General features: G+C 42.8%; 2 protein-coding genes across 2 annotated transcripts; both read right to left on the reverse strand.

Annotated features, from left to right (window-relative positions):
• Positions 1-3,343: 3,343 nt before the first annotated feature.
• slc7a1a (solute carrier family 7 member 1a) lies at positions 3,344-12,553 on the reverse strand. The gene is made up of 13 exons (XM_084029357.1): positions 12,459-12,553; positions 9,929-10,194; positions 9,538-9,720; positions 9,281-9,439; positions 8,978-9,155; positions 8,609-8,742; positions 6,969-7,191; positions 5,422-5,558; positions 4,734-4,836; positions 4,388-4,593; positions 4,143-4,294; positions 3,954-4,062; positions 3,344-3,876 (listed from the first exon to the last, which is right to left on the reverse strand). Exons 2-13 carry the CDS (start codon positions 10,113-10,115, stop codon positions 3,704-3,706), a joined length of 1,944 nt encoding a protein of 647 aa, XP_083885483.1. The 5' UTR covers positions 10,116-10,194; positions 12,459-12,553; the 3' UTR covers positions 3,344-3,703.
• A 3,578-nt stretch (positions 12,554-16,131) lies between these two features.
• On the reverse strand, positions 16,132-25,022 carry paxbp1 (PAX3 and PAX7 binding protein 1). The gene is made up of 18 exons (XM_084028102.1): positions 24,580-25,022; positions 23,781-23,897; positions 23,152-23,352; positions 22,807-23,031; positions 22,619-22,719; positions 22,274-22,497; positions 21,791-21,980; positions 20,689-20,812; positions 19,645-19,747; positions 19,324-19,439; positions 18,999-19,198; positions 18,751-18,898; positions 18,520-18,641; positions 18,333-18,409; positions 18,160-18,226; positions 17,844-17,990; positions 16,949-17,103; positions 16,132-16,865 (listed from the first exon to the last, which is right to left on the reverse strand). The coding sequence occupies exons 1-18, from the start codon at positions 24,902-24,904 to the stop codon at positions 16,745-16,747; spliced, it is 2,763 nt and encodes a 920-aa protein (XP_083884228.1). The 5' UTR covers positions 24,905-25,022; the 3' UTR covers positions 16,132-16,744.
• Positions 25,023-72,089: the final 47,067 nt, after the last annotated feature.

The following is a 72,089-nucleotide window of genomic DNA, read 5'->3' on the forward strand; positions in this document are numbered from 1 at the left end:
TGCTGCAGCCGACACCTGCCAGAGCATCCTTCTGCTCAGGCGCCGGAGCCTCACTCTCTCTCTCTGTATTTCTCTGACGACACACTTGCGCCCTCTGCTGGACCAAGTGAAAAGTCTCAACCTACACAATCTGTCTGATTTCAAAATAAAAATCCACCCGAAGAGTCTGGATGTTGAAAACCTGTTTTATTTACAGCGGGGATGCACGAAACATACACAGACTTAAAAAAAAAAAAAAAAGAGAAAAACAATGTAGGCATTCTTAATTGATAGGAATGAATGCCAGCCATTTAGCCTGCACGTCGATGCTATTAAAGTTCACATGTGTGGGATTTTTTTGTGTATGATTGAGTAAACTTTTTTTGTTTGTAAAAAAAAAAAGGGAAAAAAAAGAAGGTCCATACTCATTCTCAGTGTCCTTGGGTCACGTCACTCTTTACATTACCAGCAGGTGGCGCCAAAGTAGCGGAATTACACGTCCCACACAACTTTAAGTGACTTTCAATGTGAAATATAACAATCTGTCTTTTTCTCTGTTAGAAGTAATCACGTCAAGGCAGAAGTTCTTAAGATCTGTAAACCAGATTATTCTGGCCTTCTAAATATAAAGGCTACAGGTTGCATGCCTGAAAATATTAAATGTTTTTATGACAAATCAAAATATATAACACCAGAATGCATTTGACAAAAAAAAAAAAAAAAGGCAAGGCCCACATACTGGCCTTTTTGAGAGATTTCAGTGATGACTAGCAAAATGAGAAACCACCGATGTGACCCAAACAGGGCCGGCTCTTGGCATAGGCGATATAGGCGGAGCAAAAAAAAAAAAAAAAAAAAAAAATTTAAAACAATGAAAATAAAAATGATTTTCTATTCCCAGTCACCCTCATTTTTTGCTGTTTGCTGTTGTTGTTCAAATTAAACATATGTGATTGTTCATTTGGCTGGTGTAATTCGTGTGTGTGTGTGTGTGTGTGGGGGGGGGGGGGGGGGCACCGGAGAGCAATCTCGCCTAGGGCACAAAATTAGGTAGAGCCGGCCCTGGACCCAAATATACAGAGAGTTTTTGATCATTTACAGTTTTCAACAAATTGGAAGCCAACAAAGAAAAAGGGGGAAATAAAAAGCCTGAGAATGTGATGAAATCACAGCAGAATGACATGAACACCAAGCAGCTGGCCATCAACACTGGTGATGGATTTGAAACATCAAAGGCCACGTTACGTTCAGGGGAAGCATGTGTCGAGTTTGAAGAAGCATTAAAGGAGAATGACAGAAGCCCCTGTGTAAGTTTATCTGTGTAAGGATAAGAAAACACTGAGGTTTGGCATGACATGAAGGAACAACAAGTACCGATTATGCCAGGAGATTGATTTCCAAATACAATCCCTTTGTATAATCAAAACTTACAAGAAGTTAAAACCTGATGATTTAATACTGTGCAATGGTAGATTTCTTTGAAACCTAAAATTATGGGAAATGGGATCTTTCATGTGCTGTGAAACTGCCTGTCATGGCTAAAGAACTGCTTTATATGAATGTGTTAAGAACAAACATGAGCAAAGCCCCCTAGAGGTCAGCCGTGCATGAAGCAATGTGATGTCATTATATTCCATTTCTACTGCAGCCCACTATGACCCCAAAACACTTGTTTCTGCCACAGTCATGCCAAAAGCCCCCATTTGTAATGTTAGAACTGCACGTTTTTGTTAAGGCATCAATGGTTGAGAAGGTGAAGGCGGTGATTTTGCCGAACCTGAGGATAAAGTTTCAGTTGCACTGATCATGTAAACACAATAATAGAAACACAAACAGGGCAACGTTATACAACCCCTTCTCCACTTTACAAATAATTTACTGCAAGAAATATACACAATATCTTATATACACAATGTGGATTATACATGTTTTTTTTTTTTATTGTAAAGGAATCCCAAAACCACAGTGAATGCACGTCGAGGTTAAAGTTGTAAACACCAAAGTCTGTTACAGGTGTACAGGTCTTGGCGATTATAAAACTTGTGTAAAGCCTTTTTTTTCCGTCGCTCCTGAGAGAGCTGCATAAAATCTGATGAACTGAAAACTGATGTCACTTGAGTCGACGTCGTTTGGATTAAATCAATCTGGGGGAGTGGAATTAGAACGATGTACCGGTATACTAGTCGTATTTAGCCCACCTCTCATCTCTGCTTGATACTAGTGACTCAAGGCTACATCGATCCATAGCATGCCTAAATCTCTAATTGAACTGTCAGCGGTCTAGTTGCACTGTGGGTAATGTAGGCCAGGTTTTGGCAACTGGGAAGAATGCTAGGAGAGCAATGCTGAATCACTGGCATACTCTTCTGTTTATGGAAAGAGATATCTTAAAGCATTAGATATTCTACCTCATCATATTCCTCAGGGACGTTCACTTAAATGTAATAATCTGAAAAAAGACTGCAAATGACTGTTTTAGGGAAGCTGGTAATAAAAAGACATTCATACAGAAAGAGGAAAAAGGCATAGAATAAATTGAGAACGAACGCATTTTTCCAAATTGAATATTTTAAGAAAAATGAGTTGGCCTGTATTTTCTTTTTTGAAAAGAGAAGCTAAATGTTACAGCTAACAGACACAGCAGCCAGCACTGTGAAAACCCACTATCATCTCATGTCACGTGACATTAACTGACATGCAGCAACAGTCAGCGTCTTTGCCTGATGCTCAACGTGTGTCAGGATTCACACTCATTTACAGACGGTATCCAATATCCCAAAAGGAGAGTGTATTAAACCCAGATATCAGGTCGACTATTACTGGTCAGATGGTTTGAATTTAAAATGCTCCTGTCAGACTTTAGAGCCAATCGCTTCCCTGAGTCTCTGTATCTCTCAGTAAGGAGCTGTCCAATAGGAAAGGCTGTTTGGCGTCCTGTTCCAGCAGCATCATAGTTTGAAAACCAGTCTTATAAGACATACGTCTGCATTAAACGTGTACAGACTTTGCATGTGAAAGCCTGGGAGCTCCTCTGCTATAGGACACGTGGAAGCTGCAGGCGACAGCCCCCCCCCCCCCTTCTGTCTGTGCAGCCGTTGGCCCGACTACCCTTTTCTACTGCGAACAGGGGTAATTATATCATCGACACGTGTGTTGCCGTGTACTGTGCAAGCTCTCACTTGTCAGGGAGGACTGTTAAGAGCAGCATTTCAACATCAACTCACATAAAGGTTAGCGGGTTTAAGAGAATATAGCTTTCGTCACCAATCTGTATGTAATACTGACTGAGTGTTCTTTTCAGAATGACGTGTACAGTAGTTAAGACAAAACGTGTACAGCTTTGCTGTTTCCGGCCACTGTTACTGCACATGTACATGACTTCGACTCAACCTCCCCGAAACACTCAGATGTTAGTACACCTCCCTCATACAGCCAAGCGATAACAAGCAGTCGAAGCTCAAGGCCAAACACAAGGGGCTACAAGCTTACTAGGAAACACTGAAATAATAGGGCATGTCAATTTCTGCTCAGGAAGTGTCTGCTTTAAGAGTATTATCGCCAGTTTTTCTTTTTGCTACTCAGCAGTCAAGAGGGACATTTTAGGTCCAAGTTACTTATCATTAATTTCCCCGTGAAGGGAAGTGCCAGTGAGTAGTCAGAGATACTCGGGGACAGACTGGCGTCAGGCGAGGTCGAAGTGTACGCGGCGCGCTCCGATGCGCTCCTACAAGTCGTTGTCGTCTTCCTTGGCGTCGATGCCGTTGTGCAGGAAGGCCTCCTTCTCCGGGGACTCCTCCGAATCGCGCTTGAAGCCGTTCATCTCCGTGTCCGGAGACGAGCGGGCCAGGGCCGCCTCGGCGCTGTGGTGGATCCCGTAGCCGAAGTAGATCACGAAACCTGAAAAAACGGGGCGGGAATCAATACAACGTCTGCCTCCGGCCCCGGAAAGAATGATAGAAATGGAGACTGCTTACCGATAGCCATCCAGATAGAAAAGCGTATCCAAGTGCCTCTGTCCAGCTGCATCATCAGGTAAACATTGACAAACATGCTGATCACTGGAATGAAGGGGAGCAGTGGAACCTAGAGGAAACATGGCGGCTCGTGTTAAGGCGCGGCAAAGTGGAAGGGTTTTTATCCACATTTATTTTCTGGAATCAAACCTTGAAGGAAAGTTTGGTCTTGCTCTCGGGCTGCCTCCAGACGATGAAGGTGAGAAGGAGACACACCATGAAGATGACACTGAGGGCGACCACGTTCCACACGGCAGTGCCTCCATGCACCGCCAGGACGCTGAACGCCAGGATCAACGTTCCTGCAGAAGGCCGTATACGTTTCCGATGCAATTAAACACTCAAGACTCAGGAAAGATATTTAAAATGAATATGTTGGATCTGCGATCACCTACCCATAACAGAGGCACAGATGTTGACAGCGAAGCCGGACAGGGTGGATGGTTCTGGGTGATCTGGGAACAGGAGGGTCTTGAAGCTGAACCTCTCCTCCATACCAGGCAGGATGCCCATACTGGGGACGCTGATGCCGTCGCTCAGCTCCACCTCATCCTGGAGGTTGGCCATCTGATACACCGCTGTGGGCTGCTCGGGCTGGTACCTGACGGACACACACGGAGATGTGAACATGTGTAGCAGCAGGAAGGTGGTGATGCAAGTATTTCTATTTTAAGGTGCGCCAGCACAGAAATCATTCTGCTTCTCCGAACCAGTGTCCTTGGTATAAATAAGTCCACTGACCTGAGCACCAGGACACAGGCAGCCACCAATGTGTAGGCCAGCAGAGTCCCTATTGACATCAGGTCCACCAAGTCCTTCAGGTCGAACAGAAACGCCATGATCGCTTCAAGGAAAGGAAAAAAAAGAGAGTGGAAAATCAGACTCTTTGGATCCTCAGAATCTTTCTTACTTAAATAAATAAATAAAAAGAGGACCGTAATGTGTTTTCAAGATGAATTTTCATACACATGTATGTGTAATGTCTAGGTCTCATTTTTAGCTCTGATGGTTAACACGGTAAACATGTTATCTGCTCAACATCAGCATGTGAGCGTGCAGCTGTACGGCCTCAGAGAGCTGCTGGCACGGCTGTGGAGCTTTTTGTGTACAGCAGGAAGGTCAACAAATCCAGCTCACTGTAAGCACATTACAAACCAAACACTGGCAACTCCCTCTGCGTCGACACAAACCTCATTCATGCAGAAATAACTGCTGGAACGCATTTTTGAAAAACACACACACGAATGGTCCCAGGTAATGACACTGTTGTTGCCATGTATGACCATAAATTCACTAACGAGTGGATCATGCACGTCCTTTTTTGACTTGATTTCCTTTAATCTCATGCCTTCCCCAGCCCTCTTCCCCCCTCCTCTAAATACAGGCCCCTGTTTTCCTGATCTGCCCCTATTTTACATATCCATCTTACCAGACATAACCCCGGCGGCCATAGTGGATGTTATGGGGGATTTCCTCTCGCTGACGCGGGCCAGGAAGGAGAAGAGCAGGCCATCCCGAGCCATGGCAAAGATGATTCGGGGTAGGGGGAACATGGAACCCAACAGACTGGAGAGGTGTGGGGAGGAAAACATCAGATTGAGGATGGCAGTTGTAGATGTAGAAGAGAGGAACAAGGCGAAAGGGGGAATTGTAAGAGGTGAGTAGGGTAGAAAAGGGAGGAATTAGCCAAAGGAAATGAATCAGGTGGGCAAGACAGGAGTTGTGCATTCCCAGGAAACCAGACCGGCTGCACTGAAGACCAGCAGGTTGGAGGAGAATAGATATCGTGATGCCAGCATGCATGTTTTTTCTCTTTAAATAGCAAATACGGTGCTTTACATGCTTTTTGGTTGTGGAAACGTGTGGTTCCTTCAGCAAGCAGTGCAGTTTGGAGTTTATATTCCTTGTTATACCACCAAGATGCAAGTTAGGTTCATAAAAAACACTCAGTAATGTTAGAAGTATGACACGGACGGTCTCAACCAACTACAAAGAGACCTGGACGTGACTGTTAGTGAGGCCCACTTCATGCTGGAGTGCCGGTTTCTGGCAGGTTTCGAAGTTCAAACACATTGGGAAGTCTGCAGGCCTGATCTGAGTTCGGCCCAGCAGCCTGAAACGTAGCCTCGGTGAACATGGATGCAGTTTAAAAACATGCGTGTTAGTGTCTCACCTGCCCCTATGCCAGAGGTGAGGGTTGCGGTTAGCGGGGTTTTGGTGCGCGGGCTGATCTCGGCCATGAACTTGAAAAGCAGCCCATCGTCGGCCATAGCCCAGATGACACGAGGCATAGGGAACATAGCACCCAGTAGGCTACCAGGGGGGAAGACCAGGATACATAATATATCCACACTCACACCCAGAGAACGCCGTGAAACATACACGAACCCAGACACCAGCTCACACAAACACAGAACATCAGACAGTACATTTACATAGCATAACATACAGAGTATGACTGAACGTGGCATGCAGGATTATCAAAGGGCATATCTGTTCAGGCCCATTAAATCAATTTGATCAAATCGACAAATATACTCTGCACACATTTTTCAAATTAAGCAAGTATGGAATCCATAATTATCTATAACAATTATCTATCAAAGCAACAGACATTCAAAATAAAACATTTATGTACAATAAAACCACCATTATATAAAAAAAAACACCATTAAAAACTGATTATCGATCAAAATGCAGCCTGTGGCGGCCCTCGGTGACGTGAATTACATAACACACACTGATGGAACAAAATATTCATATCAGTGCTCTTATTTTTAGTCTAGGGATCAAATGCCTTCTGAAGTTAAATATACATTCACACACACACACACACACACACACACACACACACACACACACACACAGGAATGTCTATATGTGTGCACGTTTATGTGAGACAGAGAGCGCTGGAGTACATGAGCGTGCATTCAAAGCTGGTGGCAGACCCATGCAGGTGTTTGTGTAACTGCTTACCTCGTAGACAGAGCACAAAGAGAGCCTACAGCTACAGCGTACTTGGCTCCTCCCCAGCCCACGTATTTAAAGGCCACAGGCAGGGGACTGTTGCTGTCCAGCAGATAGTACGGCATCATGAGGGTCAGAGCAGCGGAAACGCCAAAGTACGCCACGAAGCAGATGAGCAGCGAGGACACGATGCCGATGGGGATGGCTCTCTGGGGGTTCTTCACCTCTTCACCTGGGGGCGTATATGAGGAGCAGACATAGTTAAACCAGGCAAAAAAAACACAAATTTACTTATTTATGACATTTGCATTTGATTTTTAAAAGGGAATAAAGTAAACCCAAATCTGCATTATCAAAGGCTCAATCACATGGGGCCAAAAACAGAAGATAACCCAGACTTTGGCAAAGCACTGCCAGACACAAAGTAACCACATCTCTTTATCCTATTTAACCTTTAGACTAACACTATTTATTTAATAAAAAGCTATTTGTGCAACTCCTCGACCAAAGAAATTCTCACACAAGATTTAAATAATCAATTAGATCCGTCTGTAAAACTGTGTTTATCCCGAAGGAATCCAACTAAAGCACCACTTTGAATCCTGTTGATCAGATGTGTAATTAAGTCATTCAGCATGAAATAAGCAGAGAAACAACTAAGCTTAACAAAAGAGAGCAAACCAACATTCTCACCACTATCCACTGGTAACTAACTACACAACCCTGATTCATATGTGGACGTGTTGGCAGAATTCCAGTAAACTGGGCAAACAGTTGCATTAAAGAATCAATTTTGCAACAAACCACACAAGCTTCTGACTGAAACACGCATTCAGCTGTGAGCGATTACGCAAAACAGGAACACTCGCGTCTTGTTCTGCAGCGGAATCGCGTCGCGATGATGGGGCGCAGTGTGTCACCGTCTGCTTCTGCTCCGACGCCGCTACCCACGAGCGGCCGCCTCAGATGATCGGGAGGTCAGGGGGCATGTTCGGAACAATGGCAACAACTGTGCGCGCCTATGTCGACATGTGTTTGCGTGTGCAACCTAGGGTTACGTTGGCATGAAGCCATCCCTTCCCCCCCCTACACACACACACACACGATATAATGCTCTAGGCCTGGCTGAGAGAGCGTGTGAGTGTGTGAGTGTGTGAGGCAGACATGCCTCCACAAGCCAAACTCAAGCAATTGACTCAGGGTCAAACTCACATTAGCCAATTAGAATTCAGGAACGAGAGGGGTGGGAAAGCTGAGGGGCCAGAGAGCTGGCAAACTGACAGTTCCTCCCCCCGCCCTTTTTCTTTTCACAATCCAGAGGACTGATGAAACTGAACTACATGCAGGAAGACATCCCCCCCACCCCCTTCACACCTCCACAGGTGTAGATCTGCTGAGTGTAGAAAACATCCTTGTGTCATTATTTAGCCGCACAGAGCAACACACTCACTAAACTATCTTTTCACTCTGCCACGTTCCTCTTATGTAACACTCCTGGATGTTTGGACAAGCTTAGCATGGAAATGGGCCCAAATCCCCCACCCGCTCCACCCTCAAAAACTAAAACATACCCACACGAGGCAGTGGAAGGCATACGAGAAGTGGAACAAGAGGAGATCAGGGCCAACAGAGTGTTTTGTGGCACTGACCTGTGGTGGCGATGCAGTCAAATCCCACGAAGGCGTAGAAGCAGGTAGCAGCTCCAGACAGGACGCCACTGAAACCAAACGGCATGAAGCCCCCCGCTCCTAAACTCTCTTTGGTGGGCTGGATTTCTGTCAGACTGGGCAGGGGGGAATTATTCAAATCAGCAAAAAAAAAAAAAACTGTATTTGATGATTCTTTCACCCAACTGTTTTAAATTACGTATTGAGGTCTGTGGATTATTCAGAGTCACTGAGACCAATTATGCTGAGAAATGTACTATCAAAAATAATGTAAGCTGTTTCACAGAACATCTTTGATAAAGTGTGTGTGTGTCTGTGTGTGTGTGTGTGTGTGTGTGTGTCCACACTCACTTGAGGCTGGAGTTACTGGTATAATTGGCATGTAGGATCTCTTCGGGGTCCACGTGCCAGTTCTTCAAAGTGCCTTTGACCAGGCCGGAGACCACCATGAACAGCAAGACTAGGACGTTGATGCACGTAAAAACCTTGTTCACCATCGCCGACTCTTTGACCCCAAATGCCAACAGACCTTAGAAACGGAGAACACGTGGAAAAAGGAAAATGAAAGACTTGTTTGGAGGAAGAGAAATTTGTCAACCACGTATCTGTAGTGAATGTATGAAATGTTAAAGTGAGATCACAGTGTTTTCCTACCTGTGAGGGTGAAAATGATGATCACGGCGAACATGTCGGGGTACTTTGCCAGAATACCCGGTGCATTCATTGACATGTACTCTCTGCAGAACTGCTCTATGCGCTTCCCAACCAACTCGTCGAAGGTGGCGCTCCATGCCCGGGCCACACTGGAGGTACCTGGGAGGGACAAAGACCAGTTTCTTGTTGGACTCCCTCTCGTTCTGTTCTTCTATCTGCACGTGAACACAGATAAAAAACTGCTGTGTGGTGTTTACCGATGATGTAGGAGAGGATGAGGTTCCATCCGGTGATGAAGGCCCAGAGTTCCCCGACAGTCACGTAGGAATAAAGATAAGCTGAGCCCGTCTTGGGAACACGGGCCCCGAACTCAGCGTAGCACAGGCCGGCCAACACCGAGGCTAAGGCTGCTATCAGGAAAGACAGCACAATAGCAGGACCTACGGGGGGATCATCACGTGATTAGAGGCTTTAAGATCTCCTTTTTTAATCGTTTCATGTCCATATTTTATTTTATTTTCCATATTCAAATTATATTTTAATATTTAATGCTGAATAGAGGCTGTATGAAATACCCCCGGCTGTATGAAAAACCACCAGACGGCAGAATTAAAAAAGTTAATTCCAACAGCCCTAATGTCAATTTACCTGAATTTTCTCGTGCAACCGCGCCGGCTAGCACGTAGACGCCAGCGCCCAGCGTGCTGCCCACGCCCAGGGCCACGAGGTCAAACGTGTTGAGGCATCGAGACAGACGGGAGTCGTCCGTGTTACAGTCCACCACCTTCACCCTCAGCAACTGCTTCCCGAAACGCAGGAGCTTCCCCAGCGCCATGGATCCGCCTGATCTCAGGGAGACGGAGAGCGTTGGGGTTCAAAGGACACGGGGGGGCGGGGGAGAGGTCACACACACCCTGGAGGGAGAGGAAAGATGAGGGACAAATCATTTTAAGTTCCTGACACCTACACTTTAAAATACATCGCAGAGCTTTATATTTTCCCAACAAACACGGAAAGGGGCTTGACAAACTTAACAAACCCGTAAGTAGAACACATTTCTTGGGGCGTTACATAATCCAACTGAAATCCACAATGTGCGACTGCCGGCCAAAAAACGGAAGCCTATAGGGATAATCCATCTTATTGCTGGATACGTTGCTGACACGTGTTACATAACACAACTCACAGGAGAGGAGGCAAAGCCCTCGAACAGGCTGTTCAACACAAAGACAACCGGAGCCCAGGACACAGAAAAACACTTTCTTCCAAATGTGCCGCGGAGCCTCATCACATGGCGTTACGCCTACACACAGCGGAGGAAACAAATCCTACCAAGACCCTCACTATTTACCTCTGCTGCAGTACAAACAAGGACAATCCACTAGCAGCCAAGCGCCGTTTGAAACGATCTCTACCCTCTGGAGGCAAAAAAAGCAGCTGTAAGACCTCTTAAGTGCGAGCTGAGAAGGGTACTCTGGGTCAGTAGTCTGTGCAACATGTCATGCACATTCCCCAGTGCTGCGATCACCGAACTGAGAGGTAATACTTGATATTTGGAAGGAGAGGGCAGACGGAGGAATGGAAGAGGGGAAAGAAAGAGGGGAGGGGGTTGTAAACAATGTCCTGCAGCTATGTGAAGTGAAGTTGTGGACGGTCTGGCAGAAAACCAGTGGTATGTCCCATAGAAGAGAGGCAAGACGTGCAGCATCAAAACCTTGTGACCCATTTGGAGATAATGGCACAACTCCACTTGAGCACACACACACACACACACACACACACACACACACACACACACACACACACACACACACACACACACACACACAAAGGTCATGTGGACAGTGCAACAGTGTCACTTTGTGGAAACTTCCACATAAGGGTAAGCTAAGGTGACTACCTCCCTGCCCTTTTTTCCCCCCAGAAAAACATTCAGGTTCAGGGGTAATTTTCCAATCTGGACTATTTGAACACGTGCAACAACAAAAAATACATATTTTATTAAATGCCCAGTGTATATTTGCATAGCAACGATGGTTCCATTTGCAGTGGAAGACGTTTACTGCATTAATCAAGACACATAATCAAGATGCAATCATGAAGTCAGAAGAAGTCCGCCTCTCCCACCTGCAGCTGCTATTTATTGTTGCAGAGGTCACCGTGGTCTGTGTCATTCTTGGTAAATCATGTTGCATGCCAGCAGTGAGGCTGGTGTGGAAAGGATTACAGGCTGTCATTGTATCAGGTGGTGATAGTGCCCACCATTAGCAGTCTACAGCACAATACTGTGCCTTTTAATTTACAGCTGATTAATTCATTCATTAGTAGATTGACCAAAAATGTAAGAAAAGCCGTATTGTAAGTATTGAAAAGTAAACTGATCATCGATGTCACATTGGGCTTTGGGAAACTACACATATAGTGTTATTTAGTAATGTTTGGAGAGAACAATCAATATAAGAATTGATAGTTGTGAGTTGCAGTTAGATTTTATATCATTCAAAATGATACATCAAAGCTGTTTTTGTTACATTGAGTACACCGATTATTGTATTCCTGAATAAAAACTGTGTCTGTTTACTTACCACACAAACAGTACCTTTCACATATTCAGTAAATGTAACTGCATGCAGAAAAAGTGCAAACAGAGCCAATTAAGAGGAAATATCTGTTCCATGTATCTGTGAACAAAAGATAACCATAATGAAAACAGCTTTTTGCACAAATAATCCATGAAATTAAAACCCGGCAAACCGGCAGCAGCAGGAGCGCTCAGCCCACGCTTGCAGTGTATTATTATTACGGCCAGATAAGTGGCTGGTTATTACCACGGCTATAGCGTGCCACATTATTATAAAACCCAGGAAGTTCATTAAGAGAAGCTTATGGGGGGAAAAATAATATCCAAATACCCAGGGGCAATAATAAAGGGCTTATGGGAACAAACGCTCACATGCAGGCACATAAATGCAAATAGCCTACACGAACCACATGACCTTTCACTGACCCCGTACGCAGTTCATCAGACCAAATCACCTCATACAGAAGGAAATCTGACTATTCCAAACCAAACAAAAAAGTGTTCGATACAGGAGACATGATGAAATACACACACAAGGTCAATGCTGCTGATCAATATCAAAACGTCAGAATGGCGTGATAAGAATGGAGCACTTACTTGAGGCCGCCGACAGAGACGCTTCAACTACAGACCGGAGGCGGACGTTTTGACACAACGGTGACGGACAGAGAGCGAATAAAGGTCTGAACTTTGGTGAACGGCCGTCAGCGCTGCAGTGAAGACTGCAGGGTGTTTGACGGCAGCCGTTCTGAAATAGCCTCCGTTAGGAATCACATGGGGTGGCTATTCGAAGCAACGCACGCGCGCACATGTACACACAAGTGGGCCGACCATGAAAACTTCAATAATGCGTTTTCACAGTAATAATTAATTACTACTCTGGTGTTAAAATAGGAGATGTAAACAGTCACAGTAACACAGTTTATCCGCAAAAGCAGCAGCTTTTCTGTATTTGTAACAAACGTGCCCAAACAAGTGGACAAGCCTTTGCAACGTATGTATCTAAGGACACGCAAACATTCACACATGCATGCTTCGTTTGAATGCAACGCTTATTTCCACAGGGATAAATACCAAAGGATCAAATGTGTGGGGATTTAAGTTACAATAGCTTTGCAACACTCTTATCTCACTGGACGCACACACGCACACACCCGACCCACTGTCGGTTTTAAAAGGGTTTTGGCAGAGAAAGTACAGCAGATGAGATGTGCAGAAAGCAGAGGCAGTGCCCGTCAGAGGGAGGGAGCGCGTGAGCAGGAAAGGGGGGTGGGGTCCTTTCAAACCAATGAAAGTAAAGTATAAATCCCAACCTGCTGGGAGTCCTTTTCTATGCTACATAGAAAACAATTAGATTTGGGTTAAACAGCATGCATATATACAACCGTGATTCCCTCAACAACACCGTCTCTCTCCGTCTCTCTCTGTGATTTGTTCTGTTGTGTTGGAGGAATGCTACAGGCGTCCAGCTAACTGGGTGGTAACAGCAGAGTGTGAACTGCTGCTTTTTCACATGTCCCATCTGCTCCCATGCATTGTGATGCCGCCCCTGCTGTGGTCTTACCTGGTTTACTTGCAGGGATTTGATCTTTCGGTCTGCAGTGGCACATGTAAACAAATACGGTTTGACTAACCACGTGCCCCACTGGGTTCCCTTCAACTTGTTGCGGTTTGAATTTCAACAGTCAGGCAATCAAGGATGGCTATCAGAGGCAAGGTCGCCACACAGCACGTGAGACATCTGGCATAATCAGAAGATAATGTGCCAATCAGAATATTATGTTAAAGTATAATGTATAAAGTTATCTGGTTTTCAGAGTTTTAGCCTATAATATATTAATATATTATTTAAAAGTGGGAATAAAATTTTGAGAAACAGTTTACCTTCCATGTCTGATTCCCCTGAGAGTCGATTTTACATTTTTTTGTTGAAGTAAAATAGCGATATAAATGGAAATATAACTGCGTATTTCAACATACCGTGTTATACGATATAGGATATTGTGTATCGCAATAGTGCATAAGAACAGTGCAAGTCAGTTGTACGTTTAACAATTAAGAAGCTGGTACAGAAAGTGAACACAAAGTTCACTTTCATAAATCTGTCCAGCAGCTAATCACTTCTGTGAACACACATAGTGTGTGTGTGTGTGTGTGTGTGTGTGTGTGTGTGTGTGTGTGTGTGTGTGTGTGTGTGTGTGTGTGTGTGTGTGTGTACTTTTATCCGACATCATAAATCCCTGATCCATGTTTTGTGTACACACTGAAATCTATTTACTGCAGCTACTCTGTCAATGTCAAAAACCATCAACTGAACCTTGTTTCTTCTTTTTACCAATAAAAGCTGCTCTGTTCTGTTAAAAACAAGCGATTACAGCTTATTATTACTAATTACACAGGGAACCACAAGTGGTTACTACCTATTATTACTAATTACACAGGGAACCAAACATGTAGCCCGGGAGACGCAGCAAAAGAGGGAATATGAAGCCCTAGCATCTCCAGAATCTCTGTGAACCTGGAAAGCTTCCACACCCACCCTCGGGTGCATTTGTATAGGCTACATACAGCCCTGCAGTCAGCAACTCCCTCACTAGTGACCCACTTTCGGACGTGCTAAATTTAGACCGACTGGAACCGGTCTTCCCATGGAGATCTAAAAGGTCACTTCTTGTTACAAAGTCATTCTTAAAATACAGCAAAATGTAGAATAGAAGATCACTTTTTTTCCTTCCGATTCTGCATTAAGACCCAACGATGTTAATGACCTGTCACTTAGAAAATATTTCCAGCTGCATCTTCAAATGCCAAACTTTGGTGGGAGTCACCCTGAGGCAGGTTTAGTGCCTCCGAACTGGAACACTATATGCTTTCATTGATGATTTGAAGGGTTCTTGTTGATTGCTTGCTTTCCTGATCTACACTAGATTTGATTTTTCCAGAACAAAACAAAGGGGACCGACTCAGGTTACAGACAGGCATCAATAATGGAACCATGAAGGTGTCTTCAATGGACTTTTCCTTTATGGTACTTTACATTTCCCATGCATGCATGTTGCACCACTTCCGTCCTGCAGCTTGTTGTGCATGCCCCTCCATACTCCAACGACCACCATCGTGCAAACACCCCCATATATACCTGCTTTCAGAACAGTTTGGAGTCCTGGACAGTTGCATCCAAATCACTCCAAATCCCAGCAGCCACCACCTTTACTCGCATGCACCACCAGCCTTCTTTGGACTCGCTGGTCCCACCGCAGCTCCCCGGCCAGCCTGAGCGTGCCCCAGAGATCCCCTCTCTCATATTACACGACTGTGGCTGCAGACGTTTCCTTTTTAGCAGACCCTAAATGTAGAATCCGCCCCCTAAACTTCGCTTTGTTACGTTTGGGGGATTCTACAAATGTTTAGCACAGAAAAAAGAACATTATGCAACTCAGTCATCGGATTTCCTCAGCTTGTGAACCCCCCACATTCACGGGCGAGCTGCAGGAAACGGTGGCACTTAAGAAGCAGTTAAAATGGGGGAAGGCGAGAGGAGCATGCGATTTAAAGCATGGGTGATTTCGGGCATCCGCGCTCCCGGTCAACTTTTACGCACGAAAAACGCGGTTCCCAACTGCTCCCTGGCTGCTGTGCATCACTTTAAACTCATCTATCCTGACGCACAGCCGCTGGAAAGTTGGGAGTTACGCACGGTTTAAGCATTGCATGCGGTTACGTAGCACACGGCAACATTAGTAGTAGTTCTTTACCTTGTAGACCCTGCGGGAGCGCATGAAGCAGCGATCCGAGATGGTGATTTTCCTGGAGGTCTAAAAAAAGTGGAAATAATGGAAAGCAAAATGACTTCTGCTCAGCGTAACGGGCAAAGTTGTGTGTCTGTCTTTACAGGTTGTGGGGAGAAAGTTTCACGAGCGTGGAGACGGAGGAGGGGATACAGAGGCACAAGGAGCAGCCCCGCCCGCTCATTATCATTACAGTTGTGCAATATAGCCACTGGCCTCAACTAGTGACCCAAGTGGCAAGCAACAAATACATGTGTAGCATGGTGGTCAAGTAGGGGGAGGACACTATGCTCCATTAAAACTTTAAAAACAGTGATATTCACTATAATATAAACCAACCCTTATGTTTTAGTGTTCTTAAATTGATGGACATTGTAAATTATTTTGGATAGTCACTTTTACAGTCAAAATGTGTATAAAAACCTAACAAAACCCAATCCATTGAGCCACAATTTACAAAATGAATTCCAAGACAGCGATCATTCAAATGATTTTTTTTATTCACAGGCAAATAAAATACTAAAACGAAAGTGTTACAACTCTGAATGCAACGCGCTCGGCTGTGGAACGGTCATGGCGTAGGTGACACGGATAAACTGTACGGTGAAGTGGTGATCGAAGAAGAACAACAATCACAATCAACTGGTTGCCAGTTGCCAGTGTTCAATTTCTACCTTTCGGCCAACCAGAAAGTACTTTAGGCACATGGGAGTGTCTGAAAGAAATGAAGGTGGTTAAGTAGTTTTACAGATAGTCGGGTTGAAAATGGTTTGAATTTAGAGATCAGACATTTCCCAAACAATGCCAGAAACTCATGAATGCTTTACATCATTTCTGCATTTACAATATTGCCTGAATGTATAATATCTGAATGAGCTGGCGATACCTAATTTCACCATCGGCCTTGTGATGAGTATTTGAGCACACCTTCCTATACATTATTCACAATATTTACACGAAAAAGGTAGAAACTGTCGAGTTTGTTATTTCAAATCCATTTCTTTCCCCAGGAATCCCACTTCAGTGATCCCACGGCGTCGAATGTGCTGAACACGATGAAGGATGAATGAAAAGTTGCTGTTGCCGTGTCCTCCTCTACGACTTGGCTTCCAAAAGAGGCTTGATGTCTTTAATCCCATGCTCTGCTGCCACGGCGATGATGTGGTCCAGGGCGTTCATGTGGCCCAACATCTTCACGACCTCTTTGATTTGGTCCCTGTCGACACACAGTTAAAGGAGAATAAGTACGGACAAGACGCATGAGATCACGATTAAGAGAACACTGATTGAAGCTCTTACTTGGCAGTGCGGCGTTCTGTATCAGAGCCGCCCAAACTGCTGCGGTGCATTGTGTTGGCGAGGTGGGTAAGGTAGCGACATAGCGGCTCCAACTGAGGCAACGTGTGCTGGCCTTTGAGTCCGGAGAACCACTGCACTGGCAAAGACTCCACCACCTGGGAGAGGCACAAGAAAGGACGAGGAGGACTTAAATACTAGCTCTGTGTCACCCAGGTGTGAGGGTAGTTATGGGGGGTTATTATAAAAACATAGCCAAGAGCAATACAATCATTTTACATTCAAAAGACAGCAAGCTGCTGTTAATACAGGTGTGAGCCTGTTGAACACCAACAAATATGGACTGAAGTCAGATATTTCATGATTAAAATATAAATATATAATTTGTGGAAATTATTACCTCTACCTTTTTTCAATGTTTTGAGTTTTGGATTTAAACAGCGCCACACTACACTGAATGTCTGTGCGTTTAAACAATTTTTAACTTTATATTGTTCTCGGACAGACAACTTCTCCCGTCTGTTTTAATTTTGTCCTGAATTTTTTTTGGTAAGTCACTTAAAATTATGATTTTTTAAGTCAGTAAAAGATGGACAATATTCGGTTCACGTGACCTCTGGTGTCACCCTGTTTAGTGAGTCACACTGTCAAGTTAGGGCACAAAAAAATAAATTAATTAAAAAAATTAAACCGGTTTAGCCTTACACCAAACCACTGGTGAAACCAGACATCGGCCCAACCCTAACCACGACCTGGATGACCTAGAACCTTCACATTAATTAAACATGAAACACCCTTAACATCCACTCTCCCAACCTGGGACAAAGTTGAGGGAATAAGAAAATAACCTGGTAATGTTCTACACATGAAACCACAAACACATCTGTGCATCTCCTACCTTCTGGCACTTTGAAACATTGTCCGGCCCAATATCCGTGGTCTGCAGTGCAGAGAGGATGTATCTATTCACAGTGCTGTCCAATGCCAGTTCCCTCAAGCAGGAGCTGGATAAGATTCCTTCCCACTGCAGGATGTTGCCCAGCAGCTAGGACAGAAACGGCATATGTCAATATCCAAGTTGTTCTTTTAGCATCCACGGAAGTTAATATTACTCTCAGTGGTTAGAGTACCAAAATGTATTTCTGTATATGATGTAAGGATAACAGTGTACAACAGTGTGATTTGTATATGAATAGATTTAATATTACAAATACCTTCACACAGGACCAGAACTGCCTCTGGTAGAACAAGTATGGACTGCTGTTCCTGTTCTCCAACACACTTTAAAAAAAGCAAAAACACACTTTTAGTTCAGCTCGGTTATCACGTTTCCTCACACAGATATATGAAGGAATATGACCTTGACGTCCTCTGTTGTGTAATATACCTTTTGGGGTAGAGTGGGAGGAAGACGTCTTCATCCAGAGTGCGCCTCGTCCTGAAGACGACGGTCCTCAAAAGCTCCTGATAGGAGAGGGAAAAAAGAGTTAATCAAGATGGCGATAACAACAATCTCTTGTTTTGCAGGTGAAGTGCACTGTGTCTGTGTAGGTAGTAAGAGAGTGGAACAGCACCTGTGTGTATCGGTTGTCCCCATGCAGCACGGTGGGGTAACCTTTCATTAGTTTATGAATGAAGCCCACCAGCCCGGCTGTCTGACTTTCCGACAGCGGGTCCCACACCTGCTCTGCCAACACTGACGCACAAACACAGAAGATGCACATGACATATTTTGTACTGGCATGCTTTTTTTTATGCCAAGAAAATCTTAGTATGCTGGATGTAACTTGTGTGGGTTACTCTACCTGTCAGTTTGGTGAGGATGACCTTCTCCACAATAGCAGGCAGCAAGCTGATATCCCCGTCTCCCCTCTCCAACACGCTGTGCTCCTCGAAGCCGTAGAATAACAGCGACTCAAACCACAGCATGTACTCAAAATTTGCACACTGAGCCTGGGCAGAAAAAAAAAGGAAAGACAAATGGGTTTTAGAGTTCACCTCTGTTGTTTTCAAAAAAGGAAAATGTTCCACTGAAAGCACACGCACGCCTTACCTCGAGAGGGTTCCATGTTATCAGCTGCAGACGGACTAAAGGGTTGAAGAGTTTGGGCAGACAGAGGCCTATGTAAGCGTCTCTGTAGCAGTCGGCGTATTCTCTCCTCCACACTTCAAAATGGGATTTGATGCAGTCGAGAGAATGAAAGTCCTCCACCGCATCCTCAAATACTTTCTTACATTCCCTGATGATACGATCTGGACGGGATGAAAAGCTCGAGTTAGGAACGAGATACAGAACGTCTGATGTGCGTTACGTTTGCGTTGCCCATTCTCCTCATTATGCTCGACACCGTCGTTTCAGCAGCAACTTAATGATGTACCTCTCTCCATGTTGAAGCTGGTGATGTCAGTAGAGGTCTCCTCATCATCAGATGATAAGCCTTCTTTATGTTCAGCCCGCTTTCCGTTCTGCTCTCTGGCTTGTCGCCGGCGAGTTCTGCACCCAGCCGCAAGCACAAAGGCAGAAAATTAAAAACCAAGGACAGGATTTATGATAAAATAGAACCATCTTCTATCAAAGCCAAAACCATAACTTAGCCGCTTGCAGCGCACACGTATGCTTTAGCACCCAGGCTATAATCAAGGCTGCAGCCTTTGTGAATAAATGCACAGAAAGCTAAGCTTAGAAGCAAGTTACATACCGCCGCGCTTCTCTTTCTGCTATCCTCCTCTGCCGACTGTTCTCTTGGTAGGCTGCGTGATCTCGACCAAATGAGTCCAGATTAGGAGCCATGACAGCTTTACCTGCAAGAGACAGGAGCCATGTTAGAACCAGCAATGAAAAGCTGAGACAGCCTATCACCTCTTATTCTTATTCTGGACCCTCAACATCTCACACAACACAGAGTACTCAAATATGGAATAATCCAAAAAGGGCTTAGAAATAAAGTAGATGAGATAGGCAAGTGATAGGCAAAAGGATCATTTTAAACATATGAAACAACTTCAAATATTTTTTAGATAGATAGATAGTTTATTTCGAACATAAACTAAAAACTATAAATTCTGTTTACATATCCGAAAGGGAGTGGGAGGAAGTATAAACTTATTTTAGTCCACCCCCTTGTAATAAATAATACTTCTGAAGTATTTTGCCTTTTATCAGTATATTAATAATAATAACTTCCATTTGTCATTTGTCAATTTCCTTTGTTCTATATCTATATCAGATATTAATATTGACAGAAACCTAATATATAAAAAGTAACACAAAGCACAATAAGACATCAAACTTGTGAAAATATGTTTTGCATCATTCATTTTCTAGTAACTTACCTTGCTGCAACATAACAGTGAAAGTGACAGATGTCCCGTCACTAACAGATTTTTTTATTTATTTTTATTTAATCTTTACTTAGTGACTCATTGCTTCAGCTGAGTTTCAACCACCCAGCTGACTGTGAGACTCGGCCAATAAAGAGTAGCCGAAACAGCTCCTCCAATAAAACAGTTGTCATGTACGTACATGCTCGTTCACTCAAAAGCACACCGCAATTAACCTTAATCACACTTGAGGGAAACATGAAAGTGGGTTGGGGGAAACAAGAATGTGAAAAGCGACCACACACGCAGACACACACACACACATACACACACGTACACACACGTACACACACACACACTCGCATACAGAGAACTAACGAGGCTGTTCAAATAAATCATAAAAACCTTCAAGATGGACTGACTTGAAAGGCTTGCAAACTCCGACGATTCATCTTTAATATCATCCTGTCTTCTCTGGACAAGTCGTGAGGCCCGTTGCCTTAGTAACTGGTGCATGGCAGCCTCCAGCTCCAGGACAGCAGGCACCTGAAAGATATGATGCCTTCTGTGACCTCTGACCCAAACAAAAGCAGGGCTCCGAGGAATAGCGATGTCTTGCTGGAGGGACAAGAGGTGCGTGATGGACAATATAATACTGGAACCACAATATCACTAGTGTCGGGTGAAAACTTGACATCTCTAAAATGCCAATATTTCCTCGAAGGAAAACTTGAACACTATGGATGTTTGTTCAGCCCACGGTTGAAGCTGAAAATAGCTAAAGATGCCTTTGTGAACAAAATTGTAGAGTCAAAGGTTTTCACCCAACATTGACGACATACGGTTCCAGTCTTGATGTTTGCAGCGCATTCACGCCATACTAAGTCACACTGATGATGTTTGGTTAAGAAACACATGTACTGCTGGCAGACCAGTTCTCTCTGTGTTCCAGGCAGTTGCTGCTCTGCTGCTGCTGCTGCTGCAGGATCAAGATTTCATTATTCTGTTTACATGCATTTAGCAAGCAACTTGTGTCAGAGACATCGTTACATAATATTTTATCTTTTGCCAAGATCGTTCAGTTGTGCATATAGTTGGCCATGCCTATGTACTGGGTTGTCTTAGAGCTCCAACTTTACTGTTACTTTTCATATTCAATGACTATTAGAAATTTCTTACATTTTCAAGGAGCTGAGAATTTAAACAAATCAGATTAATTGTGAAGAATGAGCTTTTTTTTTTTTTTTTTACAAAAAGCATAGGTGAGCTATATTTCTGACTAAAATTAGTGTAGTTGTGAAGCAACTGGGACATGCATGGACGGTGCTCCAAGTGACTCGTCAGCATTTCCATCAATAATAGAATCTACAAAATTAACTGAAACCATGGCTTATTCTGACACAATTCACGTTTTTGCAATATGGATTTCTTACGATATTCTATCGCTTTAAAATCCACATTCAGTGTTCAGAGATCACACAGACACGAAACGGCTAATCAGACGGCAGATAAATTCTCCCTTACCTTTTCACTGAAACACTCAAGCAAGTCTCCAACATACCCTCGCATCTCTTGCAAGAATTTATATTGATCTGCATTGTTATTGGACGAGCCCTCCAGCTGCTGTATGGTGCTCTCGGAGGCAGCTAGGTCTTCTTCGATTTGTTTGTAGCGCCTGACGTTTGCATCGTGGCCTGCGCACATTTGGCTGAGCCTACAGACACGAGACATACAGGGAGAGACAGTAATGACTTAGACGGGACTAAAGGCAAACGGGGCTCATCTTAATTGGTGACATTGCTTTAGAGTGCACAAATAAAATAACCAAAAAGACATCATGATTTACAAGAGAGAGAGAGAGGACCTAAAATAATGCACTTTGTAGTTTTAATTCCAGACCCCCAAACTCCCTCTCTGGTCCTTGGATCTGTGGACAGCTTTGCCAGATCTTCAGGATCACAGCACACACTGATGTTAGATGTCACTGTAGCCTTCCACGGAACCTACCTATCCTGCAGGCGTTTCTTTACCAGATCAATGGATACCGGGGTTAGATCACTAATAGGGGTCCCGTAGTGAACGGAGCCATTGTCGACTCGGCCAGTTGGCTTGGCGGTCTGTGGGACCACCGTGCTGTACGTGAAAGGCATGCTGTAGGAGGAGCCGTAGGGTTGGCTCTCGTAGCTGTTCTGGTAGTAGACTGTGTTGTCCTCTGGCTGGCTGCTTTGGACCTAGTCATTAGAAACAAGGGAAACACATGGCGCGTTTACGATGACATACCAAAAAGGCATGCAATAGACAAAAATACTAAACACAAAAAAGCGTTATTCAGCAGTATTTCATAGAGTTTACCTGGGGTATGCTGATTCCTTTCCTTATCTGCTCCTGCTCCCAACGCCTCACCTCCTCATCCTGACCTGTATCCAGTGCTTCGTCATCGCTACCCTCGATGCCTGTACATGTGAAGAGGACGTTCGTGTCAGACGACTGATTGAAGAGTAGTATATAATCACCGACTGGTCACTGCACCATGTTCTTACCTATCTCCTCAGCGATCTTTTGTCTCTGGGTTTTGTTTTTGACGCCACTGAAGCGGATTCTCTTCTCGTCCTCGTCTTCGTCGTCACTGGCGTCTTGGTCTTCTTCTCGCACCATACGTTGCTTGGGAGTCTCCGTCTCTACGAGAGGGGTTTCACCTCCCAGCTCTCTCGCCAGTTGCCGCCGCTTTCTGGCAGCATGGATGAATGCCGCATCAGGGATCTCCCCTATCGTAAGAGAGAAACGGGTCTTGATCCAAGTACTTGTGTGTCTAATTACCGAAAAGTATTTCAGGTTCATCTTAGACAATATCAGATGCTCTGTAAATATTACTGTGTCTATGTTACCTGGTCTCAGGCTGCCGAGGGAGGAAAGTGTGTTGAACGTTGCTCCGGTGGTGTTGCCCCTGGAGACTTGACCTTGTGCCTGGCCACCTTGGCTCTTCGCCTCTTCCACCTGATCTTCATTACTGTCCACCTCCATTTCTTCCTCCCCATGTTCACTAGTAACTTCCTCTTTAATGGCGACCGCAGGCTGAGGTGCAGCTTCTAGGAAAACCGGATTCAGATCAAAATTAATCAAGAGGATAACACTTCCGTCACATTTAGGCGATACCATGCTTCATGTTGCAGGACAGTATAGCCCCATGCCCCAGTAGCAGATGCCCCAATAGCTTTACTATACTTGCAATCTTAAGGGTATTTTCAGGTAGGATGCTCAATGACTGTCATTAATGAGCTGGGCCCATACCACACACAGACATTGACATAAATGTCTGTCGGTATATCTGCTGGTAATATTAACATATGCCTTCAGCTTTAGAAAATAAATCTTTGAAATTAGATTTAAATTAGAAACAAGATGGTAATGCAATATGAGGATCTCTTTGACTGGAGGCAAACAAGAGCAAATTATAACTTCTACATCAGCAGAAACGACAGACGAGGAGACGATGTATCACAGTGGAATATCCCACCTGATTTGATGTCCTGTTTGATTCCAGACTTCTCCAAATCCTCCTTGTATTCTTTCTTCAGCTGTTTGACGATCTTCTTACTGTGATTGGATTTCTTCACCCTGAACACCTCTTCTTCTGTTTACAAAGGTAATGCAAGAAGGTGAGTGGTGAGAAGTTAACCGGGCACATCATCTAGGTTAAGATGATAGTCATGGACAAGATTCTCAGACAAGAAAAGTACTTAACCAGCTGCAACACTTAATTTACACATTCAGACAGCTTTTGGCAGCTATGTTGCTTTTATCCTGCATTGTGTGTTTAAATTCTTTGTATTTTTATATAAATAGTTTGCTCTTCGATTATATCGATGTATTCGGTTGATAAGGGAATTGAAGATGTAGGATTTGATGGTGCATTGAGATAAAAACACTCACAATAATCAATCAAAGTGAATCGAAAATATCCTCATGAGTGAGTTGTAAAATATGTCTACCTCACTATCATGGTAGATAAGTGAATAAAAGAGCCTGATGCAGGGCACAAAAATACATTTTTAATTGTATTTATCCTTCACTTATGAAGGATAAATACAATAAATCTGGCCTAGATTGATAGATCGATAGATAGATAATTAGTACAATATTATCTGCTATCCGCGCGACGAGCTGATTGGTCAGTAGGCGGTGCTTTAATTAGTTTATGGCGAAAACACGGTAAACACAACGCCTGCAAGCGTGGGGAAACCAGTTAGCTTGGGAACCGTTGAGACGTGACACCGGCTACCGAACGTAGCATTGTTTTTACCAAGTTAGCTTACCTTCGTCATCGTCAAAACTCAGTAAACTTGCTTTGGTGGGTACAGCGGGCACCGTGGCTACGACGACAGGTATATCTTTGACTTTCTTTTCTCTCTTGATGGCTCTCACGCCGTACACGTTAGCCTGAACCCCGTTGCTGTGGTAGTTATCGGTGCTGCTGGGCGCTGCGGTGAAGCTGTGGTTGGACGTCTCCATGAACGGGATTTCCTCCACGACAGGCCCGAACGACATCGGCGCCACTGGCGGCTGCCGACCGTCTTCGTGCTCCTCCTCGTCGGACTCATTGCGTCGTCGAAAGTTCGCTCGTTTCGCCTTTTTAAACATCTTCGCGTCTCGGATAAATGCAACGGTGCGTGAGCTAACGTACGACACCTTAAAATTGGGCTCGGAACAGAAAGAAACGTTCCCCACACTGCCAGTCAGCCATTTTCTGTCAGATAAGTGCGTTTCTTCTTCGTCGTCTCAATTTCGCGGTGTGCACGTGCATAATGGCCGTAATACTGCCCCCATCTGGTCGAAACCAGTACCGACGCACATTGCGAAAGTGAATACATAAATGCAAAACAAGAAAATGATTGCGAAATATTATAATTTGTTGTGAAGGTGTGCATCCAATATGAGGCCAATTATGAAAACGTGCCTGTTTGTCAATAATTTCTGTTTTATGAACTATTTTCCAAAGCCCATGGTACAAATATTACAATCATGTTTTCTATGTATGTGTTTACTAATTTGTGTTAATTCATATACATTTATGAATGAAACAAGGGGCAGAAAAGAGAGAGACAAATACTTGTGACTCCCACGAGAGCACTGGACACTGTAATTAACCTTTATCTCTTTATAACACTTTCAATTAGATGTCAATTAGTCTTAAATTGGAGATTACAGTAAGGAAATTATGAATAGCCGCCCTACATAACAAGTTTTCTGTGCTGCCAGATGTGAGCCGCTGAAATAGCTGTCTTCCATTTTTGGATTCATAATAACAGAGCATTTGACAAAAACATTATATTACTATGAACCTTCAGAACTCAATTATTGTACTCAAGGTCAAAGGAAATGATTGATGACACTCCCGTAGTAACATACGGGGTTGGCTTTGACAGCCATGTTCGAGTGAACCCATTATGACAGTTTCCAGTAATGTCGTCTCACTGTAACTCATTCACGGTCCGTTTGTATCCGTCAGGGAAGCCTGCCGTGAAACGCTACGCAGCATGTTCCCTTGTTTAATATCAAATTGCCGTGACGGAGATCTCAAAGAAGTGCCAACTTTGCATTGAACGTGACATTATCAACTGAATAACTCTTGACATCATAAATATCCATTAAACAGTCTTAACCTAAGTTGCGCATGAGCTGCTCAGTAAAAGATTGGCCGTTTATAGGATAGCTGTGTCGGCCATGGAACTATTGACCTGACTTGTACTGTATTTGTGTTGTTGAGTGAGCTGTCAACGCTTTTCATTAGCTAGGTGTGTGGTCATCAGTTTCTGTTTAAGAAGTCGGACAGACAGATAAGTGAAATAATACTTGTTCAAATTGTTAAAAGACTCAACTGTTTGACCTTCCCACATCTCCTTTTGTCACAAAATCCCTCTCCTTTAAAATAGTCTCCTTTCATATTTTGCTCACTTTTCGTCCACCCCTCATTATCTCACTATGCCTTTTTTCTTTACTTGACGACAGCTTTTTTTTTTTTTTTTTTTTGAAAATAGTCTGGAGAAGATGAAAGATTCCAAATGCATACCTCTGATATGACACCTTATTGCTATGTTCGGCAGCACCTTAAACACATTACGGACAACGGCAGAGTTGAGAGCAGCATATGTCTCTCCTGATTGGAACAGATAATATGCATTCTGGACAACGGCAGCATTCAAGTTCCTTTAATAAATGCCAGACATGAGCTGCAGTTAGTGAGGGTCATTACGGAGCCATTACTTGACACAGTGCGTGCGATGTGGTGGTGATAATAACTGCTAAAATTAAAGTGCCACTGCGGATGAAGTCGGAGTGATATGTTGTGATTAATTAGCATCAAGATGACCCTTTGCCATTAGAACAATAATTGGAGATCCAAGTCTACATAAAAATAATAGTAGCATTTCTGTATTAAAGTCCCAGAGCCTCGTTAATGTCTAACACATTCACACAGGCATCATCATTAGAGCATTAGAACATATACTTATGAGGTAGTAAGAAGTGCAAGTATCCTCGCAACAATCATTTGCTACTGACAAAGTGGTTAACATTTGATGGCATATTTTGTAAATGCAGTAATGACCAGAGTATGCTTGAGTATGGGAAGTCAAGGAATGAATGCGGTGATGGATATATTCAATTAATCTTGATATAACTGTTTATCCTGATTAGTATATGAGTTGCATATGAGGAATTTCATATAAGAGGGCCTGAATATTTGAACATTAACCAAAGAACATCCTGCAAATGTCCGTGGCTGTATTTAATTTCCCACTTAACCTGAGCTTTTAAGAACTTTTATAGCTTTTGGTTCTTGCATGTGCATGTTTTAATAAGCAAGACAATAATTTATTCTGTAATTCTGACATTCAGAATCCCTTCATTCTTGTGCTCTGGTGATGTGATAGTCTTAGAGTGATGATCAGCCACAGTGAGTTGGAACCCAAAGTTGGAAAGACAAATGAAGGAGCATGAAATTCATCTGTAACCCACTTGGGGGCACTGCAGCCCCTTCCAAGCCGCACGTTGCACCTTATCTGTGGCCAAGGTGCGCTCATAGTTCACTCATGTATAAATGCTAATGAAATACAATGACATTTCCTGATCTTGTGAAAGTATCTGAAACAAGCCAGCATGAATATAGATGACATCAATACTGCTACTCAAAGGCTCATCAAAGAACTCCTGTTATCGCCAAGAGAACGCCATATGACCATTCCAGGTGAATATTTGCGTAAGAAAAGCAATTTAGTTTATGTGAGAGGTATGTCATCATTAGTTCAGTTGTGTGTGTGTGTGTGTGTGTGTGTGTGTGTGTGTGTGTGTGTGTGTGTGTGTGTGTGTGTGTTTTATGTGTGTGTTACCGTGCTAAATGGGGCAGTGTTTATCTTTCCTTCTTGAGTAGTGCAGCAGGAGTGGTGGCACTTTTAAATTGCCCCCGCAGGATACAGTAACTATAAAAGCAAAGTTATAGGAAGCCATGGTTTCATTTGCACTGATAGAACAAACATCAAGGTTGAATAAACTGGCTTATTAAATACACAGTGTGCGTGTCAAGAGGTAATGAAGATGGAAGGGGGGGAAAGAGGCGCTCGAAGGACAGGAGGATCTGCACCTTCCACCTCTAACTAAGGACTTTCTTTATGCAGGGCTGTGTATATTAGTTCAGACGAAATGAACAGAAATTCATCTGTTTTTTTTTTTAAACAAACATCCCTTAAAGCATCCATGATAATGTGTTTTACAATAGAAGGAGTCCATTTGCTCTAAAGACAGAAATCAAATTTAGGGGAATTAGCTCTTCACACGTCCCAGTGCTCTCAGGTTATATAGTGTTCTTTGGAGACAGAAGATTAATGTTGTGATACAAGCACACGTGTACAAAGCTGCAAAAAAAAAAAAAAAAAAGAGAGAAAAAGAAATAACTGCTGCGGATAACTAATTATACTTATCTCTAACCGGGGATCAGGATTCACTGAGGTAATTTCTGTTTAGACGCTCTGTATGCTTTGTGCGAGCAGACTGCATTATTCCTCCTCCAGCAGAGGAGGAATAACAAGTGTGTGCAGCAGACTATAGCCTACCGGCCATTCTTACCACCAAATCACTAGGATGAAATCAAGTAAATAACTGTCTCTGTCGGGGACTATAGCTATTTGAAAACAAAAAATGGCTCTGACAAACAGCACACATTTAAAACGCACGTGTGGACATTTATTTAACGTATATAGCCGAGAAAATATTACCCACCACTCTCTTATGCTTTATGTGTTTTGTGTGGCAGTGCCAGATTTGATTATGCGTGTCAGTGAGAGGATTCCTCCTCTGGCTGCTCGTGTCACAAAGCAGAGCTCTCTGAACGTGGCGGCCCGGGCGTGATGACGGGATGGGTTTGTCTCAGGTGTTCACCCTCGCTCGCCAACACCGCAGTGACCTCCAACTGCCTCCTTCATGCATTAGAATAAAAACTGACATTACCCATTTCATGCTTCTTTTCATATCCCCTCCCCTTTGGCTGCCGCTCCCCCACCCCAATTTCCAGTGTATACTCTTTTAAGTGAAGCAGTTGTGTGTGTGTGTGTGTGTGTGTTTTTATGCCAAGTTTTAGCAGATAGAAAAGTGTCAAGGACTTACTTTTTTATAAGAAAGTATGGAGAAGAAAGTTGTCTCAAACTGCAGTGTCAGCAACTTACCCCTTCTCAAACCCTCCTCTTCCTCCTCCTCCTCCTCTCATCTATCACTCAAGGTAACATCAAAGCCTAATCACTGGGAGCCATAGTTACACAACCTGTCCAGGCAAGGAAACTCTGTCAGGACTTTTGCTCACATGTACATTTACGTGCACACACACACACACACACACACACACACACACACACACACACACACACACACACACACACACACCTGGATACACCTCTCCTGACAACTTCTTTCCTGGGAGCAGGTATTGGACTCGTATTGAGGATTTAAGAAAACTAGCACACGCCAATCTGTAATCACAAACACAACCCAGAACCCCCCCCCACTCCACACACACACACACACACACAGCACCTTCAGAGCAAAGCGGATGGAGACTTAAAGTCGAGGAAAGAGGGTGGAGGAGATGATGTGCCTGATTAAAGAGAACACACAGAGGGAAATTATGATATTTAAGCCTACTTTGAAGCCTCAAACTGGTAAATAAATGATGCGCTCAAGAAGACTCAAGAAATGGCTGCGGCTCCCACACCTGCGGCTCAGCGCTTAAATATTCATTTCCTGTCACAGTCACAAGCGCTTGGGCGCGTGGAGAGTGAGTGCGTGTAAAGATGCATGTTGAATAAGAACGATGGATGCGCTGAGAGGTGTTGCTCACGTGGCGCCGCCTTCGAGTGCAAGTGGGAGAGGAGGAGAGGCAGAAGAAGAAGGGAAGAGAGAGAATTCTGGATTTATTTTCTCTCTTAATGATCTACTCAAACATCCTCAAAAGCAGCGGACAGCACAGTGGAAGAAGAAGCGAAAAGCCCTCCAAGCTTTTTTTTTTTTTTTTTATCTGCTCTCTCGCTATTCTTTCATCCTTGCTCGTGCTCATAATGGTCCTGAGATTAGTGTGAGATGTTAACTAAACTCGTTTTTGGCAGAGAGGGGAGGGCGAGGAGACTCCTGTTTGAGGGTATTACTGTGGGGGGGAAATGAAAAGAGAGAATTTTCAATGCGGATGTTTAGAAGATGAAAGGGGGGTAATGCGGGGAGGAATTTTCAACAACATTTTAGTATAAACTAAAAGTCATAAGTGTGTTATTGTACCCCGATTGCGCACATTCAGAAAGCGTGCACACTTTCAGGCAGCAGATGTTCCCACTCGACACCAAGCACTAAATAAAAAACAATTCCAAAATTATTCCAGACAATACATTTAAATTAGATTTAGTTTGTCGTTCTGCACCCGACTATCTATCATACTTGAAATAGTGCGAAAGCATCCTTTTATGCAGAACATTCGACTCGTTTTCATAGCTGCAATAACTTCATGACTACAGTTCAGCTCGCACAAAGTATGCACACACTTTGACTCCACTCTTCATCACCATCTGCTGATTAATCATCGCATCTGACTGCTCATTAGACCATCTTTTTCAAAACTGCTTGACCTTGCATCGACTTTTTTTAATCCCCTCTCATCTCTCCATTTTGTGTCTCCGTCCCTGATTTGCTTCTCTCCTCTCTGTCTCTTCATTTCCAAGCGGCGTATGTTTCAGGCCAGTCCTTCAGGGACTTTTTTTTTTTTTTTTTTTCTTCCGTCAGCCTGAGTACAGACATTTCAGCACCTTGATTTCGGAGTAATTACATAGGGATAAATGATGACTCTCCCTGAAAGCATTTTCTACCCTCCTTCTGCAACCCATGAGGAACAGGACCCGGGGCACACCAATCACTCACCGCTCCTCCGCGGGAGGGAGGTCCAATCTCCTCAAACTTAAAGACAGAAAAAGATTAGGTTTCTTTTTTTCCTCATTTCAGAGTAATTACGTAAGAATAACTCCTAACCCTGAATGCAACACACTTCTTTCTGTCAAGCTGAAAGAAACAGGACCCGGGGCACGGCAATCACTCGCTTCGGCTCTGCGAGAAGATTTTTACAATCTTTCAAAAGTTTACGCAGGCATGCTATTTTCTCCAGCACCATACTGTGTCACATTCATACAGTTATATAGATTCCCAACAGGGAGTTGTCAAGGGCAACCACTTTCAGCTGTTTGCCGCTAAGCAGCTCCACTAGAACAACTGGGGAATTGCTCGTAGGTACTTCAGTAATAGCTGTAGAGGGACGGCTTAGTTACACCTGACCTAGATACTCGCGTGTCTCTAGTGTTGTCCCATCCTGAAGTACACTAGGATACTTCCCGTGATTCCCAAGGTTCTGGAGGTCTGAAAAATGAGATTAAAACCGAGGATTTCTTCATCAAATCTGGTATGTGTGCCCGTGTAAAGCCAAGCATCAGATCAAGGGCTTTTTACACCAGCCCTTTGACTTGACATCCTCTTTGTGAATCATGTCACCTTTTACATGCCTCTTCTTGAAGTCGAGGGCTATGTGAAGTGAACTACATCAGCAGAGAGCATCAAAAGCCTGATCTCATGTTTGATATCAAGCAGGTTAAACAATCCCACCGTGAGATTCTGAACATCTGCAAGGATCTTGTTCATTTGGCCCATGGTGTGTAGAACTTAAAACCCAGAGAGAGAGAGAGAGGGGTTTTACAATGAATTCAGAAAAACAAATAACAAGCACTTTGTGACATCTCTTCTGAGAGATGCATCCAAGCTCACTGAGGGTTGGAAACCCACCGCTGCCCCAGCAGAAGGCCTCACACCAGGCCCCTTGGTTTAATCACTGCCAAGCAAGGGGAGAGGCCAAGCAGGCAACAAAGATGCCCTCCAGCCTTCAATCCCCTTGCCATCGATGCTCCCTGTAGGTTGACCCAGGAGAGGCTACCCCTTACTCTCCACCCTCCAACCCCGGGTCGTTTGAAGATGAGAGGAGCCGAGTGCGAGGGGCGAGACGACCAAGAGGAGGAGAGGTAGATGAAACCAGGGTTGTTCTCTTTGAACCGCTAATCACTGTGTTTAAAGCTGACTTTGCTTCCTGTCTCTCGTTCAGCGTTTGGCTCATTAAAATATGTACCCCGGTAAAGGGTCCAGATGGGAGTTCACTGTGAACCGTCGGGATGCCTCGGTTCCAGTCAAACACTTACGCTGCATTTTTCTCCCACAAAGACACATTAATAAATAAACAGGCACTGCATATGAGTAATGTGTTCTTGAATCAAAGATAATAAGGCATACATACACTCGTTTGCTTTTTCATCAATAGAATAAATAAGGACTGAACCCTTGGTAATGCCGCTGCTTAATACCAGTGAGGGTTGAGATTTAATATTTACTCTGCACACACCTGGCAATAAAATGTGCCTTGGGTGATCCTAAATGGTCCTAAAGGGGAACTGTGGATGCACTGGGATTGGACCTCCCGATCAATATTTAAGGTGGTCAGAAATAGTACACTGTTGCCCATAAAGTTGGAATATTTTGTTTTCAATCACAATCCTCTGTTTATTCCAACATTATGGGGCAACCCTATATTTCCCAAAGATATCTGATTTCATTGCTGACGTCGATGTCAAGGAAAAGGTCGCCGCTGTAATCTTTTCCGATGATAAAAGCGGGGCAGACACAACAAAAAGGGTTTTCAGATTTAGCTGGCTTATCGTGAACGTGGTATTCAAATGCGAGGTGCAAACTGCAGTACATGTCTACCGGATCCTGATCCAATTGGATACATTTGCAAGGCAGATAGTAGGTCTGAACAAGACCGCGGGGAGGAGGGAAGGTGGGGTTCGGAAGGAGGGCATGATGAGGCATAGGAGCGAAGGAGAGTAGGGTAGCATGAGATCAATCAATCAATCGCTCCTGTTGGTTTATATTGACTCTGCAGTCCCACTGGGCGACCACGGTCAATGTGCTTTCAGGCATTTTGCACGGGTCAATAAAGGAGCGTGTCTGGCTAACACTCACCTTTTATAGGGATACGTGTGCTTGGGTGTGGATGGTATATTAGATTATTTCATTCAGAGTGTATCAGGGTTTTCTTCAATGTATGTCACGTGGAAAAGACGACCGTAAGTGAATACGATACTTTTTTGGAAATTACAACACACAAAACAACACTTAGTTAAAGTATTGACGTACGCAGTGAAGCCACTGGACACCAGACTTTGCCATGTGCAGAAGACTGAGCTCTTTTTTTTTAGAAATGACCTTGAGTTGACCTTGCTACCAAGCCGCTTTATGCCCAGTGGCAGCTTCCCAAAAAATCAACAGCATCAAATTTGGCTTCGGCCCATCGACTGTTGCTTGGCATTCAATCTGTCATAAAAAGGGGCGATGAAAAACATTATACACCACACAGACAAATATCTGTGTAACCTGTTAGCCTACACCGATGTCAAGTCAACTACGGTAATCACATTTAAAAAAAAAAGATTTATTGTTCCAAGTCATTTGATCAGTTAATTGGATGACAGCAAAGTCAATGGACAAGGCCTTTAATTTATTTTTTGAAGGTTTTTTTGGCAAAGTGCCAACCAACACTTTGTTGGTTGGTTGGAACCTTTTCTGTCTTCACACTTGACTTGTGTCTTATTTGTTACAATATTTTCAAATAGGGGTGGGTAGAGTGGATACAATCTTCGATACGTAAATAAATATTGTGAAATTGTTAAATTGTATTATTTTTGGGTAATAAACTCAATAAAATGCATGCAAAATAAAGCAAATCAATTAGATTTATGCAAACAAAAAATTAAAATGTTTCTTTTTTTATATATATACATACTTACAGAATGTCTATCTGGAAATCATTTTCATTTTTTCTTCAGATAGATAGAAAAGATAGCAATTTAACATTTCTAGCAATGTAAGTCATCAAAATAAATCATTACCTTATAGTTTTTTATCCAGAGAGAAACGGTGTATAGTTAATATCAATCCAAAATCACATTTAACATAGCAAACTAACATTGTTAGTAGTCATTTTGCAACTTACTCGTCCCTTCTCGCAGTCGGAGTCAGTGAAATATTGTGGCTTAAGCAGACTGGCAACTGGCAGTTGGTACAGATTTAATGGTGAATCAATAGGCACACTGTATGTACACGCATAATAAGTATATTTATAATAAGTCATTGTACTGTATGCACAACATATGTGAAGTTATTTCAGCATATCAAAGATATGAGCACTCTTTTAATGAATAGAAGAAAGGGGAAAAGGGAATTCGAAACAACATACAGGAGCATTGTAAGGAGCTCTGACCTGTTCACAAAAAAAAAACAAGGTAAATACACAGAGTAATAAAGTACAAGCCAGGTTCTCGTCCCCTTCTTTCTGACAGCATACACGATGTATGTGCATTTAGCTCAGCAGAAATATTGAATTTCATCCAAATTAAATTGAACCTAATTGAACTTCACTTCAAACTGATCAAATGTTACATCTGCGTTAGTTTGTCACATCACAGACGCCGGCGCTCCATAATTACTGAAGTTTTGCCAGGAAACTCAATTTACAGATGTCAGCATCAGTTAGCGTAGCTCGCAGTGACTGGTCTTTTTAAAAGCATTTGCACTCAATAGAAGTCGGCAATGCTGTAAGGGAACTGTCTTTGTCTGTCTGAGTCGCGGAACAGGTGTTTGTGTAACTTACCAGACAAGGTCCTTTAATTGGAACTACAGCAGCTGTCTCTGCTTGCAGTGTTGTGTTGCTTCGAGTGTTCTAACCTTCCATTTAATGTATCAACTTTATGTTTAAGAAGAAAGTCAGATGCCCAAGCAGATACCCAATCTGTCAATATAAAAGTTTAAATAATGATGTCACAGTGATGTGTGACAGCAGGATGCATTTATGTAACCAGTTTATTTTAATGTGTGAGTGTGTATGTGTATATGAAAGCGCATTTAGTTAAAAATAGATTGTGAGACTACCATTTTTTTCATTTTATTTTTATTTTTTTAACCCAACTGGTCATCAATCATCTGAATGATGACGGTGCCACGAGCATGTGCTGACAGGCCGCGAGTGATGGATGATTGACAACCGATGATTACCTGAGCTGAGGGGTGTTTCTGGTCCCGGGGGAGCACCTCTCTGGGGGCTTTTACCTCCTTGGTTCAGATTGCGAGATGACTTGAGATGGACTGAGAGGAAAACAAATTTACACTAAATAAATCAAAATCAGCTGTCAAAAATGATCAACTGTGTCCATCACCCTTGACTAGATATATTGGCAAACAACAGCAACGTCTGTGGCTTTTATTAGATCGCGTTATGAGATTTTAAAGGCACAGTGTAGCAGTAAATTGTCGAAATTGAATATCATCTTATTATTTCTATTTATTCTTTTGTGTTTAAGCAGCTGGAAATCAGAATGGCTGTGTGTTCGTTACCAGAGAGTAAGCCTTTTATATCTGCACACGAAGCCTCGTAGAGTCGGCCATGTTTAGAGCCAAACAATGGCTCTAGAACGTGCTTTAGTCACACTTTCAGGTTTCCGCATGTAATTCTCCTACACACTTGACACACAAGGGAAGTTTCACATCACACCACGACGCCAAGTCCTACACAGTTCCCATTTAATGAGCGCAAGAGTCAATGTTTAAATGTAGAAGCCAGTTAACCTTTCTGAACCGTTGCATGATTGCATAATTCATCGTTCTGAAAAAAGGCAAAATCCATCTTAAAACGATATCAGCGGGGTGCTGTGAAATGGGTGAATACTGAAGAGCAACTTAGCCTCCGACTTACCTTTTATACAATGTTCGTGGTGGATTTTTTTTCACTCTATTTAAAGGTGTAATATGTAATCACATTATTCGGTTGCTAGTGGTAAACATAGCATTCAAAAATTCACCCAACCTCTTTACTTCGACGAGCAAAGAGAGAGTGGAAGAAGAAGAGGGACTGCTGTTAATGAGAACAAAGAATAAGAATAAGATTGTTTCAGAGTGGTTACATTCTAAGGCAGAAATAAACACATCCACACCTCCTCTGAAACCTGCGGGAAGGTGTTGGATTGTGTAGCCAGTCTGCTCTATCTGTGCCTCTGCTCGTTGATCATGATACAGTCTGATACACCACCACACAAGGAGAACGACACACTATAGCACATGAAAACAACCAGCGATGTCAACTGGTTCTCTGCTTTGCATCACCCCTGCTAAAGAGTTAAGTCTCTGTGAGTGGAGGGACGGGTCAAGGTGGCGGTGGTTGTCCTGGGAATACCAGCGGACTGCACATCCTGCTTATTGGCTGGGGGTTACACCCCGACCCGGGGGCCAAACGCTCTTTGCTGATGCCAAGGAGAGTCCCAGAAAGGACAAATGTGAACTATTGTAGTCTAAATGACATGTAATACCTAGACTGGCATGAATGGACAAAACATGTAGGTAAATGTAAATATACACTCATTGCATTCACATGGGCGAGCTTTATACGATCTTAAACCCATCAAAACCGTATCGAATTCATGTGTACAGGATAAGAAACGTGTAGGGATAGGATTTCTGAAACCGATTGAAACCCCTGGCTTGAGTCGTTGTTTATCTGACTTGTGCCGCCTTGTGAACGAGATCGAATCGTGTTCGCGTCCTGGGCATGCGCCATTATTTTCGCCGGGGATTTCACCCGGAAGTGGAAGGAAGTGCCGACGCCGTCATAAATAGTAATGTTGTTGCCGGAACGGTCAAACAATACCATGGCTTCGAAGAAATGTTCATTTTCCTCAAACGCCATCTTTGTCTGTAAGCTGCCAGATAGTTTGTTATCGTCCGTGTACTGGAAGTAGTCCTAACACCATCTTGTAGAAAGGGCTACAGCGCCATCTAACGAAGCAGAGTCAGCCAGGTCACTGACCATTATCGGAATTATTCAACGGCATGTGAACAGGGATTTTAGAAGAGACCCCCCGTCGAGTGGCAACGTATTTCTTGGAAAAACCAATACGATCTTACCATGTGACCGCACTGACTGTTTCCATGCAGTTAGAATTTTTTTACACAATCCTGTTTATTCCTATTTAAATGCATCAGTAATCACTTTTCACCTGGTGCAATGATTACATCATGTGTCACAATTACCCAGGGGAAATTAATCCATGCATAACCTTTGTTTGGCGCTGCAAAAGACAAGACATTTGGAAATGATTCCAACTTTATGGGCGACCCAGTATATTTGAATTCTATTAATCTGCTATTTTTCATTTTAGTTATTCATTTCATTGAAATGTTTTTACATGGTCATTAAAACTACAATTTAGTTTTGACATTTAGCGTGGCATGGGTATAGGTTTATGAAACACCATCATCATCATCATCATCATCATCATCATCATCATCATCATCATCATCATATTTTCAGGTACTACTTCAATTTTTTCCGAAAGGGGGACCTTGATAGCTCTGATTTACTGTAAACACTTTCAGTTCTTTTGGAGCGCAGACAATCAATTGTGAAGTGATAAAATGTCTTCAGTCCACAGAGTCAAAATCCAGCAAATGAGGAAGTAGGCACACTTGAGAGGGGCAGAGTGGGTTTGGTTTTACAGGAGTATAACTTCATACTTTGTAACGTGTGTGTTTTTTTTCCCACCGTCCAATTTGCTGAGCATCTCTGACACCATGACCCCTTCTTTTATTAAGGATGTGAGCTGTGTAAGAGTGGGCAATGTTTCTTTGAGCTGGCAGGCCCACTCAATAGACTCAAGGTAATAAAAATGAGTTTGAGAGAAAGACTGAAGGAGAGAGCTGGATAGAGTTGAGTTGAGGATCAGCGGGTGGAAGACCCACAAAAAAAAGTGAAAAGGCTTTCTATTTGACAGATTATTGATTGGATCAAACTTCCCAAAAGGACCCTGGGATACTTTTAAAAAGGAGAAATGGATACTCAAGCTATCCCTTCTTTCAATCTTCAGTATTTCTCTCTTCCTCTCAACACTTGACATTGGAGAAGTGTAAATAAGTTGAATGATCAAGAATAAAGAAAAAGCAGCTTTTCTTACAATATCAAAGGTCTGTGCAGCAACAGAGTCTGTAGAGTTTAATAAGGGAGTGTACACTCATTATTGAGGTGGTGAGGAAGGTTGGACAATTTGCGGCACTTTGTAAAACAAAAACTTCCATTCATTACTTTGCGTTCTGACTCATTGAGGCTGTTGGTGGTATTCAGTATGGTGTGTGTGTGTGTGTGCTATATTTGGCTTTCTCTCTGCGTGGAGCTCCTTTTTATTTTGAATAGTATGGGTGCAGTAATTGGACAGAAAAGCCTCACATCATTTCAAAGCCTGTGTCATGACATGAAAGGTCTTCAGGAGACTGCTGAGTGTGGCGCCCGAGAAGACTGATGAAAATGACTGTTGTTGACCTTTAAGATCTTGACATGCCCATGAAACTTTATTTCCCGAAAGGCACGGAGGATAAATTGTCACAAGCTATCATTTGTCGTGGTGGAGATGACTTCATTTATAGGTGAAGTCAACTGAAAGGTGGGGAACCTGCGTTGGGCCATATACGGTGGGATTGTGTCGCTTAAAAGATCCAAACACAACACTGTGATGGAGCTTACGAAGACTCGAGGAACCACAAGTAAAACCTGGATAACCTGCAATTTCCTATTGTTAAACTCCTCAAAACTGGGTTATGGTTATTATATCGCTCCCAAACACCTCTGAAACAGATTATTTAATGATATAGTTGCTCTAGATGGCATTACTCTGGCCTCCAGCACCAGCGTAAAGAATCTCAGTTATCTTTGATCGTGTCCTTTAATCCCCACATAAAACTAACTTCAAGGACGACCAATCCCCCTAAGTTATATTGGCACATCCTGTTTCAAAACAATGCAGACAATTTGGTCCAGGCGTGTGTGTGTGTGTCAACACAAACATTGCATTTATGTATTTTTCCTTATTACCTCAGAACTTTAAGTAGGCTACATGCTGTCATATCCCCGCACAAAGCCTGATCTCTGACACACTTTCAGGTGGAGTCCCAGTGGGGGTTGGTGAGGAAGGAAAAGCACAACAGAAGGCAGGCTGGAGTATAGAGTAGGCCTTATATATATATATATATATATATATATATATAAATAAAAGGCTTATCATTCAGCGTGAGAAGTGAAGCTTCTATTGGCGCCAGTCCCAGACCACTGAGGTACTTTCATTCTTCAAGTCCCAGCTCTTATTATTACACCAACAGTATCTTGTTAAACATACAATTTCAGATACAACTGGATGTCTGAGCTGCTGTTTTAAGTAAAAAAAAAGAAAAAAAAAGGGTCAGGCTTCCCTTTAGCCCGCGATTAAATGGTGCAGTTTGTTTTCTAAACAGCTAACGGGACCGACGAGAAAGTTGAAAAGTACGGGATGAAAGTAAGTGAAGTTAACCTATACAGATAGGCTGATGCTGAGAGTGGGTGTGCAGTGGCTTGTTTCTGAGGTGTCAAAGGCATAAATCAATAAAACATTTGTAAATTCCCTAGTGGGGAAAAACAATCCTAATGAAGCATCCAAGCCTGCAAACATAAAGCCTTATAGAAATAGCATCAAAGATAGTTGTATAAATGTAAATGAAACGCTTGCATGGGTGAACATGGTTATGTTAGCATAGTTTATGAGTGCCCTCTTTGATCGCTCATGGAAGAAGAAAAAATAGAGCTAAAACATCATCCATCTCCTCTGATTAGAGCTTTGTGTGGTGGACGTACGTACGTGCGTGGCGTGTGAGCGCACACCATCCAAACACACACACACACACACACACACACACACACACACACACACAATAATAAACACAATTCTCGCCACTGCACAAGAACATGTCCTAACTCAACTTATCTCAGAACTCATCCATAATCAAAACTGACACCCACCCCTTGCCTTCACCCCTCCACTCACACACACACACACACACACACACACACACACACTCTTTCTCACCTACACCCCCCCTTTCTGCTTTCACATCCCAAAATACCAGGCTGCTGAACACCAGATTCTCCCTGTAAGCCCCAGGCCAATTAGTGTGGTGTTGCAGCATTGTTATCTGCCTGTCATGGTGGGTTTCTCCTGCCTTCCCTCTGTTTGCGGAAACACAAACTGCTGCTGCCGACGGGCCACAGGCGGCATGAGAGCTGGAGAGGAGACGGATGAGGAGGAAAGGAGGGCATGTGAGGAGTAGGGGGGGGGGATCAACCTATTTAAAAAGGGTTGATCCTATTTGAAAGGGTTGCTATTTGAAAATGACTAAAATGTTTGAGTGATATTGTGCACAACGTTGTATCCAGTCATGCTCTTGTTCTCTGCTAGCGTACAAATCATGAAGAAAGAGGTTAGCATTAACTATCTCTCTCTCTTTCATCATTGGGTTACACAAGAGAGATCATCATCATGCTGCGGAGTGGAGGATGAGGGGGGAAGAGAAGGACGGAGGGTATATAGGGTCAGGGTTTTGCTGAGTCACCGAGTCGTTTTTAGTGAGAGCTTCATATACAAGGTTGAATCAGAGATGCCTCCCTTGTTTAGCATATAACCCTAACCCTGACAATGTAACAGTGGTAGCCTTCTCTTAAAGTAAGACTTCTGTACCGTAGTGTGAATGGTAAAAAAAAAAAAGCCCACTCCTGTAGCAGTAAATGTGGGGAAATTCAATCATTAAGTTGAGATGTAGAAATGAGAACTTGAATTAATTTATAATTAATAGACAGGCTTTTTCTTGGAATTAGTACTTAAGCATTCCCCATGAACAGTTGTAATTTCAGCAGGATTCTGTCCTCGAATCACAAGGGGGGAGGAGGATATAGCCCAACAACTCTCCAGAATGTCATTCTGAAAAACAAGAACTTTTGAGTCCCACAGCTCTTACTTGAACTTTGCTTTGTCGGGAGATATTTATGCTGCTTAAATTTCACACCCAGGCATTTTCGCAACATGCACAGAGGATAGAGGCGAAGAATACAGATGATCCTCCACCAGTGCCGCGTGGATCTGATGAAACTATCCGTGTTGGTGTTGAGGACTATGGAGGAAACTTCCTTTCATGTATGGAGATGGGATGAGGGTTGATTAAATGAGGATTGGGTCTCTCTCTCTGTTGCCGTTGGTGTTATCAAGTGGGCACCTCCCATGTAAGATACTTTCATCTTCTCTAATTTTGTTTTCAGAGCATATGCCCACACAAACTCCTAGAGACTTTGACAAACAAGAGCCCGGCTTCTTCCGCCACCACGATCAGACGTGTAATCATCTACTGTAGGGGTTGACATTAAATCACAATCCCGCAGCAAACACGTCATGGGACGGGAGACGAGGCTGAGTTTGAGTCTGGGGAGTGGATGAAAGTTAGGATAACATTTGCATGTAATTACATGTTGAATTTAGTTCGACCAGCTTTTCCAGCATACAGAAAGAATATAATCATTTTCTCAACATGAATCTGGGAAATCTGTAACACATGGCCTATCTTCATGAATTGACCAGCACATGTGAAGGAACTCCAATGAAGTCTGAACATCATTTTAACCTGGAATGTATTATTATTTTTATAATTAAATAAGGTACAAAAATGCAGCTTAGGAAGGAATAAAAGTCAATGTTGTCACAGTCCAAAGTCCATAACTTTGCTGTTGCAACAGTGAATCATAACGTACTGTATATTCTACAGGTGAAATTCATTTCCATATTTTTGACTCCAACTTTGCATTCGCATTGTTTTCTTATCTGCCCTCTCTGGCCTCATCCGCAACCCTCTAAACTCACATACACATACGAATCCACAAAGGCTGCTCTGCCCTCATCTGCCATTCCTCTCGTAACAGGATGAACTCTACCAGGTAAACAGACGGCGGAGTGCAGGACCGTAATTCAGATTCAGGCCCCAGACTGTGGCTGACAATCTCGGGTTGGGACTGCAAGTTGCTTTCATTTGTCTGCTTGAATCCTCCAGTTCCCTTATTCCCCTAGCTGTCTTAACATACACCTACTCAATAATAAATTGTTCCTGACTTCAGCATAAGTTTCCACTCCTACCACTAGTTTCTGTTTTGTACTGTCCACCGTTATGACTAATGGCTCCGGAAACTCATTTGTGCTGATGTCTATTGGTCTCCTGAACATGAGGAGCAGGATGTGGGCTGGTGTTTTCCATAATGGGACCTCAGGTTGTGATGTCCACTGTTGCTGATTGTTGTTGCTGGGGCATATTTGTATGTGCTGTTATATGTCTAAGTTCCTCAGCATTTTGTTTTGATATTGCATCTTTTCTATGTGTTTTTAATCATTATTCTATGTCTCTTTATATGCTGCCTTTTTGGACCACAAATCAACATCTTGGGCAAAAAATGAACTTGTTCATGTTCTCTTTAAGCTTTAAGCCGAAGTTCAAGTGGGAAGACAAGTAGGATTCTCATTCCCTCATCACGCTTGGCCTCCAACCTCTTAATTACCATCCAGTCATGGGTTATGTGCACAAGTTACTCTGTGCTCTCACTGCCGTATACGGTGCCATGACCCTCTACTTCACTAGGCTCCATCAATAGTTCCTCCAGTGGAACAATTGATGGAAAAAAATTGCAAAAAAAAGTTGTTGATTGTTATCAGTCCCAACAGAGAAATATTTCTGTTTACTGTCAGTTGCTGTGCTGCCATGGAAAAAGACTAATTGCATCCTGGAGATTACTTTCAGAGAAGTAATGGGTGCAGGAGGGAGGGTGGCAGCTGGCTGAAGCTTTAGTATGATGTTTAAAGGACCATACCAGGACCATATTTAACCGCCGTTCACTGCCATTCATGCTAAAACGGTGTGTAAAAACACTCTACGAGACTGTTAAATTGCTGGGTTTAGGTCGTTCAGCCTTGTGAAACTCACCCTGTTGTTTGTTTTATCTATCGTTACTGTATTACTCTAATAAAAGCCATTTAAATGAGTGCATTGATATCAAATCCCATCTGCCTCTGAAGCTAGAAGCAGGTTCTGGTTGCACTTGTTAATTTCCGGCTGCTTCCAGTTTAGGTAAGTGGCCCGGCTGGAGCCAACCGGACAATATCAAGTTCAAGAGGGTCTCATTTCGGCGTGCGCTGACCTCACTGACAAGCACAAGGAACACACTGTTCCCTTGGCTGCATCCCATTGGCCAAAAGTTCTCTGGCTGGCTCAGACTGGACTTTGTTACCAGGAACTGGTGAGATAAACAAGCTTGTATGAGATACTTCTGAATGTTGGTTTGCGATCCGCAATTCAATGTCGAGAAGAAGATACTGATCAGAGAACAACTTCACATGTCCGAGTATGAATATGAGAAAGACCGACTGGGATTCACACAAGCCCGAGGTGTAATTTTCAGCCAATCATTGATGTTCTTTATACTTTGGTTCCGCCCTCTGAGCTGTCAATCACAACAGACCCAAGAGCTGAATGCTATTACTGCTGGAAAAATTGCTTCTTACAATAACTGAGTTTTAGCTAACCATGACAAACATATTCATTGACATGTAGTAACACTGGTATGATCCTTTGAACCGTAGTCCAATAATGAAGCTAAAATGACTGCACTCTTTCAGTTGATACTAATCTGCCTCCTCTTTGTTTTACCCTGCTTCTGGGCCCACACAGCTTGCAAAGCTTCTTTGGCACGTCGATGCTTCCCTCAGGTAAGGTATTTGCTGTTTTGTTACACACAGATGTGCTTGTGTGGCGCCCAAGACTGCCACAGTATTATTACCCTTGCCTTGCAACTTTTAGTACTTCATGTTTGAAAAACTAAACTGCAGCTCAGTCCAGTTTGATTTAATGCTATATGAATTCACCGACTAAGGTTGAGCCAAAGTCACCAAAAAACTTTCCTTCACTGTATGTGGGAGAAAAAATGGAAGAATCCAGCTTATTTTGAAAGCGGAGGAGTAAGAGATCCATGAATAGTAGTAGGCCTCATTACTTTGGTAAATGGGTAAATGCCCCCTGGCCTGTACCACCTACAGTATGCCAGCTGCAGGGAAATTGGTCTCCTAGGATTCGAAGACAGTGTGTGTGTGTGTGTGTGTGTGTGTGTGTGTGTGTGTGTGTGTGTGTGTGTGTGTTATAAAGTGTGCTAGAGTGAGAGAAATAACGATTGTCAGAGAGGAAACTACAAAAATTGAAGTCACAAAACAAACAAATAAATGTAATAAGTTGCTAATGAAATGTCTGTGTGACTTCTTTCCATCTCTCTATAAAGCAAACAGCAATTCTGTATATAAATTATCTTTGTCTCAACCTTCAAACTTCTTCGAAGCCCTTTAAACTTCCTGCATCACTGTCAGGGAGATTTAATTGTGCTCGACTTATTTAAACAAATATTTTTAGCATTAACGTAGCAAGTTTTTTTGATATGTTGGCTTTCTCATTAACCTTAGCAGACACATCATAGCTATGAGATACTCCGGGTCACTAGATGTTTTGCTGGTTTCCATGGCAATGCAGTGCAACTGAAACCACAGCTGTTTGGTTTGTTGTGTCATGTAATGACAGGAAAGGCTGTCCTGTGTCATTTTAAGAAAAGCTACTTGCACCATGTTCGAAATGTATTCAATTCCTGTCCATCATTTTTTTTCTTTGAGCAACATATCTCAAATATTCATATTTGGTGTGCAAGTAGTGCAGTACCTCTGCCACGGCTGCACAACTTGCGTGGTTTGTTTATGAGTCATCATTTCAAAGAACTTGGACTGAATAGATTACAGACAGTTATATAAGGCTGAAGTCTACCTTATTTTTCAAAGCCAGCATTGTAATCAGATGGTGTTACTTAAGCAATATATGTTTCAAAGGGGTTCATTCATATGTGAGCATCGATGTTCAAGGAGTCAAGTGTGACTGTGAGCGTGAGTCGCCAGTGTTATGTGCCTGATGAGGATATGCACACATTTCTTGCTAATTACAAGGTCACACGTTACAAAGCTCATGTATTGACATCGCACGACAGGGTTGCACCACAAAATTCAGTTTGTAGTCCCATTTTGTTACATGAGAAACCCCAAAAACCAAAACTATATGATATGTAGAGGGTAGAGGAATAATTTAGGAGTCTCGAAGCCCGAGGCGAGGAGCCGCTCTGAAGTCTGGTGGTAACGGCAGCAGCCGATGCTTCTATAACGCTTGCCAGACAGCAGCAGGGTGAGCAGGCTGTGGCTGGGTGGGAAATGTCTTTTAATATCCTTTGGGCTCTTCGCAGGCACCACTTGTCACCAATATCACTGATGTTCTGGCAGACGCTGACGACAAACGCTGCAGAGGCCTCCTCTCCTGGGCTGTGCACATCCCATGTTAGTTTATATTGTTTCCAGTCAGGATGCTTTCTGCTGCTCGGCTGTAAAAGCTAACTTGACACAGGGAGTTTGTCTTTTTAAGTTTCCTTGATAAATGCTCAAGTCATTTATGGGCTTTGTTAACCAGGACGGAGATGTATGCTGACCATGTCAGTTTGCTTGTGATGCTGATTCCCAGGAACTTAAAACTGTTCACTTCCTCCACCTCAGCTCCATTTATTTAGATAGGCGTGGGGGTCTCCATCTGCTTTTTCTAAAAATCAATCAGTTCCTTGGTTTTACTTGCGTTAAGCAGTAGGTTGTTCTTTGAACACCACTCTGCCAGGTTGTTGATTTCTTCTCCGTATGAGGTCTAATCGTTGTTTGTAATCCGGCTGCAAGCATCACGGCAGAGATCTTTTCATGTCTGGGGTTACAGTCATGGGTGTAGAGCGTGAAGAGGAGGGGGCTGAGCACACAGCCCTGAGGGGCTCCGGTGTTCAGCACTAGACTGGAGGAGTTGTTATAATTAATGTATAAAATATGCTGATCAGAGATGTGTTACTCCCATTTGAAAGCTCTCAACATCTCAGTTGTCATGTAAACAAAGTCAATAAAGGTCAAACAAATTCATGAATATTTAGAAATACATTTTTTCCACATGCCACCCTTAATAGAAAATCTTAACTGCTAGGTTGCACAACCTCAAACTCCAAGATCAATGTGGGAAATACATTTGTATATGGCACTCTGTAGTCCTTGTTGTTTTCATCCCAATCAAAAAAAATCTTCCTTCTCCGCTCAAGGAGAACTGGCAATGTGCTCAATCGAGTAAAGCTTTTATCATTATACTAGCTGCTGAATCTATGGCAACATCTCGCCAGTCATTCCGATGAGCCCCTGTGCCTACAGGCTAAAATCTCATTACATGCTGTGACAGCATCACTTGAAAGGAAAGTTAATCCACACATTCACATTAGCCTCATTGTGTTGGGACATTGTTAATTGGTCCACTAACAAGCTGACACAATGTAGCATTCATGTCGGTATCATGTTGACAATCGCTTCTGTTTTCATCTTTAGTGTCATTTATGGGGTTTTTTTATCTTTCGGCGGCAGTGAGCGCTGCCGTTGTTGAGTCGACCTCTGGTTTAGATCATATCAGTCTGTTCCTGCCTCCAAGGGAATCTTTCTTATATGGTTTATTTGTGCTTTGTGTACTGTACGAAGTGCTGGATGGATTATTGCAGAGAGAGAGAGAGAGAGACTGGAAAAAATAATTCATCACTTGCCCTGGTTAAATGTGTGCCACTCAGTATTCAGCTGCTGTTTCACACAGCCGCCTCTGATTCTCAGTCAGCGCTGGAGAGTTCACCATTAAGGTCAGGAAGTACCGTCAGACTGAGCCGATATTTACAGAGACCAACAGAAAGGGATGTGAGACGGGAGTGGGGGGAGAAAGAGAGCTTGAAGAGAGAGAGACCCCCTCCTCCTCCTGTATTGTGTGTTTAAGCAGACCTCAGTACAGACAACATTCCCCCAAAAACCTTTTCACTCCTGTGAGCCAGACGGATCAGACACACAAATACAAAGCAGAGGCAGCCAAACAGACACACTAAGTCGGCGCTTTTGTAAGCGATGAAAGGTGGAAGTAGCCACACAAGAGAAAAGCGCAAATAAATACTTACACCCCGGGCCTCACCCAAGACACCGGGGTAGCCTCCCTCTCCTCCCTCTCCTCCAGTGTGTGTGATGAGTTGAATCATCTTACTGAGCTGAAAGGCCCCAGTCAATAGCAATAGCGGTGACATCGGATAACTCAGTTTTGTGTGCACTTCTTACTGGGGTCTTCGCAGTAATTGGTTCCATTTCCAGGAGTTAATGGAAAACCTCAAAATGCTCCTTCGTTTAAATACTGATTGCATCATCTCCGAACAGATAATTGAAATGTCTTTTGTTTTGTTTTTGCAAACTATATCGACTATCTTTGGCGAATCAGAGCTGAAGTGTGGAATAATGTGGTCAATTAGTTGTTAACGGCTAATTAAGTGACAATTTCTGATGTTTATCTTAATTAAATTTGACACATTTTTGAGTTGATTATGATGATTATGCTTATATTCTTCCTATAATGCACCACAGTTCACTACAAGTACTGGCAATTTATGTAATGAGGGATATCATTATCAGGGTTATTATTTCCTTCAGTGGTGATTACATCTATCAGCAGTCAACCATGACAAATAAATTATATGATATAGCAACTGCTGCGTGCTTTATTGAAAATAGGCTATTTCACTGAAAACACCATTTTGACATTTTTGAAAAGATAGTGATCAATATAAACAGCGTGTGTGTGTGTCAGTGTGTGTGTGTGTGTGTGTGTGTGTGTGTGAGACGTTCCCTCTTTGTCTCCTGTTGGTCAGAGTATTGGCAATATGATTTGGCATTGTAGTGAAATACCTATTTCTACTGCATTCCTTAACAAAATAGATAGCAGACTGATGAATACTACTGCCTTTGGTTAAAAAAACTGGTCACTTGGCCTATATTTCTGCAACATTTCATAGGTTGCCATGGATTGCTTCTATTGGTTGAATGACATTAATGATTCGACCATGCTATAGAAATTGGTTGCCATGTGGTTGTCATGGTTCCAAAAACGGTTAGATCCCATATTAATCCCAAGAATGGATTAATATGTTTGCTATCATATTCCCTGTCCTGGTGTGCCGCAGGGAAGTATACGTGGACCTTTACTTTTCTGCATATATAATGATTACCTTCAATCACAGCTGATTACGTGCAAAATCAATATGTGACAGAGGAATGCCAGCAAGCCCGAACTGAGGATGTTGTTTATAATTCATGAACTTTTTCATGAACGTCTTTAAAAAAAACTCAATTTCTAAAAAACTAAATCTAGGTCAATGCTATTTGGACTCTCTCAAAAACTTAAAAGCACAAGAATCTCTTAAACAATTCTACCAGCAGGTCTGGCTCCCAAGTCTATGGCATTCTAACAGAACAGAATTCAACAAGTGATCAACAGAGCTTCGTTTACACCCCCTAATGGTCATACGAGGTCATCAACTATAGTTTGGAGCAGCAGAATCCACAACATGATGGTACTACTATCTCACTCGACTCTACTGGCATTCACATGGCAACTGACATCTGGACACAAGTACACTTGCTCAACAGATTGTACTGACAATATTTGAATTGTCGTACTGTTTTATTATTTGTGTTTGATATGTAACCACGATATACCCTGAGTGGAGTATACTAGTGAATTCAATTAAACCTCAAGATCTATTTCATGGCGCGATGTTTCATCAAATCTTGTATTGTGATCCAGAAAGACAAATGTTTAATCTCCATCTGGTATTTCATCTGGAAAGCACTCCTTTCATGAAGATGATTATTCAAATATCATATCAACTTAATTTAATAAACATTAATTTATGTATATTTTATACAGATTCCTCCCACAGACTTCACAGGCGTCTTACACACATCATAATGTGTGAGGTTAAATGATGGAATCAGGGGAAGTGACAAGGTGAACATATTTATATGAGTGATAAATGGTCGTTAAACGCAAGTAGATGATGTGTAAAAATGTGACACAAACAACACCTCAAAGAGGATGTTTAACAGAACAATCATCCGTCTCAACCGCTGTCCTGGGTGCTGATTCTGGATCTGATTTGGGAGAAGTATCCTGCAAGAGGACATTGAAACCCTGTCGCAGCCACAAGGCAGCAGTGTCAGAGCTGTCACATTGTTGAACTGCGTCCGGAGCTAATCTGCACTTACACTGTGCAATCTAAAGGGTGCATGTGAGCTTGGCTTTCTTGGGTTGTGTTTGTTTTAATTAGACCTGCTCAAAATATCACTGTAGCTTGCAGCTTTGAGGTGGAGGTTGAATGTTCTACACCTAGCTCAGTGAGAGAATAGGCTTGTCAGGGTGTGCCTGACAGGTTTGTGATGTCAGGTGTGAGTGTGTGATTTGATGACATCACAGCACAGTTTCATATGATCAGCAAGCAGGGAGCATTTCTGTAATTGGAACAGTTAAAGAGGAAGATTTCCCCAAGCACAAAACTCAACCCAAATAGCTAATGGCCAAGGTACAACTGTCCCATTGCTTTAATTCTGGCAGACAATTCTGACAGGTTTTTTTTTTTTCCTCTTCTGTCAGCCATTCTATTTGTTAAAGTCACAGTGAAGGGACCTCACTGGACTGACTAAACTCAACGCTGTTTGTGTCTGAATTTACATCCAAGACCAACACGCGTTACATTACAGACTTTTTTGAAAGTCGATTACATTGGTGCGATTATGACGGATGGTTCTAACTTGTATTACCTTGGATTGCTGACATCAGTAGGTTTGTTCCTGTGTTTGCCAGTTGACAAGCTGGTTGCAATTTGTGATGCCAAGTGGGAGATAGCGGAGCCAACAAAAATTCCCACACATCCTGCTCGTAATTAGCACTAGGAGACTGACATGCCCATTTTTTTTTCTCCCCCAGTTGGATTCTCATATTTATGGCAAATTTGATATGACGTGAACGCGGAAATAACATCAGAGTGAAGATGTCAGCAGAGAGGCTAGTCTTATGCCTGGTCCCTGCAATTCCATTCAATTTTGTTCTTAATGGGATTTTTAGGCTATAATCTGCTTCAGAATTCTTGAGCACTGACATACCTCTGTAAATTATGGATGTCATTTTAGTCAGCTCCTGGGTTTTTTTTTTTTTTTTTTTTTTTTTTTAAACCTTCCTCATTGCATCAATATGCAAAGTAAAAAGCATTTTGGCATTTAGCAGTGAGGTTGCCGATTGGAACCAACTGGAACTGGCCATTAGCTCCCCATAAATGCTACACGCTGTTCCCTCAATTAGTACCTTTATCAGTTGAAAAATAAACCTGAGATAAGGACATCATGTGATGAAGATTTACTGATAAAAGTAATAGCAATTATTTTAAAATGAATTAATAAGGTGATTGACAGTGTGTGATATGTTGGGGTGTAAAAGAAGCACCTTAAATTCAAATACATTAAATGTTACAACGGCAAAACAACACACATTGCAATGCAGTTTATTCCATTATATATTTCAATAAGCAAAACCATGTTATTTAGAGCACAAATATTTGAAAAGTCTATTCAAGCAGCTGGAACGGAGTAACGGCGGCATGTCTCTACCTCTGCAAATGATGCATTTCAGTGTTTATGCGCATTCAGCTGGGTGATTTAACGGCAACAGCTTTTTGTTACAGGGCAATAGATGGTGGCCTCTCTCTTTCTCCCTCTCTCACAATGACAATCTCTCCCCTCACAAGCACTCACACATATTCACAAACACACTTTTACTAGCTAGTTGTCCTTGATGTGTCTCATAAAGACAGGCTGAGGAGGCCAGGAGAGATGCAGGCAGTAAAAGCAGCCTGTGAAATCACATCGCACTGAAGTCACAACAGATGGCTCCTACGGCTCCGTCCTCACCGAGGATGACACGGGAAAGACACTGTGAACGTGAGCAGCACATTCTGCAGCCACGCTTCCCTGAATGAGGACATGAAAACAAGGTTGCATATTGAAAGCTATACTCAACAGCTGCTTATTGTGCTGTAAAGTCCAAAAATTTGAATAACATTAAATGAATAATAATTTAAAAAAGGAAGAAAAAAAAAACACTACACCCAGTAGGGGGCAGAATTAGTCCAGAGAACAGATGGGGAATGAGAAAGTGTTGGAAAATAATGCACCTGGCTACATAACAAGGTGTTCTTGAGCAAGGTATGTCACATGGTGAGCTTCTAGTTATTATTAGAGGACATATAGATTATATAGATGCAGTTTATGCTGCTTTTATCTCCATGGTAACGTTTTCCATTAGGCATTCAAAAAAGAAAATAATACATTTCTAAAGTGGAATGGAAGGGAGGGGGTGGATGCTTTCTCTACTGTTCAATGGATCCCCGGCCTGATTGATCCTCCGGAGGGTTAGGTCCGAAAAGAAAAGGCGCGGGACAGAGAAAACGGGGGGATGGTAGAAATGACACAATAAACCACTTCACTTCATCATCTCAAGTGAATTAGCCTAGTCATCGGCAGTCTGTAGCTGAATATGCATCAGGCAAATAATGATTGCGGAGACAATGAAAGCACCTTAATGGCCCTCTCTGTTTTTCAAGTGCCAGTGCCTTTCAGCAGTCTCTACATGGCCACGGAAGAAGAAGCACTTAAACCCTCCAACTAAATAGGCATGCTGGGAAGAGATTTTAAGGCAAAAACAAAGAAACCTTGAGTCTTCTCCACCTCTTTGTTTTTATGCAGCTCGGAAATAAATAGTATATCTTTCAATTCCATGAAATGAAATGTGGACACAAATACGGGCTACAGGATTAATAAAGGCGTGGTATGACACAACTGTGTTTAACTAAAGGAGGCAGATGTTGTTTGATTTAGCTGGTTCCTTCATACGTACATTGGTAGTCAAAATCCATCCCTCCCCTCCCCTCCCCTACACACTCCTGGCATGACAATCAAAAAGCTGAGAGAGAGAGAGAGAGAGAGAGAGAGAGAGAGAGAGAGAGAGAGAGAGACATCAAAACAAAGATGGAGACAAAAACTGTGGAATCATATCTGTGTTGTTGTATCTTTCCAGAGTCCTCCACACGGAGAACTCTAAATAATATAATAGCTGAAAGGCGATGGGAGAATTTAGGAAAGTGTTAGAGAGAGGTTCAGAAGTGACAGAAGCGATGCCGGGAGAAAAAGGGGGGGGGAAATCACTGTAATGGATGAGATTGGGCTCTTTCTCCTGAAAGGTTGAAGGAAAAAGGCGGCGACTGAGAGCGTTAGGTTGAACTTTTGAGGATAAATGGGAAAAGCAGAGGGACTTTGTGGACATCCACCGCTGCTACAAGCAGACCACAATTATCCATTAGCATGTATTTGATTACCACATCTCTTATCCTCTCAGCTCAGGGAGCAAGGTACAAGGGGAAGCTGAGGAAAAGAGTAAAGGTAAAAAAAAAAACCTGGAAAAAAACAGTTGAAATAACTTATATTTTATATATATAGGCTCTTTTCTGGGTGGCTTGTCGACACGTTTGCACTTGTAAAGTCTTAAGCAGAGGCTAATGAAAATGCGATTCTAATTTCCACTTATTAAGCAGCCACGAGCCATTTGGTGAGTGCATTTGCAGCTCGAGAGTGACAGCGGGGAGATTGAGACGAGCACCCAGGTAATGAGAGCGCTTCAAAATCCTAGGCTACACTTTAATGAAACGTTTGTAATCCCAATTCACATTTTCTGCGCTTCGCCGCGGCTCTCAAGGTCTCGTACACAATGCCGCCACCACCACCCCCTCTCATGTGCTTTTCCTTCCTCTGACTCCACGCTTGTCGGCAGCACACAGGCGTATATATGCACACCCATTAAGAACAAAGAATTACTCCACTGCCTTTGTTACCCGCCCGAGCCGCCGTGGAGGTGACTCTTTCAAATCGGAAGGCCATCAAAGCGATGTGCTTCACAAACACCAGTGCAGGTTTGACAGGAGGAAGCGCTCCTCCCAGAGAGGAAAGAAAAAGACACCAGGGGAAACGGAAAGAACGCACATTATCTTTACCCTTTGTCAGGAAGCTTCCACGTTCCTGCTGAAGCTTCCCTTGAGCTAAACACCACATCTCCACTGCCCCCAAGAGGTTGCTTGGATTTGAATGGCATCCCTTCCTGCAGAGGGGCAAAATAATAATAAAGTATGCAAGTATTATCCTTATAAACAATGATAGGGGAAACATGCACTAACTCGCCTTCTTTCCTTCGTGGAAAATCACCCTATGACCGTTTGAGGAAGATGAGCATCATTAGATGTTGAGTTGAGTACATCAATGAAAACTGTAAAAGTAACCAACAAAGTAGTTTAGTGCCTTTAATGTCCACATATGGTTGTTGTTGTTTTTGCAAGCAAAGCGTTTCCGAGATGATTTTTGTGCGTTTTGAGGCAATTCGCTGGGGAGGCATTTTGGTTGTAACCGTGCCATCGTATTACTGACATAATGTGTCAACAAACCTATAAGCATGTTTTGATGGAGCTAAATAAGTAGCAAGATTGCTACTTTGAGACGAGAAGCACAGACACGAAGTACCGCTCTGTGTTCGCGCTGACTGTTAATTGTTTGCGTTCGCTGGCTGTGAGCTCCCTCAGATGGAGGACGTGACACAGCAGCGTGTAAGCCTAATATATTTTCCAGTCGTTTGAATCATTTCCAAGTATGCTAATCAACTCGGGGAAATCTAGGAGTTGTGGTGCACGAGTCATTCCGTCTTGCCTTTTTTTTTTAATTCATGCATGGTCTAATCACAATTAACAGTTTTACACCGCTTGCAGATAAAATCAGTTGTAGTCACTATAATGTGACATAGCAAGAAGGCATTTAACATGAATGTTATCTGTAATCCGCCCTCTCTATACAGTATGCAGGGCTTGATCGCGGATTGCACCGCTCCGTCTCTGTAACTCTTAAAGGCTAAAAAAAAAAAAAAAAGCCAAGAAAGACGAGTGTACTATGTGTAAGTGAGTGAGATGATAGCCGTGCTGCCTTGGGGCGAAGTGTCTTCAAGTTCCTCTTGTTTACAAAACCTTCTTTTTCGTGACAGATATATCTTTCATCCAGGGAAAAAATATTACACTGCAACTGGGAGACACACACTAACATGCATGCACACGGATACATGCATGCACTCCACCTACACACACACACACAGAGAGAGGGGGGGGTCCAAAGGCTGACTTCATAGGGTTGTTTCTGCCTGTTGGGATTCAATTAAAGAAACTTAAATGATGCTGGGATGCCTGCTTCATGGCCTAATGGGCTGAGCTTTGCACGTCTCCTCTTCTTATTATATTTCATTACGACACAAAGGGTAGATCGACGGGGAAAACAGAACGTGGGGGAGAGGACAATCATGCGGGAAACGAACGACGGAGAGGTTCCTTAACTGGCTCATAAACAAAAACATTTGAAGTAAGCGCTTGATTGTTGGTTGCATCATGAGCAACGCCTTGAGGCAAATGAGGCTGCCGTCTTTGCAACAAACAAAAAAAGAGAAAATGTGTAAAACAACACATTCACAGCTTTCACTTGTCTCGTTCTCTTACACTTGTATAGTGTGAATACACACCATAGCCATAGATAATAGTTCTCTGGTATTAAACGGTAAACTATCACATTATTAGGGACATTAAAACAATCTCTTTGACCCTCCACATGCTTTCACAGAAGCCAAAAAGAAACAGAATAAGGAACAAGGATTCAATAAACAATATTAATCACTTACATCATCTAAAGCAGTGCACTGTGATTTCTTTTATTGTGGCACCCTGAAGATGTAAGTGTCTCCTCATTTAATGCCAGCCTATCTCTCTATTAATGAAGGACAAGAGCAGAGAGATGAGATGAAGGCATAAAAGGAAAACAGCTTTATAACAACAGTGCTGCTTATCGCTCCCATCTCCCCCCCCTACACCCTCTCTCCCTCTCTTTCAACCTCCCTCGATTCCCCTGGCTGCTTTGTAATGAAGTTATCCCACAGCAGAGTTCTCCTCAGCCCAAGCTGTCTTAAGACAGAGGAGGGATGGAGGGAGCAACAGAATCACAGAGAGGAAGAAGTATCAAAGACAACAGCGAGGAAAAAGCCTGGGAAGAAGTGAAGGGGATGGGGAATAAGGGAGGAGGCAGTGATGGAAGTTGAGATGTGACAATGTGCAAGAATTTAAAAGACGCTGTAATCCCTGATATTCAACCATTCCCAGCTGTGTTGGTAACAACTGCTAATCAATGAAAAACCTAACAAATACGCCTGTGTAAAAACACATATTTATGTAATAATATTGGCATTATTGTGAAGATTTATTTCACACTAACATGCTGCTTGTATTACAAATTGTGCTATAGTTATTGACTTCACAACAGTGATTGTAAACACACAGACATGCAAAAAGAATGGCGATGAATAGATATAGATGGACGTCACAATAATCCAATTTATATATCTCTGTTCAGGGTCATGAAATGAGACACATGTAGGAATTAATATTTTCCTCTTCGACTGGGTCCTCATTCATCAATCCCAGTCACAAAAGATTATGAAGGGAACATTGTTAATGCTATGAAAGGCTGGGCAGAGAGACCGCTCATTGAGTACATTGGCCTTAATGTCAAAGGGTTCACTGTTAATCAGCTCCTCCCTCACAGCGAAAATGAGGAATCTTGCTTCATCAACTACCACATGGCGCCATTTACCACACACGGTGACATGAGCAGCAGAATGTCATTCATTTTGAACTCAGGGACGAGTCAATCTCCAACCTGCATGAAGGACCTTCAGACTTCACAACATGCTGATGGGCAACTGAATAAAATGGAAATCAGTTACAGCTATTTGAGAAGCACTCAGACTGGGAGCCATGACGACCATCCACTGTGGACTCAGATTGAGCTGGAAGGTGTATTTAAGCTGGGAGTGTGCTTGGGAGACCTTAAGGGACAGAAACCCTGAACATCCATCCATCCATCCATTGCCTACCGCTTATCCTGTATTTAGGGTCGCGGGGGGGCTGGAGCCGATCCCAGCTATCATTGGGCGAAGGCAGGGTACACCCTGGACAGGTCGCCAGTCCATCGCACCTACGGGCAATTTAGAGTCATCAATTAACCTATCCCCATCCTGCATGTCTTTGGACTGTGGGAGGAAGCCGGAGAACCCAGAGAGAACCCACGCTTACACGGGGAGAACATGCAAACTCCACACAGAAGGAACCCGGGCCCGACCCGGGGATCGAACCTGTGACGAACAGAACATGTTAGTTTCATCGTTGTAGACAACAGATGCCGCTCATCGCTCACTGCAGGAGCTGGGAGCAGTCAGGTGTGTTCCTCTTGGCAGCACGGACCTTGTGATGGCGGAGGGTGGACCCTCGCTCCAAGCCAGCTGGCCTGGTGATTGACTGGTTGAGGGTGCTACCGATTAACCGGCAACCAATCCCGACTCACAGATTGAGCTGATCTCGTTAGTGGGGATACTGATACTCCTTTTCCCCACACAGATTTAGCCTCAGCGGCTTTCAAGTGACCAAACAGACTCATATAAGTGACTTTGCCGGTTCCAGTGTTGTGCCACCACTGAGCAGCGCCCTGCTGAGGAAAAATACTGCACAGCAGGGCCTTAGGAGAATGTAATCAGTAGCAAACCTGACCTTGTCGAGGAGGACAGTCAAGGGCCTCTCTGGGGGCCTTTGTGCCCCCAGAGACTATACTAGCGTGACAACGCAAGAACTTTGGTTGCGTGAAAGAAACTTCTCTTCCACTCTTCCTCTCACTTGTGCTTTGCTTCCTACATCTCTCGGGTAAAGTTTTGGTTGTCATTAGATGAAGCACCAGAGAAGCTGGCGGAAAGTTCCAGAGAGAAAGGAGCCCACTAAGTCACAACGAGGCACTGTACTTCCTGATTCGTGAAGACACTTTTTTCCTCCCCTCACTGTTGCTTTGCTTGAAACAAGGTCCAAGCTCCATTCATTGAGAGCAGCGCTGTCACCACACACTAAGGTTCTACGTTTCCCCCCCGATTGTGTGTCAGCGTCTCCTGTGCGCTCCCTCTTTTCTTTCAGAGGCAAAGTATACAGCCACCTCAGTAAAGAGCTCCAATTAAAATCCTACCATCCTTGTCCCATTCAGTCTTTAGATCAGCAAAAAACGAGAACCTATGAACACACACACACACACACACACACACACACACACACACACACACGGTTACAGTTACATACATTCATGCTTGTATCACACATACAAGGGAAATTGTAAGATACATGGTGTCGGATGCTTTTCATATGGGGAAGAAAAGCACTCACACTTTCTCTCTCTCTCTCTCTCTCTCTCACACACACACACACACACACACACACACACACACACACACACACACACACACACACACACACACACACGCACACACTAACAGAGTGTGAGCAGTCAGAAGTGATTAAAGTCTCCCTAATTGCACTCTAAAAATGGTGGTTTGCTTTGCCACAAAGCTGTTTTACTGTTATTGCTGAAGAAGCAAGTTCTGCCCCAAGGTGTTTGATTTCCCCCTCTCTTTATACACGCCTTTAAAACACAATGAAACACAAAACCGTTGTACAAAACTGTTGTTGTTAGGCACCTCGGTGAAACAATGCAATTACAGCTAATGCATTTTTGTATGCGACGACAACAACAACACCTAATCTCAACACGAAGCTTCAGAAGGCGAAATCTAAGTCGGCGGCGTTCGTGCAATTTGTAACTTCGTGACAAAACAAGGACAAATTCCAAATGAAGTGAAGTCAGGAAGAGGAAGTACAAACAAAAGGAGCAGTGCCAAGGAGGCAAACGCAACAGCAAACATGTAATTATGTTCTATTATTCTCTGTGGTTGTCACGAAATGTGAAATGAAGAAAAGGATGACGTGTGTTGTTGCATACGGAGATTTTGTACAAAAATCAGTGCACTTAAACGCACCTGCAACCTGTCAAACAGAACTACAGCACATAGACAGAAACATGCAAATAGGCTACAAACGTCTGTGAAGAGCTGAAAGCATAAAGCAAGTCCAGTTTCTCTCTCTCTCTCTCTGTCTCTGTAACGCTCTATTATTAAGCCTCAAGGTTGCTAGAGTGACGCTACAATGGGTGGCGATTGATCGAAATGGATGCACTAAATTGGATAATGAGTGTGAGGTGATGGGATCATGATCACGGTAAAGAGAGCAGACAGCTTGACTTCAAGTCATATCATCTGCTCTAGGTGCAAAGAGAAGGGAGAGACAGAAAACCACGAATTACCACAGTTGTAAATATACCTCCTGATGATCACATACTACCGTTGTATCAAACTGGATGCCACTTGTTTAACACCATAAAATCTGTGATGTGTGTTTCTATCATCACACCGCACCTCAGCCTCAACAATGCTGGTTTGCAATCTTCAAATTTCCTGTCAATCTACGGCAGAATGACACAAACGATACAATACGCATATCTAACATAGAGCTTTTTGATATCGAGGATGAAGCTGAATTAAAACCCGCTAAAGCTGGTGCGCAGGTGGCGGAGTGATAGATAAAAGGTGTCTGTGCCTGAAAAAAATCTTTAAAAAAAAAACACGTAAGCTCAGACAAGTCCACACGTTTTCTCTCGACACCAATCTGCCTTGTTTTGTGCGAGCGGCCTTTGTTGTGACCAATCAACAAAGCTGCGTTTTACAAGCTTTGAAGTTGATTTCCATTTGATGAATTCCCACTCTTTTGTGTGAACGATTCAAACAGCTAATTATTAGGCCATGATAGTCAGAGAAATTAATTGTACAATTGACACGTGTTGAGCGTGCAAACACTTCCCCGTGGTTGCACAGGTTCCTAAATGACACTTTTTGCTTTCTTCATCCCTATTTTGGCAAGTGCAAGTTTGAATTATCACTTTCCGACAGACTGTGAGAGAAACAAGAAGAGATGGAGACGGAGCCCGCGTGAATACGCGGCGGAAGAGTGAGTGAGTAAGGGATTAAAATGGATTCTGAGAGAATGACAGTGAAATAGAAATAGACAGAAAAACAGGTGGGAAAAGACAAAGATAGAAATTGAGAGTGAATAGGTAGACGGCCAAAGATCGACGGACTGGAGGGCTATAATGCAAAGATGGGAGGCCAAAAAAGATATGGAGACGAGACAAATGAAACGGAGAAGGGTAATCAGAGAATGCCAAGAGCATATGTGAGGAAACGGAGAGAGAGAGAGAGAGAGAGAGAGAGAGAGGGGAAGGAAACAGCGAGCTAACAAACGCGTGAGGCACCCTCCCTCCCTCCCCCTGTCGGGCTAAGAGACCAGTGTAAATGAGATCGACTCACACATAGACACAACCACCCACCCCCATCTGTCTTTGACAAACACACCCTCATACACCCCCCCCCCCCCCCCACACACACACACACACACACACACACATGCAATGGAAACCAGAGATGAAAGGAATCAATAGATTATAAGCAGACATCTGAAGAGTCCAGTCTACTCCCGTGAGGATCAACCATAATTGGTCCAGACAAACAGCCAAAGGACAACAACACTAACAGAGGCTCCGTGCGCACACCGAATGCAGCAATTAATAAATCCGAAACATGAATACCAAATTGAATCTATGAACAAATATCGACAGGGCTTTGAACACGTCTCCATTATCCACGGGGCCGATTGTTGTGGTCGGCCGGTTCCAAGCGGGGCTCGCGCCAACATTTGCATGTCTAAATGAGTGGCCAACACATCTGCATGTACGCCAGGGTTCGGCTTTGGCATTTGGTATTCATTTGCGTTTGTCGGGCTTGTAGCTCGTTAGGCGTTGATCGATAAACAATTCCATGCTTTAGCTTTCATATCAGTCGACAGGGTTGGTGGTTGAATGAAGAACTGCGTGGGACTTTGAATACTTAAACGCTCCAGAGCTGTTGTTATTCACATCACTGTGACACTGTATGTCAATGCATGTGTGTGTCACCTGATGGAAAGATGGAAGTCCCACTGTGCCCCATGGATCCGGAGTGGGAGACGCCAGTATCCGTAGGTCCATCTAATTGATTTAGTCCAACAGCAGTGTTTGAGGCGTGACTGAGGAGCACAGTGATCCCTCTGGGGAGCTCAGTCGATCTCTTTAGATGTCCACGGGCATCAAAATGGCCCAATAAAGAAATGGGATACACGGTGTAGGTGTGTCACATGTTTGTGTATGTGATTTGAGTCTGTGCTGTTTCGGATTTTTCAAACTAAAACAATGGCGGTAATTGATCCTGGTTGTATAAGCAGAAATCCAGGAGGATAAAAAGCTCCATGTTGCAAGTTACACACAGTAAGACAATCAGAGACATTGGGAACAGTGAGTAGTCGAGAGAGAAATTGAAGAGATAAGTACAAACTGCGGAGGCGATAAAAGTACAAAACAGGAAGTCACGCAGCAAAGCATATCGCGTGTTCACAAAGTCGGCGCTTCATTCATTTTCAATGGAGCCGCTCAAGGCTGTGCTTTGATATGACATTAGAGATTAGAGTCTCGTGGCCCCCTCTCTGCCTTCGCGAGAGAGCTGTTCACGTTCACAGATAATCTTAATGAAACGTCTTAAATTGAGGGAATGACTCACGATGAACCCCGCTGAACTTATTTGGATACCGACAGTGACGTGATTAATGACTCACTCTCCCCAAAGTCAATCAGGACCATTGTGTATTGAAGCAAGGGAAATAATTCAGACAGTTAATCTCTGCCTGATTTATAAATACGCTGTAAATAGAATTCAGGTTATAGCGGGTCACATAACTTATTAATACTTATTAATATGATTAAAATAGTGCAATGTAGAAGAAGTGCACCTATTTACTGCTTAGCAATTTGAGAAAGTCGGGGTTTGTAATGATCACATTGATTTTGGAGTGACACCGTCACAAAGGGTGGCAGGTCACCAAACAGATGATACCTTGTTTAGCTCTCTGAGACACTCGGTCAGAGGCTGAAGGAGCATTTATTGCAAAAAACGTTTGTCTGGTTTTATTTGACAGAGCGGGCTCTTCTCCCCATTGTCTCCAAGCAGCAGTGCCGGATTCAGCAAAACAAAATGCTCAAGGGAAGGCACGCCATTGACACGAATGGAAGTACAAACTAGGAGCAGAGAGAGTTCCAGAGGGAGATATACATTGACACACACACTTCTCAACTAAACAGACTTCATGACTGAACACTAGACAAAATCCTGATCGCGATCTTGTCGTCCGATAAAGATGGAAACATAATCACAGTTTTCCTCCCACGACTGTAATCTGCAAATGATATATTAAATGTGTGATGCAGAGTCCTTTCACAGTTGGTTAGAAGTTCCTCTAATGTCCACCTTCGCCAGTCGGATTGTGTATCACCGCAGCTAATTAATTAAATGAGAGGAAGACAGAGGGGCAAACTGGAACCACGCCAGGTCTGTGTCATTTATTTCACGTCATTTATTTCATGTCATTTTTATAAAGAGACCTACAAAGGGGCTCAAGCACTGCAGTTGATACATTTATCTTGCCAAGGCTTTCGTTGGACTGACATAACTTGAAAGGGAAAGAAATGATGAAGAGAAAAAAAAAGAGAGAATTTTTTGTTCTTTTGTGATCCGTCTATAATACTCTCAAAAGCATAAATCGACAAATAAACACGAAACCTCGGCATACCGTGGGCATTAATAATAACCCAGACATTCTTGTCCGCAATGGGCAAATATTATTGAAGTATTTTTGAAACTTCAGGGTGAGTGGTGGAACAATGTCCCTAGGAGAAGTAGACTTTTCTCTGGGAAAGTAGAAAACTTGAAACTGGCGGGTCTGAAATTATTTTTACGCAGGCTACCAGTAATTTTAAAGAAGTAAATAAAGATGAATAAATACTCCTTGAAATGTTTTAGAAATATTTATGGTAAGTTAGTTGCATTTATTACGCTAGAGTTGCTCCTCGCTGTCTTCTGTCTTTTTGCTTATCGAAGGTACAGAGACATTGTGGATGATTACACGTATCTGGGCGTCCACATAGACAACAAAAAACATGGATGCCCTACGAGGGTCAGAGGGTGCCTTCTTCTTCTTCTCTTTCCATGTCTGCAGAACCAGTGCTGCAGATGTTTTATCACTGGGTGGTTGCCAGTGTCATCTTCTACGCTGTTGTGTGCTGGGGCAGCAGGGGGGAAGGCTCATGCTAATATACTCAATACGCTCATCAGGAAAGCTGGTTCTGTCCTGGGAGTGGATCTGGAGTCTTTGGTGAAGGTGTCTGAGAGAAGGATGCTGAGGAAACATCTCAGTATTATGGACAACCCCCCCTGCTCCATATTACACTGGAGTCATACAGGAGCAGCTTCAGTCTGAAACCACCAAGGAGCACCACAAGACGCCACAGCAAGTCTTCCTCTCCTTTCTGCAGGACTGACAGCTGAACCATCAAACACTGAACAATAGTGCAACAATCACTACTGAATTGTATGCTTTCATTGAATAGGCCTAAAGTACTTTTGTATTGTATTGTTATATTTTTACTTGAGCTATATTTTTGTATATATTCTTATTAAAAAAATGTCCTTTGGGATTAATAAAGTATTATCTTATCTTATCGTATTCAGCATTTTATTGTGAATTCAAAACAAGCAGCTGTAGGAATAAGTTGTTAAAATGACACCTGTCATAATAAAGGTCAAGGGGGCGGGGCGTAGAGGCTTCAGTCCGTCGGACACCTACGAGTAAAGCTATGTGAACGCGGTGGATGTCGTGCCGTGAGAATAACGTACAACACATCTGTGTGTCCGTGATGTCAGTTGACGCCGAGTCGAGTTGCTGTTCAGGACTTAAACGTTAAATGCGAGCGTTGTGAAAAGTTGCGACGCTAATCGCGATTAGCGCGTTAGCATGCTAGCGACGTCTCGTAACTGCCTGTTGTTGTTGGACTGCTTCAGGCTCAACTCCACTCAAAGCTTTTCTCCTCGCCATCACCTCCTCGCCCATTCTCCACCTGTGCCTTCGCCATTGCTCATGGCGAGTACGTTTCTACGCCACAACGCTCCCTAGCAACATTTAAGGAACGCAATGTAGCGCAATTTAGTGTACGAACATACTTTAGAGCTACAGAGTGGGTTTTTGCTTTGTGAGTGTCTGGGCCCCTAGTTGAATATTGAACTGCTCTGTTCAAAACTGGCTGAATGCTCAGTGTTCACCTTTTTATGTAGAACTGCTAAAACAACTTCCCACTCAACTCTGAGCTTCTTTTGGGTCGTGTGCAAAACACCTACATTTGCGTCACACACCCAAGAAACACTGTGAAATAGAGCTACAGTCTCGGGCAGACTTCACTGTAAGGTAGCCAACCTGGGCCTGTGTCTCCCAACTAAAAGGCCCTCAAACAGCTGTAGATGTATCATGTTTAGATGTGAAAAGTATTGAATTCATGTGTTGGTGTGACTTCTCTCATGCATGTTGGGTCAGGTCTATGTCTCAGCCCTGTGATAGACTGGCGACCTGTTGCCCTTGTGCAATGTTCGGGCTTGTTATAGATCAATAATGTAGTTATTAATATGATATGGAAGGAAGTTTAACTGGGAGAATGCAAATCTCTTTCACGTAATCAGCCAGACAAAAAGACATGTTGCTGAGGTGGATTTGTTAGCACAACAAAAAAACAGTTCTGTATGCATTTGGTGTCAAACTAACCTGTCAGCGCGTGGTGCAACTCCCACACATTTCAAGTGCACATTTCACGCCACTGTTGCTATTTATTAAAACATTTCTTTTTTCACTCCCTTCCCTGCTTTCTACAGCCCGGCTCTTGATCTCCTGCTTTCAAAAACATAATCTCACTGCTCGGATTATACGCTTTTCAAGTTATTAATCAAAAATGGACAATAGGCAATTCACCCATGGCATTCAGTTGCCTTTTTGGCTGTTATTTGTTATTCCTTGACTTGCATGCACACGTGCACCCTTTTGCACGTGCAGAAGCAATGTTCTCGGGCGGTCTGAGACCCCTTGAAAAAAACAAATTCTCACAAAATGTCTTTGAAAGGCTTACTATGCCCAGGAGTATCCATTATTCGATGTCCAGAACGTTAATTCAGAAGTATGAATACAGAAAAATATTGTTGTGGGGTCTAAGAAATATGTCAAAGAGAAAGCAAAGTTGATCACTTGTGTATCTGGTTCAAGTGTGTTTAGGGGTGGAGAGAGGGAGGTGAGTGTCCTTTTGTGGGTTCTGTTGCAGAGCATATAGTTGTTGTGTGAGTAGACTTGATTGTTAACAATGTTAGCCTTGGAAATGTTTGTGCAAAGCATGTATAGCCTAGTTGAATGTTAGGGTTAGGGTTAGGTGTCTGCTTGCATTCATGAAATCTTGTAGGTTTATATTGCGTATTGAGTCTGTGAATAATATAATAATAAATCAATGTATGGGAAAACACTGAACGTTTTGTGCTCTGTTTGTTGCTAATGGTAATTGTTTTGCGAATCTGTGCATTTTGCCAATTTCAATGACTAAAGGTGGGCCTAAATAATTTTTTCACATTCACACCCTCAAGATAACACTAACGACCATTAAAACTGACACACAGTAAATACAACATTATAGTTATACTCCTTTTCGACTTGCTATCAAACTAATTTGATTGGAGATCTTGTAGTCTGGGATGATTGAGGACTGAGAAAAAGCTGCAGTATTTACTGGCTGAGCGTCTTAGCGTTTGAGCTTTTCTCCTGTGTGCATGGTTAAACAAAATACTCAAATACAACATGTGACCTTTTGTTTTGATTTGATGTGACTTGATGTGAAGGTCAGGGGGGGCTAATCACAAACTAACTGAAACCATTTCAATGATACGGAAATATTACTTTGACGCTCTGTGAATATACTGTAGGGTTTATAAACCTTGTCATTACTGCTTTGATATTCGCTATGATTTGTCTGGTCAGGGTAACTGTAAATGTAGCCTATGTAATGAAAAATAGAGGTGAGCTGTAAAACCACTGATCCCTTTAACCTTTCCTATCTCTTGCAAATGACATTGATCACAGGAAAAGACCATGTGCTTCTGCATTTGCAAAGAAACAGGTTGAGAATAATTCATATAGACAGAGCTATTTACTCATTACCCCACGGTGCTCAGACCCTGCCAGCTATTTCATGATATACCTGCCCTTAATACCTCCGTTTCCCTGTCTGCTCCGATCCTCCACCTTCCCTGGTTTACATACTCAGTCGCCCGTCTCCCCATCCCTCCCACCACCCTGCCCGCTATTCAGTCTTTTCTCAGGGAGATATTTAAAGCACTCCTCTGAAATACTAAGCAGCCTACTTAAAAGAAAAATACCTACGTTTACCATTATGATTATTAGTCCTTAAGACATGTTCCACTCTTGCTTGATAGCTTAGACAAGACTCGTGGTAGTTCCTTTCTCTAATGTGAAAACACACACACACACACACACACACACACACACACACACACACAACACACACACACAAGCATACACGACATACGTTTTTATTGTTGTACAGTATATATGTATACAGTATAAAAGGTACAACTTGTACATCAGCAGTAACACCTCAACTTCACATCACCTCCATTTAAAATATCCTCCTGAATAGAATTCCCCTTTTGAGTGTGGAAGATAATTTCTAGTTGGAACTGTCTGTCAATGATAAAAATAAGATCATGTGAATTGAGGAGGCCGTCTTGATGTAACTGTCGGCCTTGATTTTCAACAGCCTTGCACCTACTGAGCACTTTTACAGGCGGCTATATCTGCTCAATGGGTTGGTGATAAGGGTGCAGACAACTGAACATGCAGCTTTGAGGGTTTTGTGAATATGTGCATTTGCCAGTTTTATATGCAAGTTTGGGTTATTTTGAATTAAACCGAAAGCCCATTCTCTCACCTCACGCTCTCTGTCTCTCCAGAGATTAATTTGTTTTTTTTCTTCCCATTACTATTATGTATTTTCCAAGGGCCTGTTCTGTTTCAGGATTAACTGTAAATGTGTTTACAGTTAGATTAGCTATCCTGTCACATTTGCTCCCTGTGATTTAGTGGCTTTGTGTGTGTGTGTGTGTGTGTGTGTGTGTGTGTGTGTGTGTGTGTGTGTGTGTGTGTGTGTGTGTGTGTGTGTGTGTGTGTGTGTGTGTGTGTGTGTGTGTGTGTATGTGTGCGTGTAATATGCGTGTGTGTGTAATGTGTGTGTGTTCTTGGGAAAGGGTTTAGGTGATTTAGTGGCAGTGGAGCAGGATGCAGACCAGCCAGGGCAAGCAGGAGCTCAGACAATTTTGTAGCAGTGACACAAAACGATAACCATTTAGTTATTGTCATGTCCCTTGGTATTGCGCAGCTTTTCAAAAGAACTACAACAAATTAAACACTACTCTGGTCTGGGTCTGCACACGCGAGGTGAATGAGCAAGGGCTGGAGTAAAGCTCCCCCTTCTCCTGGAGGAGGAGTAGGGGGCAAAGCACAGAGGCTGGCACGATTGAGAGATAACAGCGTTGACCCTGAGTTAATTGGCAATTAGAGAGCTGCCAGAATTATTGTTAAAGGCTATAATTAGGATTCTCTCGCTTAAATGTGTGTTTGCACTTATGCCAGGTTTGTGTCAACGACATGCTCATATAGGATGTCCGTTTTCACTTTCTTACATGACACCTTTTTGTTTTCTGTCGTCTGCGGTTTGGTTGTTTGTTTCACCTTTGCCATCTTTTTCTGTCATGGCAACAGCACTGACACTTCAAACTCCATTCATTTTAATATTGAGCTTACACTACTCACTATGGACATGTTATGTTGGTGAGATGCACTGTATTTCCTGTCATGTCTCTAAAAAACAAAACAAAATAACACTCTCCAGGAAATGTTAATTATGCATTTATTTGTGTTGATTGCACCTCAGTCAACATCACCATAATTGTTCAAAACATCATATTCATGAAACTAATTACAGTATACAGTAGACATGTAAACAGTCAAATGTGTCTTAAATACTAGGCAGTTGAAGGTTTAGGTTAGTACCCACTTCTGTGTGTGTGTGTGTGTGTGTATATGCATATGTGTGTCGACATTTTTTCCTGATTGCAGCAGGGCATTTTTTCCCCACCTTGCAGTGCTAAGAGAGGGATGAAGGAGTAGGAGGAGATAAGGCAGGGAAGGGTAGAGAGTGCAAGGTGCCTCCACTTTGAAATCCATCTTTCCAAGGATGGATTCCCTACTGAGAGCCTCAGGCTTTGTCCTCCTTTCAGACCCTTTTGTGTGTGAATACGTGTATTTGTGTGTGTATATGCCAGGTAGAGTCAGTGGTTTTAGTCCTGCTATCAGCCTCTGGTGCCAGCATAGTCTCCTATCACCACCCCCTCCCCACTCCCCCTGCTCCCCACATACTGTCAGAGGACCCCTCAGGACAGTCCATGAACCTTTCAGCACATGCCGCAGCTGAGTCTGTGCCAAAAATGGACACGGTACCACGTAAAGGCACAGCTGCCACGTCCAAATTTGAAGCCTGAATCCACTAAATTCTCTAAAAATTCACAGCATGGACATTGTATCTGGGAATTGCCTACTGTGTCTGTCTCTGCTTTTTTCTTTCACCAAAGATAAGACACACACACACCGTCTTCCAGGCACCATTAAGTACAGTAGCTTCAGCAGCTGTACCACATGTGTTGGCGGTTGTGTGAGGTGATGATGTTCATATTAACATTTAATGCCTTAGTCCTGCTTTCAGATCACTCCTAGAGGCCTTTATGGCAGCTGCTGTAATTGCTGGAAGGGGATCTCAGGAATGGCCTGTCCAGGGTGTATCCTGACTTTGCTCAATGTCGGCCGGGATCGGCTCCAGCCCACCTGTAAAACCTGCATAGCATAAGCTGTTACAGATGATAGATGGATCTCAAGAATGTACCTAGACTTACTGCAGATCATCGGCAGCTGGTTACTCAAGAAATTGGGTAAGGACAGGAGGAAAACCAGCCCATGGCATTATTTTATTCAGTTATTTCTCTTAATTTTCATTGGCTCCTTGGTTCAGTGTTGCATGACATATGTGTTACGATGTTCCTAATTTGTGAATGTTAGGGGTGGCCGTCTTTTTCTTATTCTGTAAATCTTTTAATCTGGAAATCACTTTCAGAAAGTGCTACATTAATTAATTGGATTACAATATTATAACTATTTCTACACTAGTTGACTACTTATCTGTACTTTCCTATGTTCAATGAAAGATTAAGCAGTAAAACCATGGCTTACAAGATTTTTACAATGGGAATGAACCTTGTGTGTGTGTGTGTGTGTGTGTGTGTGTGTGTGTGTGTGTGTGTGTGTGTGTGCGCGCGTGTGTGTGTGTGTATGTGAGATATGTCACTATAAGCCGGTCAGTAAACTGCTCCATCATGGGAGGACATCCTCCCTTGGCGTGTCATTTGACGTGTTTTGGCCAATCAGAGATTAGCATGAAAAATGGATTACATTTAAATGGCTAGATATCCTGCCCCGAGGAAGAACAGTGGGATCCTGCCCTCGTCTGCCCCCTTCCTTGTCTTTTTTGGATGCTCTGCAGGTGTCACTGTTAAAGCATACTAATCAGAATTTCAATAAGGGATTGGGAGGAACAGGGAGAACATATTTTATAAATTATGCTGAAATTTGTTAATGGTTTATTTCAACCAATTACTTTTTAAAAAAAATACTTTGATCTTCTTCATGCGTCTCACAAACGGAGGAGTAGCAACCTCCTCTGCTTCTATGGACCAGCCTCGTCTGCTACAGATTATGAAAGGCTTAATGTTCAGCTGTCATGCTATTTCTTAGCTTATCTTATTCAAAGAGTGCTATTTCAGAGAAGTTTCATAATTCTAAGGTCTGGTAATTGTTATAGCAACTATCCGTGGTTACCACTGAAACCCCCTGATAAATGAAAGGATTTTCCGGTGTATTTCTCCTCGAGGAAAAATCCTGCTTCATTAAATTGTTTTGATCCACCTAACCACTGGTATGGAGAAGAAATGTCTTGTGTAAATTTTAAATGTCCCTTAAAATTCTGGGAGAAATGCGTGGAAATCACCATCAATCCTCACATCCTCAAATGTTTTATTATGTTTCTGACTGCAAATGTCGCAGTCCAGGATTGATATTTTGGCGTCATCTGAGTCAGACATGCCCCAGGCCACCTACTTTAGAGCCATTAGGACCATGAGTGCAAAGACCAACTTGCTCTGGGAAACTGGGCATGCAATTGTAATGTTGCTTCAGTGAAGGCTCACAGTATGGAGATGTTTCTGTTGTTCTTTGACCTTTTAAATACAGGTAATCTCATTCTCAAGAGACACCTGATAGAACTTGGAGAGGGTGACCTACAGGGGATTATTTGCAACTTTTTATGGCCATGGACCATTGGGCCATGGTTAATGTCCAACACTGCAGTGTAAAACAGACCTTTATGGTCTTGTTTTTGAATATTAATATTCTTGCCTGGTTCCTTTGCATGACTCCCTCACCCCGACAGTGTTTTGTACTTAAGTTGCATTTTCCATTCAGTAGATATCTTTCCCTCCCTTTTTGTATGCTGTATCTATAAAGCAATTTGAAAACTCTTTGAAAGGTGCCTACAAATTATGCATGCGCACACATGCACACAGACTCGGGCATGATACAAAGACATCCTGTTTGCACATGAATAAGACTATAATCTATATTGTATTGTTAGAGTGCAAGGCAACAATAAGAGAAGGCAGAAAAACGTCTTCACCACCTGTAAAGCCTCGGCTGCTGAGTGCACTAAGAATATCCAATGTCTCTATTTCACTTTACAACTTCAGTCATGTTTTCCTTACCACCTTACGTTCCACAGTAACCCCGTTACACGGCCGTATGTTCACACGGTTTTGTGTTTTGTGGAAAACCCGACCAGAAAGATCCTTTTGAAGTGGGGAAACATCGGGGAGTCAAGATGCCCAATCTTCTGCTTACCTGAAACTTTTCTCTACCTTCACTTCGCCTTATTTTCCCGTATTTTGTCAGCTAGTTTAAAGAGAACGTTGACATCCCGAGCACTCATTCCCAACCATGACCCTTCTCAACTCTCCCACAAACTTTTGTAACCTCACTGATTATACTCTTCTCACGCCGGTGTCTCCAGGCGGGATTTTGAAACTGATGTCCTCCAGCTAAACTCACCAGAGTCTTGATTGCACTTTACACAGCTTTTAGTTCAAATCCGTGCCTCTTCTCAGCTGTACTGCAACATTTTATCATTGCTTCAGCTCCCCCAAATTCTCTCTTCTGGTCTTGAGACCTGATCAAGAATAGTGGTAGCTTCCATTTTAAGCTCCTCCCCGCTGGAACCTGAACACTGTCCACATTCAATACAATGTGAAAACAAGGTGATACTTTATCGATCACGCGGGGTGCACAAACGGGTCAGAACGCAGCAGGACACAGAGCACAAAGTTGGAGGGGATTGCATGTCTTCATAAAGGACACATGACACAAATGAATGCTGGGTTTTAGGGCAGAGCGGTCTCTCGCTCTCTGTGCTATTCTGTTGGTCTAAATCCTCAGATGTGTATGACTTAAAAGCAACTTCATAGACTCATAAAAGGTTGTCGTACTACTTATTTTTGGAGTTCCAGAGGTGGATGGGAGGCTTGCTTTTCTGAACTCTTATGTTTTGAATGGTCTATATAATGTGCATGAGACATGATATAAGACAGCTCTTTAAGATCTATGTTTACATGCTATAGGGCTGTTATTTTGCTTGGGCTAATCCGTGGTATTCTTGAAGTGGAGCTGTCCAGCCCTATGTGGTGCTGAATTCTGTTCAAGTACAGCGGTTCATTATTCTTCCATTCTGTGCGTGATATAGAAGATGCTAAAGTCTAAATTCAATGAGAGCTATGCGTTTTGTGCACCATAGTTTTAGCACATGTGGAAGGTGACGATATATGCAATGCCATTTTTAAATAAAATATATAAAAATACTAGTTCAGAGACTGACAGTGGAAATACAGAAAATTAAACACATTATAATGAGTGTGGTTAGCATAAATTCTATGTTTTAATAGTCTACTTGATTTATTGTTCATGTAGTTTTATATTTGGTAGCTGAAATGGAAATGCAATCATCACTTGCTACAAAGTCAGTACACTGTAAGCGCTCAATTCTCTCAGTTATCAGCACTGACTGATTAAGAAGACACTTATTCCTTTTGCAAGCTTGACACAAAATTATCCAATTTAACAGAATACAACTTACCTTCTGCCAAACATTTATGCATTACTTGGTTCAATTTAGAATCACCAAGCCTCTGCTAGAAAGAAGCATTAAAGTCTTGGTGAAATGAAAAATAACATTTTCACAGTTTTAATCCTGTGCGCCTGTGTTAATTGTTCTTTTATCTCTTGTTGTATTCCAAATATATGCCAATCAAATCCCTGTCATTCTGTCCCTGTAAAACAATTTCAAATGTGTGACTCATCTAGTACCCAGGGGGGTTTGCAAAAAATGCATCCAAACTTTGGCTAACTAGCTAACCACACCTGTCATATAAAGCAGCACATGAACATTTTGAGTTATAGAAGCAATATGGAGAGAGATGATTGTTTGGATATCAGTGGGCAAAAACATTTTAATTTCCAAAGAAAATGTGGCTGAGGTCTAATTCATTCAAGGGAAACTTTGCTGATCTTCAACTGGCTCACTGTCATTTCACCGTGGGCAACCCACAAACAAAAGCCACATCACGCGAAATGATGCAAAACGACCGGCGGCGTTGGCAGCGTGCGGGGAGACCGGGCGCTGTTGTGCATACTTGCTTGTGCTGGAATGTCGCCGAGACAGCTGAAAAAGTTTCCCTTTCCTCTTTTTCTCATCCTCCTCCTAACAACAGGTGAGGGAGGTGTGAACAGTCTTCTGTAGCTCAGTATTGTGCTAAACTCTAAGGCCGCCCACTGTTTTGCAGTCCAATTTAATGTATAGGATTTGATTTTAAATGCCTCTAGTAACTTTACACCGCTCATATTTCTTCTTACTGGGAAATGCGTCACTGTACAGAAGCTAAAGGTATTCTACTTACAATTTCACTGTGACTTCAAGGGAAAAGGGGCCGTATAGTTTCTATCCTTCAATCCCTTTTGACTCTCACGCCTTGCAGAAATGATAAAATATGGTGTCAGCAATTTTAGTGCTGTAGATGCTTGCAAAGCTCTCACCAGGTTTTTCTTTTTTTGTTTCTTTACAACACGCTGTTTTCCATAAGGTATCAGGTTATAAGA

The sequence above is a fragment of the Eutrigla gurnardus genome (assembly GCF_963514095.1).
Source record: "Eutrigla gurnardus genome assembly, chromosome: 15".
Taxonomy (NCBI): Eukaryota; Metazoa; Chordata; class Actinopteri; order Perciformes; family Triglidae; genus Eutrigla; species Eutrigla gurnardus.

What these genes read in the sequence shown, in the direction of transcription:
- slc7a1a (XM_084029357.1), bottom strand. Translation starts at nt 10,115, where the DNA reads ATGGCGCTGGGGAAGCTCCTGCGTTTCGGGAAGCAGTTGCTGAGGGTG. An exon ending in GCCTGTGTCCTGGTGCTCAG is followed by an intron (nt 4,594 to 4,733) that starts GTCAGTGGACTT and finishes TGTGTCCGTCAG; the next exon opens with GTACCAGCCCGAGCAGCCCA. An exon ending in CATCTGTGCCTCTGTTATGG is followed by an intron (nt 4,295 to 4,387) that starts GTAGGTGATCGC and finishes GGCCTTCTGCAG; the next exon opens with GAACGTTGATCCTGGCGTTC.
- paxbp1 (XM_084028102.1), bottom strand. Translation starts at nt 24,904, where the DNA reads ATGTTTAAAAAGGCGAAACGAGCGAACTTTCGACGACGCAATGAGTCC. An exon ending in AAGGAATCAGCATACCCCAG is followed by an intron (nt 22,498 to 22,618) that starts GTAAACTCTATG and finishes TCTAATGACTAG; the next exon opens with GTCCAAAGCAGCCAGCCAGA. An exon ending in AAGAAACGCCTGCAGGATAG is followed by an intron (nt 21,981 to 22,273) that starts GTAGGTTCCGTG and finishes TCGTGTCTGTAG; the next exon opens with GCTCAGCCAAATGTGCGCAG.